The sequence below is a fragment of the Folsomia candida genome, unplaced genomic scaffold (assembly GCF_002217175.1).
Source record: "Folsomia candida strain VU population unplaced genomic scaffold, ASM221717v1 Fcan01_Sc027, whole genome shotgun sequence".
Classification (NCBI taxonomy): Eukaryota; Metazoa; Arthropoda; class Collembola; order Entomobryomorpha; family Isotomidae; genus Folsomia; species Folsomia candida.
The window spans coordinates 773,746-845,834 of NW_019091219.1; the positions used below are offsets into that span (position 1 = coordinate 773,746).

The 72,089-nt window shown below is 36.8% G+C and overlaps 4 protein-coding genes across 7 annotated transcripts; 1 reads left to right on the forward strand and 3 right to left on the reverse strand.

Moving 5' to 3' along the window:
• Nucleotides 1–18,706: 18,706 nt before the first annotated feature.
• LOC110859688 (chromobox protein homolog 1) lies at nucleotides 18,707–20,746 on the reverse strand. The gene is made up of 3 exons (XM_022108659.2): nucleotides 20,592–20,746; nucleotides 20,121–20,290; nucleotides 18,707–19,090 (listed from the first exon to the last, which is right to left on the reverse strand). Exons 2-3 carry the CDS (start codon nucleotides 20,268–20,270, stop codon nucleotides 18,830–18,832), a joined length of 411 nt encoding a protein of 136 aa, XP_021964351.1. The 5' UTR covers nucleotides 20,271–20,290; nucleotides 20,592–20,746; the 3' UTR covers nucleotides 18,707–18,829.
• Nucleotides 20,747–23,364: 2,618 nt separating this feature from the next.
• On the reverse strand, nucleotides 23,365–27,469 carry LOC110859596. Its single transcript, XM_022108558.2, has 8 exons — nucleotides 27,322–27,469; nucleotides 27,213–27,255; nucleotides 26,927–27,038; nucleotides 26,723–26,844; nucleotides 26,585–26,615; nucleotides 25,200–26,495; nucleotides 24,665–24,765; nucleotides 23,365–24,284 (listed from the first exon to the last, which is right to left on the reverse strand). The coding sequence occupies exons 3-8, from the start codon at nucleotides 26,979–26,981 to the stop codon at nucleotides 24,204–24,206; spliced, it is 1,686 nt and encodes a 561-aa protein (XP_021964250.1). The 5' UTR covers nucleotides 26,982–27,038; nucleotides 27,213–27,255; nucleotides 27,322–27,469; the 3' UTR covers nucleotides 23,365–24,203.
• Nucleotides 27,470–28,986: 1,517 nt separating this feature from the next.
• Nucleotides 28,987–31,837, forward strand: LOC118438872. 2 transcript variants are annotated; one of them, XM_035859681.1, is made up of 5 exons: nucleotides 28,987–29,135; nucleotides 29,231–29,495; nucleotides 29,887–30,057; nucleotides 30,351–30,518; nucleotides 31,556–31,837. In XM_035859681.1, exons 2-5 carry the CDS (start codon nucleotides 29,325–29,327, stop codon nucleotides 31,649–31,651), a joined length of 606 nt encoding a protein of 201 aa, XP_035715574.1. In that variant the 5' UTR covers nucleotides 28,987–29,135; nucleotides 29,231–29,324; the 3' UTR covers nucleotides 31,652–31,837. The 2 variants fall into 2 exon arrangements, with proteins under 2 accessions (XP_035715574.1, XP_035715575.1); XM_035859682.1 differs by having other exon boundaries at nucleotides 29,265–29,495.
• A 15,002-nt stretch (nucleotides 31,838–46,839) lies between these two features.
• LOC110859597 (gastrula zinc finger protein XlCGF48.2) lies at nucleotides 46,840–61,085 on the reverse strand. Of its 3 annotated transcripts, XR_004837099.1 has the most exons (10): nucleotides 60,409–61,083; nucleotides 59,846–60,187; nucleotides 59,747–59,785; nucleotides 58,088–58,313; nucleotides 57,573–57,728; nucleotides 55,838–56,533; nucleotides 50,602–50,871; nucleotides 49,204–49,282; nucleotides 47,915–48,493; nucleotides 46,840–47,076 (listed from the first exon to the last, which is right to left on the reverse strand). XR_004837099.1 is itself a non-coding variant. In XM_035859673.1 (9 exons), the coding sequence occupies exons 2-9, from the start codon at nucleotides 60,174–60,176 to the stop codon at nucleotides 48,236–48,238; spliced, it is 2,055 nt and encodes a 684-aa protein (XP_035715566.1). In that variant the 5' UTR covers nucleotides 60,177–60,187; nucleotides 60,409–61,083; the 3' UTR covers nucleotides 47,809–48,235. The 3 variants fall into 3 exon arrangements, 2 of the variants coding, with proteins under 2 accessions (XP_035715566.1, XP_035715567.1); XM_035859673.1 differs by lacking the exon at nucleotides 46,840–47,076 and having other exon boundaries at nucleotides 47,809–48,493; XM_035859674.1 differs by lacking the exon at nucleotides 46,840–47,076 and having other exon boundaries at nucleotides 48,226–48,493; nucleotides 49,209–49,282; nucleotides 60,409–61,085.
• Nucleotides 61,086–72,089: the final 11,004 nt, after the last annotated feature.

Sequence of the window (72,089 nt, forward strand, 5' to 3'; positions counted from 1 at the left end):
GCAAATCTTGCACTAGCCACAACTCTATTCCGAGGATCTCGGCGAATACCACTTGATTTTCAATACTGAAGGCTCTTCTTGCCGTATTTCCATCATTGGATGAACCTGCACCTCCAGGTTTTGGAAAGTCAACCCTTAGAGAAAGTTTCTCCCACAACGCTTCCTGAATCTTCCGCTTTCTTTCGTTCAATTGAGGGTTTTTATCTCCACCTTTCACACGCCATGTTTTAATTCCGTCTACATTTCTGTAGCTAAGGTGTAGGCAAAATTCGAGGAAGCGAATCCAGGCGTGAAGTGGGCTTATTCCATACTGGAGATTGCAATCAGGAATCGGTTTCAATGGGCGGTTTAAAACGTTAAACTCCGATGGAGTTGCACCACAAATTGGGCACACTTGATGCGAAGAAGCTCCAGACAAAATGCTTAAAACCTTTCCATCAATGACTGTCAAATGAAGGGAATATTTAATTGAGGCCGAAATGCCGCTCTCCGTTATGGAGTGGGCTACCAGATTTCGTATTTGAGAGTCAACCCAATTTCGTTCAGCATGAATAGAATCTTCAGTTTCCTTTAGGAATTGGATTCTTAGTGGTCTACAAAATCTTACAGATTGGGGAGCCTGATTCCTCCAAACTATTTTACCTTCCTCAGTTTGCAACTGTAGAGGAATCATGGTAGTAACAAATATGCCTGAATCAGTCGCATTCTCATTAGCATTTAATCTTTGCTTATATTGGGATTGACCTGTGCTGCCGTCAAATCCCCACGAAGCTATTAACTGCAGTTTGAGGGTAGAATTCTTCAATTTTTCTGCAAATTGTAAAAGTGGTTCTTGTTGAAGTTTGAAAATTCGATCCACCGTATGATCAAGCAAGGCTTGCAAAGAAACTGAAGCTAATGTGTCTGACAATTCCAACTGTTCTGCTGGTCTACAGAAGTCCTTCCTGTATTTGCGCAACAAGTAGTACGGAGGATACAGGGAAAAGTCATGCGCGTCGGCCGATCTCTTAAGCATTTCATACGTACTGACAGGCATCCGGGAATCTATCATTAATGATACGGCTTCTTCAATCGACATTGGCGATGGTGTAGCAGCTTTCAGCTTTTCTCGAATTTTTGATGGACGGGTAGGGCTCTTCAAAAGTTCTTTTATTATCGCCCGTAAGTCTTTGTCCTTTGGATCATCTCCTTCAAGAGCACGCGTCACAGACTTGAGTATTTTATCTCTGGGCTCGTCAATGAGAAGCTCAGACAGTTCCTTCTCTTTTGTTCTTTTACGTCGGACGCCCAAAGCAGAATATTCTACTGCAGGTCTTCCCACAACGCCCATTCCAGAGGTAGCTCGAAGTTCGGTAGGAAGATCAAAGGTCGACTGAAGGTACGTCCCATGTCTTTGTGTAAAGCGATCAGTCATTCTATTAGCTTTTTGCCAAAGAGCTTTAAATGTCGACTTTTCATTGCAGACTAGATCTCTAAACTTTTGCTCTTCTTCATCTGAGAGGTTCGGTTTCATTGATGCACCAACGATTTTCTTGATCGCTTTGCAGCAAAAGTCAAGGTCACCTGACTTAAATATGTCAACAAGTGCTGATTTTTGAATGCTACCCATTGCTGTTGAACTGCAATCATTAGTAGAAGAATGGCCGCCTATGGAACTATTCATGGGTTCGTTAGAGCTCATCTCCATCCCTACAAACGGTTGTGTTACCCCGCCGATCTCTTCACTCTCTTCCACACCTCGTTCGTCTTCCATTTTTGCGAAAAATCCACAACACCTAACGAGACAAGGGCTTACAATTTGTAACAAGCTCTCACAGTGTCCTTGAAGGGGAACCACCCCTGTGGATTATAAAGTGTTAGAGTTAACTTGTTTCTATTACTCACAAAATCTACACGTTTTCCGGCCCGTAATGTTTATGTGCCCGGGACCATAGCTCAGACCTGCCTGCTCCTCCTTGGGGTACAAACGGAACCGGGGTTTATTTAACAGGTCTGGGGCCTCTTCCCGGTCCTCCCGCAAGGAATCCTAACAGGATTGGGCTCTTCGCCCTTTGACGCCAGTTGACACGGTGTCTTGATGGTTCACATGGTGTCATGAATCATTTTTTTAATATAAAAAATGTTTCACCACAAGTGCACAACTTCCCTGAGGCGGCTCCAGTTGAACTGGAAATGAAACCCGGGCCGTGAGCCACCTACTCTGAGAATTACCTCAGATGGACCCAGAGCTCTTCATGTCACTTCCAGCTCAGCTGGGCGGTATTGCGATCTCGAACTGAAAAGCCTAGCTGATGGCTGATCTAGTCCGATAAGATGCACCGCGGCGTAAACTTGTATAAGTTGTGCCTTGGGGGCCGCCCTTATAGCGAGGCGGACTCGCTGAGGGTCGACACGGTGTCTTGATGATTGACACGGTGTCCCAGCCCATGACGTCTAAAGCGCTTGGCATCACGGCGGTCCTCGCAAGTGGTACTCGTTTGCAGATGTCCATCCGTGAGAGTGGTCTCCGAAGAGATATTGATCCTAACTGAAGAATATAGTAATATTTATAATGTCCAGATCAGTTCCTGATAAATTCGCCCATGGCAGCGTAAGAAAGAGATTGGGGAAATTCTTGTCCCCTTGCGTTCATATTCGTACCAGATTACTACAAATGCACAAAATAAATTAATAAATTAATAATTTTACAGTGGTTGGGTCATTTACCTGTTGAAGCGGTATACGCCAGTTTTTACTCTTGCAGCGGCGATGTCGTGTTGATGAGTAGCTTAACTGGTTAAACCCGAAAAACTTAAACGTATACAATATACTTATTAGTATATTGTACTACGGAGAAATGCTTTTGTTTATTCCAATGGAAGAAACCATTTTTAAACTTTCGACATGATTTGTCGCAAGAATAAGTCGTCAACATGAGTCAAAATTAATTTACATGTTGGTATCTTAAGTTGTGGAGCACGAGTTTTGAGTTTGAAACCAATATCTACATTTTCAAAGTTGGACATTAAAAGGTCGATTTCTATCGAAATGGCGTGTCGACATGATCAAAAGTGTTTGCATATGTACTTTGGAGGGCAGGGGAGTATTAGTTTTAAATTTCACCTCTCTAGCTCCATGTCGAAATTTCGACACGTCGACATGCTTCCCTGACGACATGGGTCAATTTCACCTGCGACGCACTTTTTAGACCTGGCTGAAGCTAGATATCGATTTTTACTGCGATACGACATGTCAAATTTCACCCTTTTTGGACAATTTCGCCATGAATGTTCCCAATGTTCCCGGGCTTATAGCTTGGAAAGGGGCAGAATCAAGATCTCCGTTTTTCTTTGAATTCGTTAAGATCAGTGGGGACTACAATTTACAATAATTTTCAGAGTATTGTACTTGCCCCTTTCGGAGAACCACGCCCCTAAAGTCGTCGCATTTTGACTGTCGCCGAGTTTCGCCATTGGATATCTTTGTTGTTTGTGAACGGATTTAGATGAAATTTTTACTGCAGATGTACCATCGCATGAGCTACAACTTTTGATATGCCATTTGGTTCTAACCCTACCAGGAAAAAACCACACCCAAAGTGGGCGTGGCTCGTCAATTTTTTTATATGTTTGGCCTTCACCCTCAACAACTCGGAGTACGCAAAAATTTCATTAAAAAAGTGCTCGTGGAATTGTTTCCGATAATTTTGGATTATTTCGCTCTGTGGATAAGTATGTTGTAGTCATCGCGCGGGAGGAGAAATTCAGGAGTTTTTAATAAAACTCGAAAAACTGAAAAATCAAAAATTTAACATTGAGTTGTATAGGGAAATATGCAAATTTTTGGGAAGAAAATCTTCAAATTTAGCATTGTGTTGGCATAGGAGAAATGCCTCAAAATTGCAACAAATTTCAGGCCGCGGAGAGAAAATGGTGAAAATCAATGACCTCCTAGAAACGACAATTGTCGTCCTTCCGCGCCATGACCACGATTTTTTAGGACGACTTTTGTCGTACTCCTGAATTAAACCATTTCTTATAAAACGACAGTTATCTTCGTTACAGTTTAAAGGGTTAAAATGTCCCAGAAATGGACAAAGTCAACTATTCCTCTCCAGGAATGCACGGTGAACGGCGTCATATCACTTGAAGCGTTCCAGCTTTCCCGAAAAACCTAGTTTTTCTTGATAACTTTGCTAAAACGTGATTTGGTAGCTCAATAACGAAAATAAAATACAGTTTTCATGCTCAACCAACTTTACAAATTTTATTAAATATCTAATCATGCACGACCAACAACGATTTAACAATTGCAATTTTGCAAATATGAAAAATGTGTATAACTAACCTACATACACACATTTTATTTTCAATCAACTTTGCTTAGTTTATGAACAAACCAGGTTATCGCAATTCAGGAAAATTCTGAAATCAAAAATACTTAGATGAAATCAATTCCTCTCCAAAATCGGGGAAATTCTAAAACTAAAATTTTACCAAAAATTGAATAGGGTCAATTATTTCCCTCCGAAATCCAGGAATGCACGATGGACGGCGGCATCTCGCTGGAAACACGGTGTTCCCGAAAAATCTCCTGTTTTGTGACATATTCATAGTTTCGATCATGTTAAGAATTTTGGCAAAACTCTTAGATTTATTTAACTGATTTTATTATTTAAATATCTAAAAACTACCGAAAAAAACGCTGTAACAATTTCATGAAAATTTTGTAAATAAAATGTATATATTTACCCAACCTACACGAATTTTATGCTCAACCATTATTTAATGAAGAAACAAAATTTTGACAATTTCGGAAAATTTTGAGAGTTTTTAAAAATTCTTAAACCAAATATCTGTATGTTCGTGAATAAAATCAATTCCTCTCCAAAATCCAGGAATGCACGATGGACGGCGTCATCTCGGAGGAAACACATTGTTCCCGAAGAATGGGCAAATATTAATGGTAACCCTAAGTGACTGAATGGGTTACCCTAAGAACTAAACCCTACGGTGGACTGAATGGCCTTCTCTAACTTGCCAATAACCATCCTTATTTATCTTAAACTTTACCCTAATTTCCCAAAATATTTTATTCAACTAAATTATACACACTAAATAAAAATAAATACAATTTACTCAAATTTGAGTAAAAAAGAGGATGACAGTACCAAAAGTTAAACCAACTTTGTGCAAAATTTACCCACCCGCTGGACATTTTACATACATAACTTTGGACAAATTTTGCACAACGATTGGATAAATTTTACCTTTTGGTTGTGTCATCCACTTTTTTTTACTCAAACTTGATTAAATTTTACTTATTTTTATTTGGAGTGTATGTAATCCGTACGCACAGACAAAAGGACAAGAATCAAATTAGTTGATTTCTCTATGCAATTGTCAAATAAATAAGTATTAAAAAAACAGCATGTTTGTGAGCATTTAACCAGACTAGCATACATCTACAGAGATTTTAATTTTAATATCTCTGATACTTGCAAAAATGTACCTCTTGGGTTAAAACGTGGACCAGGGAGCCCAAAGAAATGCAAGAGAGCCCTTGTTGTTGAATTTTTTCATTAATTTAAGGATCAATTCTGAGAAATGATCTTAATAAATGATAATCGAGATTTAATTACCTAAAAAATGATGTAAATCAACGATTTTTAACTATCAGAACTTTAGGGTCGAGATTCAGTTATTAGCTATTTTTTTCGACCTGTTAGGGTATCCCATTCAGTCACTTAGGGTCGCCATTAAATGCGACCCACGAAGAATCTCCTGTTTTGTACATATTCATAGTTTCGATCATGTTAAGAATTTTGGCAAAACTCTTAGATTTATTTAACTGATTTTATTAAATATCTAAAAACTATCGAAAGAAACGCTGTAACAATTTCATGAACATTTTGTAAATAAAATGTATATATTTACCCAACCTACACGAATTTTATGCTAAACCAACTCCAGTTACTGAAAATGAACAAACAAAATTTTGACAATTTCGGAAAATTTTGAGAATTTTTAAAAATTCTTAAACCAAAATCAATTCCTCTCTAAACTCCAGGAATGCACGATGGACGGCGTCATCTCGGTTGAAATACAGCCTTGCTGAAGGAACTCTTGTTTTTCTTGGTAACTTTGGTAAAACGTGATTTGGTAGCCCCACGTCTTAATGCAGGCGAGAAACGGGGCGGCATGTTTTAAAGGGGGCGTCGCGAGGAGCCTCATCCTCTCAGATTCGTCTCCTTTTGCCACCTGGACGACCCAATTTCCCGACCAGGCACCGAATTCGGAACGAACGCTGTTTTCCACTGGTTTGGCGAGAATTTTTAAGTCGGCCAATTCCAACCCATTCAATCCACCTATTTGGAGATGGAAGGAATCCAGAGTTGATAGGGGCTCTTGAAGAGAAAGGGGTGAGCCGGAATCTCCTAAGGTGAAAGTGGCTAATCTACGAAGTCAAGTAAACAATTGGTCAATTTTGCACATACATTAGAAACCGCAAACCGTGCAAAAATTAATTTTGTTAGAGCTGATTTTTTGCACGTGCAACGGTGCGACCTAACTGAACCCAAGGGGGAAGGGGCCGACCGGAAAAGGGGGACGCGAATTTAGCGATGGCGAAAAACAATTGCAAAATGTTACACTCTAAATATTCAGTCCAATATTCATATATGAGTAAAATTCACTTAAGGTTGTTTAAAAAGAGGATGACACAATCAAAAATAAAATTTACCCAAGGTTGAGCAAATTTTCTAACTTTGCACAAATTTTGCACAACGTTTGGTAAATTTGATCTTTTGGTTATGTCCTCCCCTTCTTTAACAAACCTTGAGTGAATTTTACTCATTTTTACTTAGAGTGTACAATAACCAAAAGATTCTTAATTTTTTCCCCTATAATCTTAACAAACTCAATTTAAATATTTGGCGTCTCTGAAACTTTCGTTTTTACGTATTGGATATTCGCACAAATTTAATTGCAATGATTTATATGGATTAGACCCAAATTAGCTGACCATTAATTATGATATGTGTATAAATATTAAGAAACTAGCGTATAGCCCGGCCAAGGCCGGGTTCTAGAGTTCCAGTGGGGGGTGTGCCCAAAGCGAAAAATCCGTCATACTATATTTTAAATAATTCCCAGTGGAGACTTTGTCATACTACATACATACATCAGACTGAGGGTTTGCCCAAGTCATACTGCATTTTAATTAACCTGGTCACAGTAAAATTTGATTCCCCCCTGTGGGAGTAGTTGAATAGCTAATTTCTTAAATTCCCGTCGCGTGGGAGTAACTGCATAGCTAACTATTTAAATTCCCACGCTTCACGCTCCCGTTAAGTTCCATAAACCCCGTTAACTTCTACAATTAACGCCAAGCTATTGACGGATTCGGATTCAGCGTCAAAAATACATTCGAATTGATATGCGACATCACGAATAAGCCAGATTTGGACACCACAGTCACGGCGAGGTCACGGGGGCCTCGCAGGTCAAAACCATTGACGGCGTGTGATTCAGTGTCAAAAATACATTCGAATTGACATGCCACTCGCTGTGGGTAGAGTTTCTCAAACTAAAATAATTAATTAATAGTGTTCACTTATCATGATAACCACTATTGATGAGTGATGTATGTATGTGGGGTGTACATGTTCATGTATTCATTTATTCATGCAGTGCAGTGCATGCATGCAGTGGTTGCTCCGCTTCCTTCTTTGTCTACTGTATGGGGCAATTTGCATTGCGAAGACGGACCCAGGGATCATACTAACACTTTATTAGAGTAGATGTCCACTTACAAGGCAACCGTGATGACGGACATCGTAAATAATTTTGTAAAGTATTTATTCCTTTCCACGAAATCTATGTACGAAAAGTATGTGGCACAAATATTCCACACTATCGTCCAATTTCCTGAGCAAGAATGAGGAGACAAAGGTCCAAAAATTGGGTTTTATTCGTTTCCAGTGGAACGCCCATCGTCAAAAGAGTTGCTGGATGTTTTACTTACTTATGTAGGTTGCTCATCATACTCGTGTTAAATATGCTTAACCTGAGCAGGATGAAATAATTTAGTAAAATTTTCCTTAAAAAACAAAAATATCGTGCAATACCGAGAATATTTTCTATTTATAGCCGGGGCTAAAATCCAAAGCTCGGTGGGGTCATAAATCCGGCTAAACTTATAGAGACCCGTCTAAATTTTATTCCACTCTAATTGCATACTTAAATTCATGTCGACTCAATTTGGGTTCAACAAAATGTGCTAAAGATAAATACATCATTCACTTTGAAATCAAAATTAAACCCAGAACTTTCAATTTGTATGGAAAATAACACCAATTACTTTAAATGAAGCCCTGGCTACATACCGTAAAAACTCAAATAGTAGCCGTTGCTCAAATATTAGCCGTGTTCAAATAGTAGCCCTGCATTTTTTCATAATTTTATAAATAGTGACCTTGCCCAAATAGTAGCCTTGCCCAATTAGTAGCCCTGCTCAAATAATAGCCTTGCTCAAATAGTAGCCCCGTCCAAATAGTAGCCTTATTCGAGTTATAGCCGTTGATCAAGTTCCAACGTTCAACCAGATATCTCCTAGCCAGCTCATTTACATAAGTAATTCAAGTATAATTAAACTTAATCGCACAGTTACACAAAATCGAAGAGAATCCGAAATTCGGCTCAACGAAGAAATTTATTACTAACAGGCCTAAACAATAATATTGGCATCGATTACGATTCTAAGAGAGAAATTAGTGCTGTTATTAAAATTTACTTTGAACTTGATTTTGGAAACAAAAGTAATATCCGTGATCAAATAGTAGCCGCGCATCTCTTCCTAATTTTTTTAATAGTGACCTTGCCCAAATAGTAGCCGGCAGAGGCGTTCCTTGGATTGGGACGGCCTAGAGCACATATTGAGTCCGGCCTTTTCAAAACTTGTGTAAAATATCTAGTCATTATGACATTGTGTGCACCTTGCTTCAAAATGTGTGGTAAAATTAAGTAACATCTACATAGGCCTCTATATCCATCTTTCAAAACGCATGTATGCAAAAATTAAGTGCAGCCGTCGCATCCCTAATCTCAATTTGTATCTGGCAGAGCGACCGGTCAATGATCACACGTTGGTGATTGCTATTGCCTTTTCCAGCCAGTCATATACCCCACTTATGATAATAATCTCTCCTACATGGGTTCCTTAGAATCAGTTCTGAAACCTCAAAAAACGGAGTTTTTTTTTAAGGAATTGTTTTAACGTTGCCAAGGAATTTTTTTAACGTTGCTTAGGAATTTTTTTAACGTTGCTAAGGAGATTTTTTAACGTTGCTAAGGAATATTTTTACCGCTGCTAAGGAAATTTTTTTAACGTTGCTAAGTAATTTTTTTAACGTTGCTAAGGAATTTTTTTAACGTTGCTAAGCATTTTTTTTAACATTGCTAAGGAATTTTTTTAACGTTGCCAAGGAATTTTTTTAACGTTGTTAAGTAATTTTTTTAACGTTGCTAATGAATTTTTTTAACGTTGATAAGCAGTTTTTTTAACATTGCTAGGGAATTTTTTTTATCGTTGCTAAGGAAATTTTTTAAAATGTTCGTAAGGAATTGTTTTAACATTGCAAAGGGATTTTTTAAAAATGTTTCTGAAAATAAATCAAATCAAATCTGAGGAATTTTTTAACGTTGCCACGCTAATTTTTTAAAATGTTCCTAAGGAATTGTTTTAACGTTGCCAAGGAATTTTTTTAACGTTGCTAAGCATTTTTTAACGTTTTACCAGATGTTGTACAAATTGTTGTACCTATTGTTGTACCAAATGTTGTACCAATTGTTGTACCAATTGTTGTACCAATTGTTGTACCAAATGTTGTACCAATTGTTGTACCAATTGTTGTACCAAATGTTGTACCAATTGTTGTACCAATTGGTGTACCAATTATTGTACCAATTGTTATACCAAATGTTGTACCAATTGTTGTACCAAATGTTGTACCAATTGTTGTACCAATTGTTGTACCAATTGTTGTACCAATTGTTGTACCAATTGTTGTACCAATTGTTGTACCAATTGTTGTACCAATTGTTGTACCAATTGTTGTACCAAATGTTATACCAAATGTTGTACCAATTGTTGTGCCAAATGTTATACCAAATGTTGTACCAATTGTTGTGCCAAATGTTGTAACTATTGTTGTACCAATTGTTGTACCAAATGTTGTACCAATTGTTGTACCAATTGTTGATCCAAATGTTGTACCAATTGTTGTACCAAATGTTGTACCAATTGTTGTACCAGATGTTGTAACTCAAATTTTAACCATAATTATAGCCGTGCTGTGATTGGTGGAGCCAGCAAGCCGGCAGCCAATCAGAATGCAGGAATGTCACGGAAAATTTCACGGGACGGACTTCTCGAAATTATAATATAAATATATCAGGGTAAATTAATTTTCTCGTCGAGATAACTTTATAAATATGACCTGCAAACATTATTATACTCAATTTGATCCAAACTATTGATTTCATTTGGTCGCAAAAAAATTCCAACCGCAATAAGTGATAAAATAATTTCCAACTTGAAATCGAGGTCAAAATGGGTGTTTCTGCGAACGACAATTAAACGAAAAATACAAATTTGCAAATACAACACGTCAAATCACCCTAGGAACCTAAAAAAACTGCCTGCGTTCAGAACAAACTAGGAAGGGCTTGTAAAGAATCGTATCACAAAAATATGTCGCATATTGGAGAGGAAGATGGAATTAAAATCATGATTTTCAGCCTCAATACTAGCGGCTGAAGTTGATACTATGTTTCCCAAATACTCCTAGTACCATCAAAAACACCAGAAACGAAAAAAATCTTTCGGCGACGTCCAGCAGTTTCGAAGCTCATAATCTCCGAACATAACGCCACAAAATGAGTCAAGTTTGCTGTGGTACATTTTCCTAACGAGAATATTATTCGGGACGATGTTTTATATACTAGTTAGTCGAAGTTTAATGTATTTCGATCCAATGGACTATATCGAATTCGAAGATATCAAAATGAAGCGATAAAATAGTAAAATCTTATCCCAACCTGAAAGTACTTAGGTTATAAATTTGGTTTGTGTCCAATTATGAAATTACTGGCTTCGAAACTGCAGGACTTGGCCGAAAGATTTTTTTCGTTTCTGGTGTTTTTGAGGGTACTAGGAGTAACGTATTTGGGAAACATAGTATCGACTTCAGCCGCTAGTATTGAGGCTGAAAATCATGATTTTAATTCCATCTTCCTCTCCAAATACTTTTGTGATACGATTCTTTACAAGCCCTTCCTAGTTTGTTCTGAACGCAGGGAGTTCTTTTTTAGGTTCCTAGGATTATTTGACGTGTTGTATTTGCAAATTTGTATTTTTCTTTTAATTGTCGTTCGCGGAAACACACATTTTGACCTCGATTTCAAGTTGGAAATTATATGATCACTTATTGCAGTTGGGATTTTTTTGCGACCAAATGAAATCAATAGTTTGGATCAAATTTAGTATAATAATTTTTGTAGGTCATATTTGTAAAGTTATTTCGACGAGAAAATGAATTTACCATGATATATCTGAAAATAAATGCAACTGGACGCACAATTTTGACGCGTTAATTTTCACTTTTAGTTTTCAAGATATTTTTCTCACATCTCCCCCAATGGAAATATAATATCTGATTACTGATTTCGAAAGAGTATTAGTCAGTGCCGCGACAAAGGTGGATTTGACTGGATAATGGGTTCCAGGCCGTACGGCCCGGAGGGCCGTACGGGGCCTTACCATACACTAGATAAAATGGGGTTTTATGATAAAACTATTGAAATCATGAAGTTTTGATGTTAAAGAACTTAATTTATGCTAGTTTCAATTGCATAGTGAGTTGATCTGAATCGATTCTAACTCTTTAGATATTACAAATTCAAACTTTATCTTAGACATTTAGCCATTTTACGTAGGTTTTTTTTCATTCAAAACTCTTTTTCCCAGAATAGGAGGGAAACAGTCATGAAGGTCGGAAAAAAGGCCTAGTGATGTGCAACCTCACAAGGCCTTTCGAAGAATAAAGTGAGGTCTACGACCTCGCAATCCCAGAAAGCTCAAGGTCTTGACCTCACAATTTAAGCCTGGGCCTCGGAAGCTCGGAGGCCTCAGCGAGATCGGCCTCTCCATTTAAGTGAGGCCAACGATCTCACGGCCTCACATCCGGAATCTGACTCCTTAGCGAGGCCGGTCTCGGGCCGAGACTCTCGGCCTCTCTAGTTTCAAAATATAGGCCTCGACCTCAAAATCTTTAAAAAGAGCCGAGGCTTCGGGCCACACAAACTGCGAGGCTTCCCATGACTGTTTAGGCCCATGTATGTATGTACTTGTTCCTTGAGGAATCAATGTTTTCGTACTTCAAATTTATATCTTGGTATATATTTATATCTACAATTTGAACCAAACGGGAGTATTTCTTCAAAGAAACTGTAAAGCGATAAGTTTATCGTCCTAGTTTTTGCTATGCTATGCTTATTAGCAAAAAACTTTAAAAGTTTTTCATGCCAAAAATCCGTCCTGGGCACAAAATAGGTTTAAGTTCTAACTAAATTCCGTCCAATTAACAAGAGAAAATGTGCTAGCCTAACAAATAGTGCGTCCAAAATCGGAAGTTTTTAAAAAATCGGTTTTCCGATTGTTCGGATTTTTCAAATTGTGGTGAAACCGGTTTTCGAGTAATCGAAGTTTGCAAATGGTGTTCGATTCTTTGCACAAACCAGTTTAAACCGATTTTTAAAATCGGTTTTATTGCAAGTTGTAGAAAGTTGGCAAATATATTAATCAAAGAATGCAAAATCAGAATTAAATGTAAACTTGGGAATAAGGGACTACAGCACAACTACTGAGAGTCAGGCACGTTGGTGAAAACGTTTTTGAGGTTGAATAACCCCGGAACGGTTTGTCGCAGCCGGTCCAAGTTTTGAACAGAGGAGCATGTTATACTCAAATAGTTGTGTGCAAAAAACCAACTCTCTACTTTCAAAAATGCCTCCCCCACAGTCCCCAGAAGGTGAATAAAAACTAAATAGTCATAAAAACTCTTTGCAAACTTAAGTCGTCGTACAGCCAAATAACAAAACATGTTAAAAGTGAATGGAAAACGGTATCGAAATCTAGAATCAATAAGGTATTGAAAAATATAGGTGAAAAGCGATAAATTTTGAGTAGAGGGCAACCACCACCTCCTGAAAGAAGGCAAAAAAAGTGTTAATTCCGACGGTGCATAGGAAAAGTGACCTCTTGACCTCAAAAGACAATCCACCGACCCAAAAGGAAATTTCCCGTAAGGTTGGGGTGTCTAAGCGTTCAGTGAAAAGAGAAATTAACATTTTGAAGAAACGACTTCGTAGGAATAGTCGTGTGCATCAGCTGACCGGAAAGCAGGGAAAAAATCGCGCCCGTGTTTACAAAAAAATTTTTTCGAATTTTCTGTGAAGAAATCAGAGTGAGTTATTGGTGACATTTCACGAAGCACTAATTTCTCTACAAGTTACTCATTAGGTTCGAAGAGCTTACTACACGACAAATGCCGAAAACAATTCACGCAAATTGGTGCTTCTTTGTAAGGAGAACTTCTTTAAACAGTTTATGATGGTGAGTGCAATGTCGGGTCGTAGTGTCCTCCCACTTACCAAAGTCCCCCAAAAAGTGAAAGTATCTGCAAAGTATTGTATGGACCGTGTATTGAAACCAGTTATAGAATAGTATTTTGCTAAATTGCACGGTAAAAAATAATTAATGTGATTTTTCATCATGACGGAGCGTCTTAGAAGATGGCAAAGTTGACCGAAGATTATGCAAATGACCTTGAACCTATATTGGAGATAAAAATCACTTCGAATAGTGAAATATCTGTACAATCCCTCGATGTAAGTCAAATGGACTTCTTTGGGTTCAGATACTTGAAAACAAAAAAAAATTCTGTGGAGAACGATTTTTTTGACGGAGTTTTGAAAGAGTTGAAATTAGTTACTCAACTTCTGGGGGCTGTGGGGGAGGCAGTTTTGAAAGTAGAGAGTTGAATTTTTGCACACACCTACCTGAGGATAACATGCTCCTCTGTTCAAAATTTTGACCCGCTACGACAAACCGTTCCGGGGTTATTCAACCTCAAAAACGTTTTCACCAACGTGCCTGACTCTCAGTACGTAATTCTTATCTCGACAATTCGAACCAGAAAACATTAGCTCTTCAAAAAGTTTATTTTATTAAAAAACGAAAACCGGTTTCGAAGTTTGTAAAAATCGGTTTCTCGGAAGATTGTGACACCGGGTTTTCACAAAACCGGTTGTTGGAAAATTGTAAAACTAGGTTTCCGTTAAATTAAACACCGATTTTAACATCTACGAAATCGGGGAAACCAATTTTGGATGCCCTACTTACAAACCCCTCGAGTCTCAATTGCTAATCACGGAGTCCTCTATCTCATTTCTTGAAATCAAACGTTACACGAGATTATGAATTCGTGGACGTAGGTCTGAAATTGTAATGCTATATTTTGTATGACACATATCAACGTTGTCATTAGCTGAAAGTCAATCCCCACAAGAGCAAACTCGGGTTCAAAATTGTTAAATTGTTGACTAGGGACATCCGGCCTCGCAATTGAAGCACGTCTGCCATACATTTTCCCACGCTTAATATGCATTTATCTTGCGCCGTGTGATAGGACAATTATATCCAGTGTATAGGGCATGCCGGTACGGCCCTTCGGGCCGTACGGCCTGGAGCCAGCGCTCCACCTAGAAGCATCGTCGGTACGGGCCTGGTAGCCGGGTCCCATCCATCGATTTTTTAAATAGTAGCCCCCGGCTACTATTTGAGTTTTTACGGTATCCATATTACTCACTTTATTTTTCACCCAAAACTAAAAAATCTTTCCTTGAACTTCATCCGGTCTTATGGTTCTTCAACAAATTCTTTCCTCTCGTGATCCAAATGTGGGCATATGCACTCAAAATAAGGTAGTAATGAATCATTACCATGCGGAATGACTATGTGGCTCTACCACGTCGGTTACGATTTGTCGTAGAAATGGTGATAATAATTTCGGGGAAATTCAAATTCATTACCAAATATTAAGGAAGTGAGAATACTATTATGTATTAAGTTTGAATTTCCCTGAACTTATTATTACCATTCTACGACAAATCGTAACCGACGTGGTAGAGCCACATAGTCATTCCGCATGGTAATGATTCATTACTACCTTATTTTGAGTGTGCATATGCACTAAATGAAACATTTAGAAGATGCATCGTATATTTATTTATCAGCATACCATGAAAAGCAACTGAATATCACGATCAATGAAGGAAATATGTAATGTTTTGGGGAACAGCATGCATAATTGCCGTGCATGAAGTTTGAGATCCATCATAAATATATGAATTTTCAATTCACCAATTTCAGCCTTAATGTCTCGTAAATTGGAGGACTGTATGTTTTTATGTTTGTGTGACTTTTTGTGTAACTCGATGGCGTGGTGTGACCGTAAAACTGTAAATAAGGGCGACGTGGTCACAATTAGTTACTGGGTTGGTAGTGTCGTTTTATTCGTCACACAAAGAGCATTAATTACAAATTTGATGAGTGTTAAGAGAGACGAGGGGAATAATACGTGTTGTTATGTGTAGAGTTGAAGAGACACTGTTCTTTTCACAAAATTTTTAAGAGAATATCACACAAAAGCACGCTACTTTTACAAAAGGGGCCACCCTCTTCTCCTCCTCTCCACCAATCACAAATTAACACCTTGAATTTAATTTAATTAAAAGAGGAGGAGAGGAGAGGTCAAACTTTAGATAAAAATACAAAGAGAGGAGATAAAATTGGACAAAACTCCAATTATCTCGCGACATACTGGAGCCCCGTTCAAATTTCTCTACTGGACTCCTGTCTCAAATCAATACATAAAATCATATTATCATGTCATGCAAATTTTCATTATCACGAAAAGGTCATATATCTGTTTAAAATAATTATTTTGTGTTCTCGACGACACTTAAGACTGTACAATTCTTAAAATTGGTAGGAGAGGATTTGGCCTCCCCACCCCGGATAATACCTGTGTCCAGGCTTATGCAAAGTAATGCAAACCTGGGTCAACACATGCCACTACCATGTATTTATGTCTGCACAAAACTATATGCATAATTATGGATAAATCTTTTATGCCACATTACATAAAGTTTTTCAGCAGAATAGTCCGCCAATTCTCTGCGCGAAATAAGTAATAAATAGCAACATGTTGCAAGGCCGAGTGTACTGTACAAATCCTTTTCGCGTCGATTTCACCGAATTTGATAAGAAAAATTGACAATTGAATTCCGGGTGCAAGGATACATATAACATGACAATTTTTGAAATACGTTCATCTAACCCCCCTTCAAAAATGGGGGAATAAAATTTGGAAAAATGAGAAAGTCAATGTACACCCCGTACAGTAAAAATTAGACATCAACTTGTATTTGACATTCTAATTCCCCCTTGAATAGGAACATTTTCATGCACCGAGAGTTTCAAAATTTGAAAATTGGCGGTTTTTTTACCTACATACAAATCCTCAAAAAAGTCATGGTTCCCACACTTTGTAGTCTGACAACCTGATGCCAGATTTTTCTCCTTCCAAAGATGAACATTCTAAGCTTTTGTTGTCAGACTGCAAAGTGTGGGAACCATGAGGTTTTTGGGGTCAAAGTTTCTGGGGGAGGGGCTTATTTTTACAAGAGCCGTAACAAACTATTGTCACTAATGAGAAAATAAGACATATTTAAATTTTGGATATCTGAATTACAAATTCGCCCCAAATTTAAAACTTAACCTTTTTGGAATTTATAATCCCGGTGAACAATTTGCAGAGAATGAGAAGTGGGACGACCACCACACGGCACTGTCGCAACGACAGTCAGCGGTGGTGGTGGATACCCACCAGAATCCGAGTCTCACTCTGCTTCTAGATAAATATGGAAAAGAGTTTTAAATTGCTTTTAATTGCTTCAAATCGGGTAACCGGGTTTTACAAAGTTATAAAAACCTTCAAGTATTTGAGAATCTCTTAAATTGCGCAATCTGATCCGGAATATTCCCCGTCTTGGCGACAATATTTCCGACCTTTCAAATCATGGCGGGATTCGTGTTTATCCGATTTCACGAGAAAATCTCGTCCTTTGAGGGGATCCTGCTGGGATTACTTTTTACTAACGTGTTTCTCGTGAATATCGTGACGTTCACGGGATCCGGACAAATTTTTGGGAGGAGCTGTAAATATCTGGAGGACAAGAAGGGAGATATTCGGGGCAAGTTGGAGAGACGATTGGTCGCATCGTGTAGTCCGATCAGGGTCAAATTTGGGAATAATTTTGTCGATAGGTTGACCACGTTGGTAGTGCAGAATTTTTGTTTGATTCAAACCATAAATTTGTTACTCGTGTCATAATTTTATGAGTTAAGTTATTATACATATTTTATAAGCTGAGTGTAATTAGTGTTTATCAACTAATTAATCAATATTACCTAAATATGCATACTTAACCTATTTGACATTACTGATTTTTTAATAAAAGTTCCCTTCGGTACGATGTTAATTTCATAATTGCACCAATTAAAATTTTCAGGCAGTCTCCAAGTTTTGAGTTTTTGACCAAAAACCCGAAAAATCCACTTTTTAACATTGGTCGGTAGAGGGAAAATTCCAAAATGTTTGAAAAAAATACCAAAAAATATACACTCTTATTTACTTTCGAATTTTCCACAAAATACTAAAGAAATATTTTTATTTTTGAGAAATTTCGGTGTCAGGGAAATTTATGCAGTACATACATTTGTGTATAACGTTTTCAAGGGAAAATAAAATATTACACAAATGTGTGTACTTCGTCGTTAAGAGGTTAACAGGATTGGGTAAGGATAGAGGTATAATTGATGGGCATCTATGTACAGACATCGGATATGAATGACCGATAAAACCTCAAAATATGAATGAAAATTGACCTTAAAAGTTCCCAAAATATGACCATAAAAATGACTTAATATTTAACCTTTTTTGTTTAATTTTTTTATATTTTTTTTCTTGTGATACTCAATTTTTAGCCATTTGAGTGCCTAAAACAAGTTCTGGGGTGATTTAATTCATTCCCAGCGAATTAAATCACCTTAGGCGAAATTGAATGTAAATTTTTGCAAGTTTCTCACAACGAACCATTGCGAGAAAACTGAATATTTTGTCATTTTTTGTCGATTTAGTTGCCAGATCTTAGAATTTGACCAAAAATGATAAAATGAACTAAAAAAGTCTGAAATATGATCTGGAATATGAATATGTCCTAAAACCGGAAAATATGACAAATATGTGAAAACATGCTTTGACCTACGTGATCTACTAGTGACCGTAAACATTCTGAGAAAGTTTGGCCACTGTAGGTCAATAAATGGTAAAAGTCATTTTTCATTCATATCCGACGTATGTATGTCTATGTATAAGTTTAATGGAACAAAGCACCAAATTGTACGGTATGAGGCTTTAATAAGCGTTGAGTTCCGGTGGGTTGAGTTTTAATAATAATGGTATTTCTGGGACATAATTTATGGATCTCCCCTTGAGTAAAAGCAATTATTTCAAAATTAATAAGTTACGCCAATTAGAATAGCAATACTTGACAACAATTTACTTTTTGCATTTACTTTTCAAAAGGGAAACATTACATTTTAAAGAGTTTTAAGAGTATTTTAAAGAGATTTTGGTGTATTTTTAAGAGATTCGAGTCCATTTTTAAACGTGCAGACTGAATTTTTTTACTCTGGAATTTCTTTCTTCTTCTCGTTCTGCGCCATGTGCCAAGCGAGTTGTCCTAAAGGTGATCACGACCTGAGGACACTTGGTGTTGGCGATTCGTGCCGGAACCAGATCCGCTTCATCCGATCCCTCCCATTTCATGAGAAATTTCAACTCTCCGCTCGAGTCCGTCGCTCCAATGATCTTATCGGGAGCGAGACCACGATCAAATCCCGTCAACTTGGCAGGAGTTTCCTTCTAGAAAAATGATCCACAATTACTTAAGGTCCCATTGTATGCGGGTTTCGAAAATTGAAATTTGTGTGTCTTTGAAAAAACCTCTTCATTTCTGCGCGTTTCTTTTAAATGAGGATTTCATTTCAGCTAAAAATCGATATTTTTTTAAATTATCACACTTAGGAGGTTAGAATTTTGGATTTTTATGTCAAAATAGAAATAAAATAGATGAAAAATACTGTAGTGCGCAAGACGGAGGTACATATTTCCACCAAAATTCTAACCTGCTAATTTTGCAAAAGGTAAAAATTATCGATTTTTAGATACAATAAAATCTTCTTTTTTGTCACGAAGGAGAGGGGACCACGTTCGTAACCTTCGTAATGCAAAAAGGGTCAGGAACCAACGATATCTTGGCCAGGGTTCGCTACCCCGGGTTTTTGTGGTTTTTGTGGGTTTTTGGGGTATCAAATCTCCGGAAAAACCCTAATGCTTAATGGGGTTTTTGCTGGTTTTTGTGGGTTTTTCCGGGGTTTTTGTAGGATTTTGAGGCAGATTGGAACGAAATCCCTTAAACTACAACGTAGATCAATGCTAATTAACTTTTCTGCTTCATTTTTAAATTTCGAGAATTTTCATTTGAGACTTGAATTCCAAGTATCATTGCATATTTCCAGGTTTACATGTCAAACATGAATTTTCGATGTAACAGTCCAAATCAATGATAACGGTTAAAATTCCATGTTAAAATTGTATATTAAATTCGTTTTTCTTTAATATATAATTTTAGGAATTCTGGTTCAACCTGCCCCAAAATCCACAAACACCCACAAAAACCCCAAAAACCCCGGAAAAACCCACGGGGTTGGGTTTTTCTACAAAAACCCCGGGGTTTTCCGAACCCTGATCTTGGCCCTGTTAAGCAGGTGAATGTAAAAAAATTGTTTTATGAAGTTTATAAATGTTCCAAGGTTTCAAAAAACACGCAATTTAAATTGAAAATAATGATCTTATCTACTCTTTCTTAACTTATTTAAGTATTTATTCTTACCCGTCCAAGTTTTCCCTTTTCTGCTGCCTTATCTCCGCCACCCTGTTTATTTTCGTCATTCTCATCGTTCTGGGAACGTTTCTTCCTGTCCGATCGTCTCCTGGAGGACGTTGTCGCCATCCCCTGCTCGTCAGACTTGCCACGATCCATTTTTTTACCTCTTTCCACACCTGTTTAATAATAAAACAAATAATTAATTACAACTAAATAAATGTACAATTAATTACAAATCATCAATTATTAATCCAATTATCAAATCAAAATTATCTCGCTTGCCATTATACTTTTGACTTCAAAATCAACCCGTATTAATTAGTTACTCCAGTAATTAAATATACCTTTAATCCAACTTTAAACTTACCGAGTAATAAATAATTAACAACAAATAGTAAACAATCAAAATCACCCCATTTCTACTTACATTTTGAATTACAACAATTAAAAATACTTTTAATCAGACTTTAAACTTACCGAGTAATTAACAACGAATAGTAAACTGCTGAAACTTCAATTGGCGACTCGGACAGAAAGATTAACTGTAAATTAAATTTAACCGAGAAGGACAATTCCGTTTTCTCCACTGTGGACTGGCGGGTGAGGAGAAGACGAATGGCAGACCACCACCACCACCGACTCGGAAATTGAGACGAACACTGAACACGTTGCCACGCTCACACGTGTCTATGGCCAGATTTGAACAAAGAAAAGTACATTTATGCTCTCAGTTTTTGAAATTTCCTTCATAAGGTTCCACAGTGGTAAGGGTTGCCGTGGAAAGCGGGTCGGGCACCCGTTACCCGCATATCCGCACGATTCTTGCTGGTGCGGGCACTAGCGGAACTATAAATTTGGGGCCGGTAGGCACAGGTTCGCTGGGGGCCCCTGTCCCTGACCGATTTGACGAGACTTATGAAAATAGGAAAATTTTGTAGTTTTTTGGCAAACATAAATTTGATTCAGTGCAAGGTAATTGTGTGCTGTTTGGTTAAACGACAAGGGTTTAATTAAAATATCGTTTCAAAAATATCACGATTTCAACAATTGAATGTAGAACTGGCAGATTACACGCACAATGGGAAGATTCAAGCGGTCTCGCTCCAATTTTGACGAAACCTTGCTAATTAGGAAAGCCTGGGTAAATAATTAAACACGTGTTTCAGGATTTTTCATAATGCTCAATTTACGGAATCCATGAGCGAGAATTTCCGTTTTTATCCCGAATTTTTTCCTGCGAGGGACAAAAATACAGATTCTCGCTTACAGAGTCCATCATAAATAAGTGGAAATCAATCGTTTTTTCCGGTTTTAAATTTGCTCGCACACTTAAACTAACGTTCTTTAGCTTTTTCATCAAGACGCTGTTTTATGAATTTTTCATACATTTTCAGTCAAAATTAGGATTTCTCATAACGTTATAAATTTTGCAGTTTTGATGCTATTTTAAACCCGAAAGAAAATAAAAATGATTCCATAAAACTTCCATGATGCCTCCAAGAACTCAAAATTACTTCCATTAAAGTAGGGATGGTAATCCGTATCCTAAATTAACCGATCCGTAGGATAGGATCGGATTTGCTCGCTTTAGGATCGGATCGGCTCCCGGTTCTACTCGAAATCCGATGCGATCCGATCGTAGGATATCCGCGGATGATATGTGTGAGACACCTTGTGTCTAACTATGGAAATACTTTACCAGCTGCTTTTCTTTATTTATTGGAACGGTTTTTGGTGAGTTCATCACATGGCGTACATTACCCGAATGAGCCGAATTATCCTATTATTTTACACCAGTTATTTTTATTTTGGCGTTCAAATTATTCAATTTAGTATGATTTCAACGCCAAAATAAAAATAACTGGTGTAGAATAATAACATAATTCGGCTCGTTCGGGTAATGTACGCCATGTGATGAACTCACCAAATGTGAAACGAGTTTACATCGGATGATCCGAGGATCCTGTGTGATCCTAGGATCTCATCGGTTAGGATCGGATCGGATTGTCTGATCCTCGGATCCTCTATCCGATCCGTGTGAAAATCCGATCCTATCCGAGTTTTAACGATCCTAGGATAGGATCAGTTACGGATTACCATCACTACATAAAAGTGTAGAAATACTTTTCTAAAAACTTTTAGAGTAACAAACAATAAATTTTGAAAAATTGAAATTTCTTGTAAGTTCAAATTTAGCATGAATTAATGTAATTCTGTGCAAAAATGTTCTTCCATTTTTGAAATCGGATAAAAATTAGGAAATTTACAACATTTTGAAAATTCATTATTTTTGATGAAAATTTTTTTCAAAAATTCCGCCATGTGAAAACATGGTGAAAATGCGTGCCTTGAGGAAAATGGTAAAATACGGCATATTTCCTTGTGTGATCAATTTGAAATTTGTCTGGTCAAAATCGAAAAAGGCACATCATGTTAGGTGACACGGAAAAACACCATGCATTCAATTCAATTCAACCTTTATTCGAGTGTTAATGGATATCAGTTTACAAAAAAAAACTGGTTTGAAAACAATGACACATTTTAAGTTTAAGCGAAATTATGATGGATTACATAAACGACAATGTGTATTTTTCTCGCGAGAGAGAAAGATATCACGGCAAACATGGAAATTCTCACGCATAGATTCTGTCATAATTTCGTTTAAACTGAAAACTATGAAAAATCATTAAACACGTCTTTAATTATTTATCCAAGGTTATTCAATTATTATTGTTTCTTCAAAATCGGAGCGAGGCCCCTGGCGTCATTGCATTGAGTTTCAGTTTTTGCAATTGCTGTACGACTAATTGAGTTAAAAGATTTGTGTCATTTCCTCGTCTTATCGGGTTCATTTAGCTATATTTAAAATATTTAAAACTATTGATAAAGTTCGGAGATGCGCGCAAAGCCTATAGAAAAATAATTAGCCAATGTCATAGTGGTGACTAGTGTGACTACCATCCCAGCATTTTTAAACTGAAAATTATAAAATAAAGTTTGGCAGAATTAGAACTAGTTCAGATTTTTTAATGATCTTCTGCAACGCTTGCGCCTAGCTTCTCCACTGCTCGACATGTAAACAATTTTAAAAAATTCGGGGCAGCTACGGGGCCCCCACGGGTTGGGGGCCCCTAGGCAATGCCTACCCTGCACCGTGCGGGTAGCGAGAACTACCCGCACGGGTAACGGGTAGTTCAGTTTTTATTTAATTTTCGTCATAACTCAGTTCACAAGGAAAGTTAGCAGCAAGTTAGTCCATTTACCCACAAAAGCGTCAATTTATTATTTTTCCATTTCAAAATGTTCCGTATCTTTTCCTCCACTGGACAAAAACCATGGTTCTCTCCCCTAATAGTTTCCTTTAAACGGGTCATTCAACGGAAAAATAAGTGTCATGTACATAATTAATATTTTTTGGCTTAATTTTTTTATATACATAAATCAGTATAGCTTAAAAAACTATCCAATGTAAGCCAAAAATGTTGGTTTCAAAAATAACGAGTTTGACATCAACGAGAAAATTCTGGCATGCGTTACTTGCATAGATAGCACTATCTCAAAGTACATATCAACCCAAATGAACAAATAATTGATCAAATCATATTTATTCTGAAGTTTGGTTAGTTTTTAACCTAATTCTCATAACGGGTAGCGGGTAACGGGTAGCTGTGCTGCGGGTAGCCGGTCGGGTAACGGGTAGCATTTTCGCTACCCCTTCATAAAAATTACCATATAGTAGAACATTATTTGCATTTATGTATACCACCACTTTTAATAATTTATTATCAATTTACTTCTTCCTCAGCATGGAAGAATATCTGTGAAATTTCGTTGAATCGCAGAAATACATACATAGATATTTGTAAATCCTAGTTTTTCTAAATTATCTTTACATTAGGGTAACTACTATTCAAAGCTCAGTTAGCATAGTTTGATTGATAATAATAAGCGTAATTTATTAAAGATGGCCGGACTTTTTCAGACTATTCAGTTTTTTTTTCAGTTCATTTTTATAGTAACTCTAAATCACACTTTAAAGTAATTAATAGTTGATTATCTGTCGTTCTGCATACACCAGGAAAGAATAAATTATTCCAGACTGTCACAACCTGGCCGAGAGATGTAGATGTTGTGATTGCTTCTTAATCGTTGAATCGATTCCCGACAAATCTGTGATCAATGAAGAACAATAAATATTTAGTCAAAAACAGGTACGCTCTTAGAAACTTTATTGTATTGAAAAAAGTATTGAAAAGTATTGAAAAAGTATTGAAAAGTATTGAAAAAAGCCTAACGGTATTGATACGTGACTCTACCGCCTTGGTATAAAACGGTTATACCATATTGGTATACAACCGGTATTGAAATTATACCTCATGGTAAAAATTTTAATACTAACTGGTATTAAAGTTTTTACCACGTAGTATTAATTCAATACCGGATCAATACCACGCGGTAGAGTCACGTATCAATACCAACGGTTATTGAATTTTTTAAGAGTGTAGTTAATAATACAAAATTATATGAATAATTTAACAAAATATACATACCTTCGAATCATCCACCACGAGTTCGTAAAGAGGGTCCAAATCACACAAATAATCAGCCATTGCTTCATCAATCGGAATGAAGAGATGTAGTTTCCTTAAACCTTAACAGAAAAATAAATACATTTCCGCATATTAGTTCCCAATTTACTAACAATTAATGGAACCTTTTTCAAGCTACACAGGGATCAACTATCGAGTTATCTCAAAAAATCAAGGCAAAAATCATGAGTCACGTGACACTCATCTTTTCGTTGAATGTCCCCTTTGAAGAAAAAATATTGCGGGTCAGAGTTCGTACTCCTCCCTGTTTGGAGGAAAATCCAAGAGAAAAATTTGCTCAAAAATTGAACTTAACCGTCAATATTTTTCTTCAAAGGGGCCATTCAGCAGAAAGATAAGTGTCACGTGACTCCTATTTTTTGGCCTGATTTTTTTGACATAACTCGCTTGTCGATTCAGGTGTAGCTTGAAAAAAAGGTTCCATTGTAAGAAAGTACTTAATAAATTTTGCACAATAAATAAATAAATTTCTTACGATGCAGCTTCAACAGGCCGGATTGCCGATTAGAAAATCCTCTTTCCCTCTTTCGTTCAGTCACACCTCTCAATTGATACAAAACCTTTTCCTCCGAATAAGTCGGGTCGTCCTTGGGCGATGAAATGATCAACGTCTCGATGCTCCCTCCCCATCCCGACATGAAACTAAGCTGCCCTGGAGGAGGATTAACCAGCTCTAATCTCTTCAGCTGACTCGACACCAAATTATCCAAGTACACCTCCGGAATTTCCACCGCCATAATGGACGTCTCATGAAACTGCAGCTTCAGCCTTTCCACCGGATGGAGAACGCTGCCCCAGTAAAATTCTTCATTTCCAAAGCGCATGTGCAGCGAGAGCGAGATCAGCTCCGGGAATTGTCCTTTTTCTATTTTTCTTATCGGAATCCGGTATGAATCCACCTCCAGAAATTTCAACTTACTCATCCCCGGTAACCGCAATATTCCCGAACTTCCAGAACAGAACTTTTCCCCCATTTTAACCCGTCTAAAAATCTGCACTCCAATCAACATTCCTTCCCCGGAACGAAGCAATTTCGCAATTTCTTGATACTCCGTAACCCACTTGCCTAAAAGGAATGTCACACTTCTAATATTTGTGTTCCCTTGCGACTCCATTGCTTGCGAAATTGTCCCCAAAAGAACATTATTGTTCGTGTCGATCTTCAAAATCAGAGAAATTTTCGGAATTCCTGCAGCCGCTTCGAGAACTCTGCGCAGTTCGACCGTTTCCACAAGCTTATCTTTCGGTTCGGGTAATTTAACCCGAAGTTTTTCCAGATCCTCCGCATGCTCCAAGATACTTAACGTTAAGTCCGAACTGAACGGGCAGAAACCATTCGAGGCGAACGAAATTGACAAGATTTTGAGGGAAGCGAGGTCAAAATCGTTTTCGAATTGTAAATTCGTATAATCAAAAGAGCTGAAGGAGGGGAACATAATTTCTAGCTCTTCAATATCCATGAGTTCCTGAATCACACCGGTAAGTTTCCAGACGAGGCGTTGACATCCTTCGGAAGGGGTTTCGATGCTCAAGTATTTTATGTATTCTTCATACCGCGACGTGAAGGAGATCAGCATATGGCGTGGGATCGGTTGAAGGATTAGTTTGAATCGGGTAAATGGGAAATCAGAGCTGCGGTCGAGGTCTTCTTTAAAGGCGAAAATCTTCATTTCCGAGCTGATAATGATGGGGGTGTGGATGTTTCGAAATATTTGGGTGGCAGGGCGTGATATTAATTTTGAGACGGAGCGAAGAGATTTTAAGTCGGGTTCTATGTATCAAATGAACGAATTATATAAATTGGGGTTGATTTAGTAGTAAAATTTTAGGAATTTAAACTTAGATAATAGATTTGTGTACCTTTCAAGAATTCAAAAATCTTTGCAAGGACCTACGAAAAAGTTAAAAGTGAAATGAAATATAATGTAGATTAGTTTTCCATTCCATTTTCAAAATTTAGATAATTTTATTTTAGATAATATGAAAACAAATTCCTACCGGCTCTGGAATATCGTCGATTTTGACTTTCCTCTTCTTTTTTTGACCTGTTGCATGGCTTCTATCATCAAAATTGTTGTTGTCAACGCCAAAAAGATCGTCCACCAAACCCGCCTCGGTTCCTGGGAATAAAAACGTACGTTAATTCTAATTAAAATACTGTATAATTACACTTTATTTAAGTTTAATTCCTTAAATATTTACCATTGTCGCGAAGAGAAATATTGCGCAAGCGTTGCTTCAACTTTTTCGTGGTCATGGTGGAATGAAAATTGAGCTTGTTGAATCGCAAATAAATAATGTTTGTTAAGAGTGCCTGCAACATTGAAAAACAAATTTGTTATTAATTAAACACTAAAATATTTCACATTACTTATTTAGTAATGAAACACGCAAAAGTTTTAACAAGTCAAGTTTTTTGAATACTGAAAAACTGATTACGACATTTAAAAAGGAATGAAAATCTCGATAATTAAATAATAATTCTTACACTTAATTATGAAGTCCCCAAACAAGCTCCACCAACTTGTACACTAAATTAAGGTTTCAGAACTATTTAAGAATTATTAAAATGAGAAATTAGTAAATATATTTCTTACCTTTAGTTAATTAACGAAAGCGAAACAAAATAAATATTCCAGCTGGAAAGAGAAGAGAGTGATTGAACGTGCGAATGAGCAAGACTGAAAAACTGCCGGCGTACAAATGTGCAGATCTTGCGTCTCAATTTTACATGAGGTGCAAGTCAGCTGTAGTCGCAATACAAATCGGGCGCAGTCGCACCCCCAAAATTTCAAATCACTCCAAAAGCTTAAATTTCACAAAAATTTCAAATTTCCCGAAATCTCAAATTTCCCCAAATCTCATATTTCCCCAAAATCTCAAATTTCCCACAATCTCGTATATCCCCAAATCTCAAATTTGCTTAAAATCTCCAAAAACCTCCAAAATCTCAAATATTCTCATAATCTCAAATTTCCCACAATCTCGTATTTCCCCAAATCTAAAATTTCCCCCAAAATCTCAAATCACCCCAAAATTCTCAAATTATTATTATTCTATAACCCATATCACCCACAACAACCATAATTTAATTTTTAAAAAAGCTTGCTTAGGTGAGGCGCTGCTAAAAGTGAAAAACAAGCCCTATGAGCATATCTTTTAATCTCTCGTCCCCTCATTATTGGAACACGAGTTGATGGCTTTGCTTTGCATCACCACGAGGCCAATCATTCTCAGAGTTGGGAACTAATCCGGATTAGTTAATGTGTTTAAATGGTCAATCCCAATCCCTAATCCCTCTATCTTTTAACATTGGATAATCCGGATTAGTTCCCAACTCTGTCACTCTGACCGTATAGCATACAACGCCGTTTATTACAAAAAAGAAACGAGAACAAAAGTGTCATTTTCTGCTAAAAATATTGGCTCAATTATTTGTAATTAAAATTATATCAATATACATTAGTGATTACATAAGCGATCATTGTTTTGATAAGATTAAATGGAGTATGCAAAAACAATTGTGGAGAACGAGTATATGATTATGTACTAGTCCAACAATTCAATATGTTTATTTCTAATAATTTAATTCACCTTTTAATCAGCACTTCAGGAAGCTAGTAAAATTTCAAGAGGGTAAACAATTTTCCGTAGGTTTTAGCGGAAGGTAGACAACTGTCGCTTGAGTCGATTTTCACCATTTTTTTCCGATGAGAAAAATCGGTTGGGTTTTTAAGAGTGATCCATAATTTTATTATTTTAAATTATGGATCGTTCAGTCAGTGTTTTTGAATTTTATCAAACTCTTCGCCAATTCTTCGTTTTAGAAATGTGTTCATCTTGGGAAGAATTTGGAATAAATCATTATGTAATTTTGCTTGATTTTTTTTTACCCAAAACCATAAAATGATTCTTTATCTGCATTCCGCTCGAAAACCTAGCCCTTTCTCGAACTTGCGGCGCCCGAAAATTTTGCACATCTGCCCAGGTCCACACTAACTAAATAAATTTAAGGTGATCCGTCAAACAACAAATAATCTGGGCTGAACATGGGTTGCGTTCCCATTCTTCATAAATAAATGCATGATAACGATTGATCAAACATAAATATAATTAATTCTTATCACATTGACAAGGTAAATTCAAACCCTGACCTAATCACACACGATTGATTCGGCCAAATTCCCATTTATTAATATCACTTTCCTCATCAGCTTCGCATTCATCACAACTAATTCAACCTTGCCACTGTTCACAGAGATCAAATTCAGCTTTTAAAAAATGCCAGATTTCGATGGGAGTGACCAACCTCCGGGCTAAGCTTTCACGTACAGTGACTCCTTCAAAATTGGTCCGTCGGGTGGAAGCGGCATGCTTGGACGCGCCCATCAGTTTAAAGTCACTTACCCAGGTAATAGTTCTTGGAATATTGTTAAATTAATTTACTAAATGCATTGTGTACATAAATTATAGTGAGTTTTAAATGCGTTGGTCTTACATACACAGTAGCAACCTAACAGTGGCAACATTAAATTTGCAGCATTTAGCTGTTGTGAGGATGTCGTGAAGATCACGCCAATCCCCACCCCGGGGAGTACAGATGCACATCCGGTTCCATTTCCTGACACCCGTCCGATCCGGGGGAGGGTTTGCGTGTTGCTGTTTGCCTTTCTTACCCCAAAGGACAAGGATCACGATTGGAAATAAGGAACAATCCGGATTCGTGGAACAACTAAGTTTCCATTATCACAAGTCTGGCTGCTGTAAAGATGTACAAACATACACATTACTTTACTAAGTAGCTTAGCAACTTTATGCGAAAATTCTGTCTGTCCGTCTGTCTAACGTTGCCTAACCTCCGACATAAGTATGCCTTGGAAGCAAAATCCATATCTGAAATTGGCCTCCTCGTGTTTCTTATAAGCATTTATTCCTAATCAGCCTTAAAACATGAGGCTTTTGATCGTTATATTTTTCCTCAAAAAGGACCAAAAGCTCTTATTTTTTGGGGTTGTTTAAGACAAAAGGTTGAAGAAAAACACGAGGGGGTCAATTTCAGATATGGCTTCTGCTTGTATACTGAGGGGCTGTTGGGAGAAACCCTTAATCCATATCTTCACCTTAAATGCTGGAAATCTTCAAAAATATGACAATTTCTTTAGAAAAAGGGAAAACGGATCGAATTCACCAGCCCGAGCTCGGCTGCTCATGTCGGGTGGCTTATTGCTTCTTACGATGTCGCTAATGCGGCCAAAATTGGCCTCACTTCGGATTCCGAACAATCCCCGAGGTTTACCGCGGAGGGGATAACCTCGCAAGATAAGTCGATTACGGTAATTCGTTTAAACCTTGATTACAAAACCCTGGTTAGGGGACGTCCTTTAATTTTTTAATGAAAAAATTCGTAAATGTTTTTTGAGCAACCCCACCCTCCCTTTTCCTTTGGCTTTGTGCTAATTTTATAAATTTGAAAAAAATAAGTGGGACGAATTAAATCAACACACTTTACATATTTAGATTAAAAATCTTCTTCATCCCTCCCTTAACTCTTATGACTTTATACTGATTTTCGCAAATTTTTAAAAACAATCGGGACGAATTAAATCAACACCTTGTGCATTCACAGATTCGAAATCGTGCCAAGGAAGTTGTCGCCACAGGAAAGGTAACTGTCTACACGGTTTCCCGAGGGTCTCTGAACTTTGAAGAAATCGAGATCACGTTACCCCGCTGGGGAGACCCGTCCGTGTCAGAGGTCGAAAGGGAGATAATCTTCGCCGTACTCGTCCTCTGGGTAAAATTATTTTTCCATAGTTTACAAAATATCGCAAATAAAACAAAGCAATTCGCGACAATTAAATCATTCCAGAACTGTCGAAATTAAAATGTCGAAGTCGTCGAAATTGTCAAAATTTTCGAAATGTTGAAATTGTTTAACGTTACTTAAGGTTGAATAAAATTGAGGATCCCACAGCAACCTATTTTACTCAACCTTAAGTAAATTTTACCCATGGCCCAACTTAATTTTGTGGGCCCGTGGGCAAATTACCAAGAATTGCTTAAAAAGCTTCCCATGCTGATCTCTTTTTATCAGACTTTAGCAATCGAAATATTTTATTTACATACGTTACAAAATTCGAAACGAAATAGATTTTTTTTCTTTATCGAGGAAAATATCAAGCTTTTTTTAATACTTTTTTTCAAATAACTTTATGACCCTTAGGTATTTTATACCCGAATATTTTTAAACTTTTAAAAGAGACTTATTAAACTTGAAAAACAGTAGAAAAGCTTAAAATCAATTAAACACGTTCATTAGGAATTTATTGAACTAATAAAATAACGACGTTATGTATTTACTGCGTTTGCAACACTTGGGGCCCTCGAATTCGCGGAGCCCCTAGCTCTTGCCTGACTTATTTACGCCACTGAATTTTACATAATATTGTTTACAGTGTATATTTCACTACAGTTTGGTCAATTGAATTTAAGACTTTTTTGAATTTTGAAATTTTGCCCAGTATAGCAACTAATTAAGATTAAAAATACCAAAAACCCGTTCGTATATTTTTGCAATAATTAATTCCAAAGTTTACAAATTGCACACAATGAATTATTTGATAACAAATAATAATCTTTTTTTTATTGCCATACAATTTTTGATCGACCCTTTTTTGGTTTTCAACATAAATATTTTTTCAAATTTACCACAACACGTTGTGGTAAATTTGAAAATTTTCAAACTGTTGCAAGTCTCTAATTTAAATGACCAAACTATAATTTAATATATAAATACTTTCAAATTTATTGAGTGTTATTAATTTTATTTAGGCAATCAACGCACAAGATATAGTTCGAAAGGGGAGTTTGATCAAGACCTTGCTTGTAGGCACGCCAAGGGCACCAATACAATATCGTTCCAGCTAGCCGTCACCATTCTAATACTGCTATTTCTTCTTCTTACATAACCCATGGTGACAATCCGGTTCATCTGAACTAAAATTAATTAATTCATAATTATTCATTCATAATTCATTTACAATTATTCATTCATAATTATTCATTCATAATTCATTACATTTGCCTGATCGAGATGGCAATGAGTCATTGAAAGCTTGCAATTTTCAAATAAAATTACCTGTTATTCCTGAAAACCGTAGAAATGTCTCGTCTAAATTCATTCATTCTTTACATTAACCTGTTCAAAAATTTAGTTTTCATTCAGAAGTCAGTCATCCCGATTTATATACGTATGGCTGAAAATTTTCGTTCACACTCAGTCATTTCCTTTCAAATTCATTTCATTTCACTTCATCTGGTTTCATTTCTGGCTTCGTCCCATGTACAGGGGTGGGACAGAAGAAGGAGCCACTTGAATTTTAGGGGTGGCGTGTGATGCACAGTCGCGGCATTTTCAAAATTTGCATATGTCATACCCAGATAGTTAACGAAAATTTAGCACTATTCAGATTTTCCCTACGGTTAAAAATGCCCCTGCAGCACCCCCCAGAGTGCGAGGCACGCATTAAAGTGTTTTCCAAAGACATACTGAGCCAGAGAGCCGTTGTTAGAAAATTTGCTGCAAATGGATTTATCGTCGATCGAAAGTACGTTTCTAATGTACTTAAAAACGTTGGAATCAAGCGGAGGGAAAAAGCGGTTAGAGCTCCACCCCCACGGAAAGGATACCCAAGATCCGCTTGAACCAAAAAGTTTATCCGGAAAATCAATTTTTCGCCAAAACGGTAAATCCACCAACTAAAAGTTGCATGGCGAAAATGTTAAACGTTAGTAGGAGAACATTTCTAGAGTCATTCACAATGACCTACAGCAAGTGACTCGTAGGAAATCCCGAGATCATGCTCTCATCCCAACTTATTTCTCACAAAATATCAGCCTACACGAAGGATTTTAAAAAAAGTTTGGGTATAACAATTATTCCTACTATAGAAACTCTCGTTAGTTCCTCTGATATCAATCCGATGTTTTTTTTGGATTCGAGTACTTAAAACAGAGCCTTCTTGAAAGGAAAACGCGTGCGTTTTGATGCACTTTGGAAAAGTGTTCAGGACGAGTGGTGCAGAATCACTCTGAAAATTGTGTCAAAGGTCATGACTGGTTGGAAAAAGCGACTGAGGCTCGTTAGATAAACTAAAGGGCTTCACACTGAACCAATTACCAAACTTCACAAACGAATAATAAGGCCGGAATAAATTTAGGCAAAGTGGCTCCTTCTTCTGTCCCACCCCTCTGTACTTATTAAACATATGGTGACAAATGAAAGGAGTGAGAAATCTTTTCATTCACAGTTATTCATCTGAAATGGCTGAGTCTTTCACTCATTTTCATTCAAATGGAAGGAAATGCATTTTTATTCACTACCATTCGCTATCGTAATCAGTCAGATGAATGAGAGTTAAGAGGTTGGCTTACAATTGAATATTAAAAACTTGCAAGTTCAAAAATTTAAAAACATCAATACTAGAAAATTCATCACATTTGAATATAAATCGGCGGCTTAATTTTGGCGCTGGCGCGCCTTTTCGCGTCGGCCGTGGCGCGTCAAACCCCATCGGCGTCGCGGCAGCCGACTTCTGCCGATTCTAGTAAACGATTTTGGCCAGTCCAAAACTCGATTTTGTTTTTTTTATTTTAAGTAAATTTTGGAAACAAATTAGTACTCTTATTACCATATTTTGTAACCAACCTGTATGGGTTAAATACTTTTGAAAGGCTTGCAAAAGTTTTATGTATGTAGCGTGTCATAAAGTTGTTTTTGACAATCGACACAATACACATGGTTAACACTTAAAAACATAATAACAGGTTTATGTATGGAGTTTGCAACTGAACTTTCCCAGAATCCAAGGTAATGACTGAATTTGTATAAAGTTTGAAGCACGTGTATCCGCTTCAAATTATGCCGTGTACACTCTTAGCAATGGGGTTACGATTATCACCAAAACGTAAATGTATGTGACTCTACCACCGTGGTTAAAAGTTTGTCATCGATAGGTTACAATTGTCACCGACTAATTATAAAGTTTCACCATCTTGGAATTAAATTGTCACCAGAGCTAATAAATTTATAACCAGTTGGTGATATAAACAGCGGTAGAGTCACATAAGTCTACTTTTTGGTTATAACCGTAACCTTATTTCTAACAGTGCAGGTGGTTTAGAAAATACATATGTAGGACTGAATTACCACTGAATACATAGTACGACAAATATTTATTATATGCGTACAAGTAATAACGTGATCTTCAACCGTCCAAGATGACGGAACTTATGGCATTACTATCCGAAATTAGCGTCGTTACAGCCGGAAACCATATTCATATTGTTACCGATCAGCAAAATCTAGAAATAAATTTTCCCCCAGAGTTTCAAATCCAATCGCCAAACACGTTCTATAAGATAGCAAACTCAACAGTTTTTAACGATCTCCCCAGCCTCGCAGCGAATCGTTTGAGAGCATCCGCCATTCTAAGCATGATTGTAATACTAGTTTTGTCCCCTCGGTTAGAAGGATCTAAAAATCTAGAATTTCCCCAATCAGAAAAACTTTTGCATGCCGTCAATTCGGCAAGAGACTTGATTCGGATGAAGCTGGATGACGACCCAACATATTTTAAAGGACCCTTCATCATATTTTGGTTAACCAGCCATATTCCTGAATCTGGAAAGAAATTTCCAACCCATATTTTTTACACGAGGAAGATTAAGATTGATACAATCAATATACACATGCCTAACAAAGGTCGTCAGAGGCACACTACAATTAAAACAATTCAAACAACACTGTTTATAGTTGAACTTAAGAAAATACAAGATTGCAATGCATATTCCAGTATTACCTTTGTTTGTCCACATTGCAGCGTTGTCACAGTCCTATACTTCGTCACATTTATTCCTGTTGGCATTATAAAGTTTGGAGTACTGGGTATTTTTTGGCTTGAGGGAAGTATTAGGAGACTCTCGATCGTTAAAAAGTTAATCAAGACGATGAGCATCTTAGCTCCGGTGAAAGCAATTATGATCAGACATTCTTTCAATACGATGCCCTATGTTACGTCGGGTTGTGGAGGTGATGTGTTAAAGAAATTCCCAATAAACACTGACGTGGGCGAGACAGGATTATTCTGTGGGTCTAATATAACCATTATTCACTACCCGTTGTTCTGGAGTCAGGACGAAACCATACTTCCAATGATATATGGTGATACTCACAGTAGTTTCAGGTATGGAAATGTATTCTACACAAAACCTAAAGACGACTTAGTTTCTTGAGAAGAATTCAGTCAATTAATTTTTTGGATTGATAAATATAAACACTTCTGCATGGCTTATAGTAATCTATGTTCTAAATCTGTGAAAAGATAGTACATTACCAAACATATGAACATGTTTTTCGTCAATTCGTACAGTCAAAATTCTATGAATTGACTTTATTTTGCAGACTAAAAAAGGTAGGGTTTAACGTACGCGGTATTAGCTCACGGCTCTTGCATACATGCAGGATCATGGCCTCCGCGTGCGGGTGGTGGGTGGTGAGCGGCACCAGGGCCGGGCCCCGAAGGGCCCGGGCCAGGGTCTGAACAAATTATGAATTTACTGAAACTTTTCCTACACATACATACATAGCTTACGTATTTAAATGATGCGAAAAACTGAATGAAAAAAAAATCGCCAAGTAACTAGTGTTACGTGAAAACTGAAACTCTCGCATCTGTAAATTACTAAACACTTATTATCTGTCTAATACAATGCATGGAAAAAATTACACCCTTTTAACGAATAATTTAGTTTTGTTTCTGAAGTTTTGTGTCAAAATTTTCACGCAGTTTTTCCAAGTTGTAGTGTTGCTTCCTTAAGGAAGCGTTTAAATGTTCAAATGATGCTAAGCCCATCAGTGTGACAATATTACATTCTGAACGTCAACTTTTGCTTCTTGTATACCAATTCTTGTCAATATGCACTGAAGTTTAGGTGCCCAAATGTTAGTCTTTACCTGGTCTATGTTCGGAAAGCTTCTTGTAAAATTTGAACAGCAGTCACTTTGATTTGAACCATGGTTGAAGCCAGTTTTTGAAGAGTTTGAAGAGTCAATGCCAGCATATTTATTATTTTCTGCCAAATCAACAATAGTTTAAAATAATTTCTGACCGTTTCAATTGACTAGAATTTCTTGAGGGATATGTTTTGTTATTCAGGTTTTGTACATATTTATAAAATGAAGAATTAAACAATGAGAGTTTTGTGTGGGGTTCAAAGCAGCAGATGGAACAGGTATTTTGTGATAAGATAAATACGCAATCAGCTCGATTCTACGTAAATACTTATTGTGAGTGTGAAGACACGCTAACTCGTATTTTTGGCGGTTACATAGAGTTTCAGTTGGTTGGAATGAAAGATCATTTTCGATACTAAAGACCATTTAAACCTTCTAAACTAACGACCGTAAGCTAAGTATGGGGTGAGAACTAACTAATCTTATTTAGTATGCATCAATTGAATGACATTAAACTCAAAAAATCATTTTTCCGAAATGATTTATACTTTTGCGAAAATATGTAAGATTCAGTATGTAGAATAGGCATTCAGGTCTACAATAAAAAATTTGTCAAAAACAGTTTATAATAAACTTTGCTTATTGTTAGCCTTTTTAAAGTTCCTCAATACAAATTATGAGAAGCTGGAAGGGGGTTGGGATTTTTTAATTTCACCAGGGCCGGAATTTTGACGCCTACGCACTGGGCAGGATAGGAGGGACAAGTATCAAGAGGACAACAAGAGGACAAGAGGACACCTTCTCAAAACACTCTGTGGATTGGTCTTCTCTTCACTGCTACCGTGCTAGCATTCCTGTTAGCAATATACGTTCGAGAAATATATGCTGAGCAAATGATCTCAGCCTGGACGCTGGTAGTGTCCAGCCTAGTTGGGCAATCCTACAATATCCCTCGTGGAGTAGAGGCAAGACTTGTTCTACGGATTGGATTAGGATCCTGGTTTTTGCTTTCCATCATTTTCACGCAAGGTTTACAAACAATTAATAACTACATTTGAATGGCAGTAAGTTTGCTACCGAATCGTAATAAATTTTTTACTTACTATCACAATTTTAGTTAATGTATTTACCCAAAGAAAATCATACTCTTGGTAACAAACTTATTACCATGGCTGTATTAAGTACGCGAGATTATGCGTTGTTACCGCAGATTAATAAAAAAATAATGCTACCCCTTTAGGTTATCTAGGAGTTCTGCTTAATTACGTTTGTGCCCCACTAAACAAAATTAGTGTCAGCTATTTCGAAGATTTGGTGAAACCAAATTGTAACTATCAAAATCACAATCAGGTTACTGGATTGGACCCATGTCCAAGAAATGTATGGGTTAACGCCACATTTTATGAGGAACATGCCTTACGAAAGTTCGACCTGGACATGGAGTTTCCCCTGCTATCTCCACCAGATCATATATTTTCGTATATTGAACTGTTATACTACATAGATGAACATAGCGTTAAAAAGTTAACCCCGCAGATACTGAAGAATGCTGGCCATTTCGTTACCAAATTTTGGAAAGCGTTATACAAGTATTCAACGGAGAGACATATTGATCTGCTTTTTAGACGGGACGCCATCTAGTCTCCGGGTTTCGTCAAGAGCCCAGTAAAATATTTATCGGTTTACTTGAATAATATCTATACATGAGTTATATCATCATGAAATTTATTGCTTTTTTGCAGGAACTCCCAGATTCCTACGTGGACATGCTAACATTTAACCTCATGCATCCACATGACCGTGAATTTGTTCCGGATGGGTTGGAAGATAAAGAAAGTATCAACTGGCGAGTTCCAGCCTCCGTAGTGTCTATCGCCGCTTCTGGGGATAAACGAGTGATTCGAACGAGTGATGCTGAACGAGTGATTGAAAAGTTTTCGTATTTGTCAAGGTTGGTAAAACATGTGTCAATTTATCATTGAGATTGAGGGGATCTTTAAAAAATGTGCGTATAATATGAATATTTGTATTTTATGTTTTACAGAAACTACTACTGGATAAAATTCTTTATGGGAAAACGTCCAATTCTCCAAAGACAGAAAGGTTTCCATCTAAGAAACCAGGGTTTTTCGAATCTGGGACGAAGGATCGCTGCCGTGGATGCTACAAATTCAAACAGGAACTGGTCAAACAGGTCTTGTTTTCAAAAAGCTCCTCCACACAAAATAAAAATCACACTAAAGCCATTCTGAGTAAAATGCATCGTCCTGGCCGTCTTGAGACACTAAATCTCTCACGGGCAATTTCAGTCGTGTTTGTTATTCTCCTTGGTATGCTTCTCCTAACAATTGGGGTACATGTAGCCTCCGTAAGTTATTTCTATCGTGTCAATGTTTTTAGAAGAGTAGTCAAACCGATGCTAAAATCTGTTCAACAGTTAGCACGACGAGTCAAAGGTGCACATGCAAAGCTTAAAGGGCTGATTTATAGCACTTCAGTGAGTAAGTTAAGAGTTGACTATATTTTATGTTAAACCAATCCTCATAAATCACATAGTGGCGAAACTGACGAACTCGGTGGGGTATAAAGTTCACAAGTTTCGGTGGGAATTTTGAATTTTTTGCAAAAAACTGCAAATATCATCTGGCGTTGTTTATGTTTTTAGTGGTTTCCAGTGGAAAAAGTATGTGTGGTGGTGGCTTCCCACCACGCATACTCTATGACAAGTTGAGACGAATCAGGAAAAAATGCAATGTCTTGACCTTGTCATTCTTATACCGAGATTAAATGTGCACTCAAAAATGTGAAATTTGTTGAATTATAACTATTGATAGTCGGGCAACAAGGGAGCAGGCCCTTTAAGGAATTGATTTGCTACTTTTATTTATATTAAATGACGAACTCGAGAGGAAACAAAATTTTGATGGAAATTGATATTCGGCATTTAATATAAATAAAAGTAGCATATCAATTCTTTAAAGGGCCTGCTCCCTTGTTGCCCGACTATCAATAGTTATAATCCAACATATTTCACATTTTTAGTGCACATTTAATCTCGGTTTTCGAATTACAAGATCAAAAACCTGTGCAAAAAATAATGCATGGGGTAACATACGGGAGAAATATTGAGCGAGAGACTGTATTGGCTGATAGAGCGGCCAGAGCCAACTATAATGCCCCGTTAACATCTTGATTTACGTAACCAAAATCAATAAACAAAATGAAGCTGAAGTATATTGTCTAAGATCAACACAAGTATTTAATTTAAAGTATCCACTATTGCGAATATCTACGAATTTCATTATTTTAATTTAAAATTTTTAGTCGAGAAAATCTTTTCAGGCGTATTTTAATTTCCCATTAAAACATTAAATGTCAAATTTTATTCGATTTTTCTTACTCTTTGAATTTTATTAGACCCTTCCGACTAACTAATTTATGAGTTTAAAACATTTAAAAACTTATTTATTGGGCAGCCGACAGTTACGTGAACGCGTTCGCGTAACTGTCGGCTCGCATGTCCAATATTATTAATAACTAGACACGCATACGCCCAACCATTTTATAATTTGATAAAAATTCCAATTGGTTACAAATTGGTCAATTTAATTTAATTTGATTTGTTAGTTAATGTTCTAAATTTACTGACATTACTGCTTCTCCCCACTGAATTTTGACTGCGCAGTTGAGAATTGTTTTGAAGGTTCATTATGTTAAAATTATTGATTTGACGTCAATCAAAGACGGTAGTAGTAATGGATTAGGTAGGATGTAAACTGTTGAAATATGGCATATTGCTTATTTGTAGTCAAATGTTAAGCTAGAGCCACCTTCTTTAGTCTAAATCATTTTTACCTGTATCTCATGGTCATTTAAATCAGTATAATAAAATATTATTATTATCATGATCATTATCAAGATATTTTTGTAAAATATTTATAGATATTTTTATGTATGACATTGCCTTGCCGCCACGTTGTAAAATTGGAATTTAGGTTGCAAGCCACCCTTTCCAAACACCCATCTGTTGCTGCCCTAACTAAAAGTTTAAATATTTAAATAAGCAAGGCAGAACCAATATGAGTAATGCATTCCTCTCAAATAACTACATATGTAGTTATGATATCATAAAACGCCTGGCATGATTCTGGACGATGTCAAATCGATCGCACCAAAAAAATACAGAGGTAGTATCGCCTAACAATGAACGATCTAAATCTTGCATAAATCCTTAATGATTTTAGTTTATTTTTCCAATTTTGAGCATAGTGACAAAAAACCCATAGGTTGGAGTGGTTCAACTTTCTGGTTAAAACGATAACCCTTGCTTGACCTAACCCAGTCACATTTTATTAGTAAATGTCTTCTGTACCTGAAAAATTAATAAACATGGAAAATATAAAACTATTGTTACGTATAAATTCATTTTTACACAAAAATTCTCACTTTTTTTGTGTAAAGCAGTATGAGAAAATTATGGAAAAAGTTAACAAATTTTGGGTGGTTTTTCTTAGGTGAGGCATAGTAACCATGATCACATGAAAAAGTGCATGGTTACGGCGAAGCCTTAGTATGCAAACAGACCCCCCCTCCAAATTTTCTGCCAAAGATTGTGGCAAAACGGCTAATCGTATCAAAATGGTGTAAAAGGCAATCGTGCAGACCTTGCTGGGTAGATGATGCCCGTCAGGTCTAGAGACATGACAATCTTCTTTTAACCCATTTAAAATCGATTCTAAACTTTCAAATGGCTGGCAAATTCACTTTTACCATGCAATGCTAGTGCGAGACCCTGATTTTCATGTGCAAAAATCTATAACGCGTCATTTAAAACAAATCCGAGCGAAATCGGGTAAGAAATGAAAAACTTTTCTTGGTAGCATCTGCAACCAGTTACAGTACATACGTTAATTATAATGGTTCTTCATTACTTATGATAAATCCATGTTTCTATTAGCAACAAGCACAATAGAAAGATGCAAGATCTGTATGTAAACCTGTATGTATGCACTTTCAGAAATCCAGTATAAAAATTGACTACCAAAGTGGTATTGATTAGATTTAATTTGGTATCTATTATTATTATTGGTGACAACGTAAAGAGACTTAAAAACAAAAAATAAACTAATTCTTTAAAAAAAACTTAGGTGAGGCTTGCTTAAAAGGAGAAAACAAGATGTTATCATCGTGTAGTAACATAATATGCTAAATCAATGTTCATCTCATGATTTATAATTTTCGGTAAACAGAACAGCAAAATATTTGCGTTTGGGACCATTTGCCTCGCCGTGGGCCCTTTTGTGAATTAAAATAATTTTAAAATTTATTAGTGTTCAGAGAATTTGTTACAAACATGCGGCAAATATATCGAACTAGCCTATAAGCCCGTCTTAAAGACGGTCCACATCAAGTTTTAAATCAACACACCAAAATCATTAGATGAAAGCACCACATAACTTGGGCGATGTACTAATTATAACCAAATTATAATTTGAGGTTAAAAAACATCTACATGTATTAAAACATCGAAGAGGCTGTTTCGTGAGACTTTCCACGACATTCCTTCATTCAGGTTGTCACTTTCCTTAGGAATTCTTTCAAAGTAGTTAAGGAATTTTTTTAACATTACTAAGGAATTTTGTTACCGTTGCGAATAATTTTTTTTAACGTTGCTAGGGAATTTTTTTAACGTTGCTAACGAATTTTTTAACCTTGCCAAGAATTTCTTAACATTGCCAAGGATTTTTTTTAACGCTGCTAAGCAATTTTTTTATGTCGCCAAGGGAATTTTTACTCGAAGGAATTTTTATTTCATAGTATAAGTTGTATCGCGGAGTATGTGTGTGAAAAAATTTGTAGAGAATTTTTGAACGTTGCTAAGGAATTTTTTTAACGTTTCTAAGGAATTTTTTTAACGTTGCTAAGGAATTTTTTAACGTTGCTAGGGAATTTTTTTGACGCTGCTAAGGATTTTTTTTACTTTGTTAACGAATTTCCTTAAGGTTGCTGAAAAATTTTTTTGACGCCCCTTGGCAAATTTTGTAGGTTGCCCAGAATTTTTTTAACGTAACGTTTTTTTAACGTAATAAGCGATTTTTTTAATTTGCTAAGAATTTTTTCCTGGTTGCCCATAACCAAACTCATAACCGAAATCATAACCGAAATCATAACCGAAATCATAACCGAAATCATAACCGAAATTATAACCCAAATGATAACAGAAATCATAACCGAAATCATAACCGGAATCATAACCGAAATCATAACCGAAATAATAACCGAAATGATAACCGAAATTATAACCGAAATGATAACCCAAATCATAACAGAAATCATAACCGAAATCATAACCGAAATCATAACCGAAATTATAACCCAAATGATAACAGAAATCATAACCGAAATCATAACCGGAATCATAACCGAAATCATAACCGAAATCATAACCGAAATGATAACCGAAATTATAACCGAAATGATAACCCAAATCATAACAGAAATCATAACCGAAATCATAACCGAAATTACAACCGAAATTATAACCCAAATGATAACAGAAATCATAACCGAAATCATAACCGGAATCATAACCGAAATCATAACCGAAATCATAACCGAAATGATAACCGAAATTATAACCGAAATGATAACCCAAATAATAACCCAAATCATAACCCAAATCATAACCTAAATCATAACCGAAATCATAACCCAAATCATAACCCAAATCATAACCTAAATCATAGCCCAAATCATAACAGAAATCATAACCGAAATTATAACCGAAATTATAACCGAAATGATAACCCAAATGATAACAGAAATCATAACCGAAATCATAACCGGAATCATAACCGAAATCATAACCGAAATCATAACCGAAATGATAACCGAAATTATAACCGAAATGATAACCCAAATCATAACCCAAATCATAACCCAAATCATAACCCAAATTTTAACCGAAATCATAACCCAAATCATAACCTAAATCATAGCCCAAATCATAACAGAAATCATAACCGAAATCATAACCGAAATCATAACCGAAATCATAACCGAAATCATAACCGAAATCATAACCGAAATTATAACCGAAATGATAACCCAAATCATAACCCAAATCATAACCCAAATCATAACCCAAATCATAACCCAAATCATAACCCAAATTCTAGCCTAAATCATAGCCCAAATCATAACAGAAATCATAACGGAAATCATAACCGAAATTATAACCGAAATGATAACCCAAATGATAACAGAAATCATAACAGAAATCATAACCGAAATCATAACCGGAATCATAACCGAAATCATAACCGAAATCATAACCGAAATGATAACCGAAATTATAACCGAAATGATAACCCAAATCATAACCCAAATCATAACCCAAATCGTAACCTAAATCATAACCGAAATCATAACCGAAATCATAACCCAATTCATAACCCAAATCATAACCGGAATCATAACCGAAATCATAACCGAAATCATAACCGAAATGATAACCGAAATTATAACCCAAATGATAACCCAAATCATAACCCAAATCATAACCCAAATCATAACTGAAATCATAACCCAAATCATAACCTAAATCATAGCCCAAATCATAACAGAAATCATAACCCAAATCATAACCTAAATCATAGCCCAAATCATAACAGACATCATTACCGAAATCATAACCGAAATTATAACCGAAATGATAACCCAAATCATAACCTAAATCATAGCCCAAATCATAACAGAAATCATAACCCAAATCATAACCTAAATCATAGCCCAAATCATAACAGAAATCATAACCGAAATCATAACCGAAATTATAACCGAAATGATAACCCAAATCATAACCCAAATCATAACCTAAATCATAACCTAAATCATAACCCAAATCATAACCCAAATCATAACCCAAATCATAACCGAAATCATAACCGAAATCATAACCTAAATCATAACGCCGAAATCATATCCGTTGGTGGAACCAGGAAGCCGGCAACCAATCAGAATGCAGGAATGTCACGGAAAATTTGACGGGACGGACTTTTCGAAATTATAATATAGATGGAACAATACATGACTTTTTGGTTAATTTTGTTATCCATAATCGATTTCTGATCATATTTACCAAGCGTATAGGTTAATTTATAATATACAATATTACATGCAATAGCACAACATGAATTTTTAAAATGTAGACCTATTCTAAACTCTGTTTCAAGTTACTTGAGTTCCCCGCCTTGAGTACATTACATTACATTAGCCGAATGAGCCGAATTATTTTATTATTTGACACCACATATTTTTATTTTGGCGTAAAAATCATACGAAATTGAATAATTTAAACGCCAAAATGAAAATTACAGGTCTCAAATAATAAAATAATTCGGATCGTTCGGGTAATGTACTCCATGTGACCAAATCAAGTAACGTGAAACGGAGTTTAGAAATATATTCAAAGATTTCTAAATCACAAATTAACAAAGTTTAATTATAGCAAAATTTTAATATTTATGTAAGATGGCATATTTGTATTCAATTAATCACGGCCCACGGCGAGGCAAATGGTCCCGAGCGCATATATTTTGCTGTTCTGTTTACCGAAAATTATAAATCATGAGATGAACATTGATTTAGCATATTATGTTACTACACGATGATAACATCTTGTTTTCTCCTTTTAAGCAAGCCTCACCTAAGTTTTTTTTAAAGAATTAGTTTATTTATTGTGTGCTTGATCAAAGCCAAAAATTTTTCCATCAAATTTAATGAGCAGTTAATAAAATGAAAAAAATTTTCATTCTTTACCTTTTTCAGGAAATGAATCACGCAACAGATTTTATACACATATACTGGGCTATTGCGTCTACAAATCGCCAAATTCTAAATTACAGCGCCTAATACATACATAATATGTAAATATCTATACACAGGTTCAAAAAATTGTTCGTGTTGAAGCAATACATCCTGTATCTATTTTTCCGAGACTTAGGTCGATATCTTTTAAATATTTTATGTTTACGTGACGTTGGTTAGAATTGAGAAATTTTAAAGGTCTTAGTTTCAGGTCTGACTGGTTATTTATAACTATTTTAAAACCCAAGTCGTCAATATCACTTGAGTTTTTGCGGACTATAAACAAACACGTACTTCAATGTTAACTTACGGATAAATTTATGTAGATATATGAATAAATACGGATATATACGGATACATTTGTTTAGATACGTAAGGAGCCTTAATTGGCTTACGTTGAACGCATTCTAAAGCCTTAAAAGACCTCAGACCTACATTTTGTAGGTCGGAAAACCCAAATTTGGGAAAAAACAATGAAAAGAAGTTTATCCTTCATCATTCTCTTAGTTTTAGTTCCCAGTATTCTTTCTCAGCTGGAGAAGCTTGTAAATAATTTAAAGCAACTTTCACCCTGTTTAGCTATAAGGATGGGGAAGCATTTCAAATTCACCACTGATAGTTTTAAATCCTCTCATCTTTCAAGTTCACTAATTTTGGACGAAGAAACTAACAAGTCAAAACTTTTTACAGACGCAATAGTCGCAGAAATAAAAAAATGTAAAGTGCACCGTAATCCTTTCCTCAAGTTCCCAATTTCCAGTGACGTCCGGTCCAAGTTTAGACCTTTTAATAAGAACAGCTTATTTCTATTATTTTCCTAAAAATGCTGGAGATAATAATAATGATGGTATTAGCTGGCTAAACGATTTTGCGCTTCATTGTCGCATGAATTATGTTGATATCAGATAAACAAATTCTCAGAAAATTGAATTTGAAAAAAAATTCACAACAACTTCGTGTAATTTCGATCGTACAAATTTTCACAAAGCAAAAATTATGTGGTTGGTCGCTTGGCATTTTGCAGCCCTAGTTGGGGAACATATGTAAGTCTCAATTTCTATGGTAAGACGAAACTATACAAGCCTTCGGTCCGGTAGTTATCAAGCTTTTGATAGTCTCTGTACAGAGTGGTGAGGAAGATTAGAAGGAAACTCATTTTCATCTTGAGAAGCCAATTGAACCAAGCATTTGAAAAAAAATCGTGAGGTGGCCTGAATTAAACCGACAACCCTTCGTTCTGATCACTAATCGGTAGGATAAGAAAAACTACACCAGCCATTCACAGGGCTTTGTGGAGAAGTGGAAACCGATTAGTGATCAGAATGAAAGGTTGTCGGTTTGACTCAGGCCACCTAGCGATTTTATCAAATACTTAAAGATTTCGTTCTACCTGAAAATATATATGTATATTTCAGAAAACACGGGACTGATAAACACTATGTTTTAGCACCAGTATTGTCTCTCTGCATGAAACTGAATGTCACGCTGACCCCCGTAATATTCGACTCTTATGGGAAAAAGGACCCCACGACAGGGAGATGGACGGGAATCTTCTCATCAAGATTGTCACATCACTCCATGGCTAACGTTGACTTTGGACAGAGCTGAGATCTCGACACCCACCGTCGCCCTAATACCGGAAGGACTTAGTTTTATCACTGGACTCCCACAAGAGGAAGGCTCCACTTATTTGCTTGCTGTAGCTAGAGACGGGATTGGACTGGAATTTGCTCTTTTAATGCTGGCCTCATATCTCGTGTATACCTTTTTATTGACGAAAAACTCGTGGAATGAATTACCAAATGCTTTGACTTATTTGGCGATGTGCATTTTGAAATTGAGCGTCCACGCAAGGTACTCCAGGTAATAGAACAGTGAATTTGAAAAAGGGAAGTATTTTTTAAATAGCTATATTATATTTTATATTAAATTTTATATCATAGTTCAGTTTTAAACAAACTTACAATGCGATGGGGTGAAGTGTAACCCTCCGATTTCATGGCGGAACAATTTTTTGCACATATTCAGACCTACTTTTAACGTCAGACCTTGAACTTTATTGTATTCAGGCACTTTTTGCATTATGCAAGCGTTAAAGCGTAGATACATAATTTTAATGCTGTATAGGGAATTTTGAGAATTTTTCCTGGGAATTTTGAGTGCTTTAGCTGCAGCTTCCGCCAGTCATTCGTGCAAAACGTTTTTCTGACTTTCTCCACTTTCTGATTTGAAATTTTTTTCAATTTTTTATAATTTTTTCATAAATTGGATAACAATCAACGTCATTATGTTCGTCATAATAGTTCAAAAGTTTGTAAATGGTCGCTCTGGGAATTGTTTGTTTTAAAATTATTGATGACTGTACTTTTTAATTGAAATAAATATTTATGTACTACCTCGTTTTTACTTTCTTTGGTAAAAGTATTGTTATTTTTTAAATAATTTTTAACAAATATCATCTTTAACTTTCCTGAGGCATACATGAGTAACAATAATGAAAACCGGAATCACTTCACACAAAGCAAAATTTGATTTGTATAAGATTCTCAGCGTTTGTAGAGCTAATTTGTATGAGTTCAACGGCACCAATTATTTGGAATTACTCCGCCCCCTCGCTGAGTGGGAGGACCCCAATGTTGGAAAAATTCGCTACGTCTGCGATTTTTAGCGCAAAGGCGGGTCAATATTTTTGAAAGCGGTCTTCACCAAAAGTTTCCTAATTTTGTTCCCTACAACCGTTTTTGACCGTTTTTTGAAATTCGCAAAACAAATGTCACGATTTCGTGCATCCAGAACTTACCACAGCGGTAGATTGGGAGCTAACACAGCAATACATAGGCTAGAACTTAAAAATATTCTTCTGTGTCTGGAACATCAGGGAGTGGTCATACACCAGACAAAGTATATATATTCCGAATCCTCCCGCCGAGATCTTTCCAGTGATACCCCATTTATGGGGTAATGTGAGATTTGACCTATTTTACCTTTAAGGTCCACATCATAAAAGTTCTTTTAAAGAATTTCAGAAAACGGTCAAAAACGGTTGTAGGGAACAAAATTAGGAAACTTTTGGTGAAAACCGTTTTCAAAAATATTGACCCGCCTTTGCGCTAAAAATCGCAGACGGAGCGAATTTTTCCAACTTTGGGCTCCTCCCACTCAGCGAGGGGGCGGAGTAATTCCAAATTATTGGTGCCGTTGAACTCATAAAAATCAGCTCTACAAACGCTGAGAATCTTATCCAAATCAAATTTTGCTTTGTGTGAAGTGATTCCGGTTTTCATTATTGTTACTCAGATAGGTCTTACGGTTTCGACGGGTAGTTGGATCGATCAAGAACAAAAAACACGATAAATCCACTTTCTAACATTGATCAGTATATGGAAAATGACCATTAATACATACATACGTCTATTGGTACGTGCGCTAATTCCATACCTAATTAATACTACCAAAGCTAATTCTAATTGCTAATTAATTATAAAATCACTAAAATCAATAAATCAATTGGTAAATATTTCAATTAATTAGCTAATTAGTTAGCAACTTCTGTTTAATTTCTAATTACCAATTAATTAGACAAAATATTTTCTTGCAAATTACCAATTACTAATAAATTAGAAATGTGACTAATTAAACAGCTCTGATTTAGGTGTCATTTCATTGTGGATAACTTCTACTTGTTTGTTCCCCAACTGTCTTCTGGGATTTCTGGGGGGAGGGGTGGTACAAACCCCTGGTGGGTGGCTAAGCTTGACATGCCAGTTCCTCTTCCCCCTCGATTTGAAAGTCTGATCGCAGTGGGGGCAGAGAAATGGGCCCACACCCGCGTGACTTCTTATGTGGGTCTTGAGACTCATCGTGTTGAGAAAACCAGCCCCACAAACCTAAGAACAAGTACAATTTTAGAAACGAAAATGAAATTTCCCACATAATTACAAAAATTATCAATTAAAAATTATCTTGTAAAAAATTATTTTAGAATGAAATAAAAAAGAGTAAAATTTATTCAGGGTTTGGTAAAAAAGAGGATGACACAATTAGAAGGTAAAATTAGTCCAACTTTGTACAAAATTTAAATTTGACACAACTTTCGACAAATTTTGCACAACTTTGGACCAATTTATGTAACCTTTTGGTTGTGTCATCCTCTTTTTTACACAACCTTGAGTAAATTTTACTCTTTCTTATTTATGGTACATACAATTTCGAAATAAAAGATTCTCAGTTTTCTTGCATATTTTTAATTTTTCTGGTACTACATACAATTTCAAAAAATTTGAAGAAGAGTTGTTCATAAATTTCATTAATGGTAACTTTAAGAGCCGATTTTGGCATACTTATAATATGTACGAATACACAAATGGTCCTTGACGATAATTTTAATTAGTCGCTAATTTTGACAAAAATTAAAATTACAAAAACTGACTATTATCCCAGCATTTGGGATGTGAACCTCATTTGCATATTTTGACGCGTTATTTTAGGGTGCACCGCCTAAATGCGAGGACAGTACACACCTATTTATATTTTTCCAAAATGTACAAACGTTAAAATTAAGTTTTTACATTCTAGATTATTTCATTCGAAATTTTACCTCACATTTGTGCCTTTTTTCAACCGTATGGACTTTCTTGTGGGTTTCAAGTTCCTCCGGATTTGTTAAAGTTGTTCCGCTTATTCAGAATTAAAACGTCCTAATTATGTATGCCTTTTACAAAATTTATTGAGCGTACTCACGTCAACTTTCGCATATCTCGCTAAATTAAGCACATCAACATAATTTACGAGATTTCGCAAAAATTTTGCTGGAAAACCTTGGGATTTTTTTCGCAAATTTACCCAGCAAATGGGCATGTTCTCATTTCGCAAACGCAACCACAACTTCTCCATCAAGAGAAATTACAGAAATCCATGGAAACAGGGTCAAAATAGGTAGGTGTTTTTAAGGTGGCATTTTATGCCCCAGTATGCCGATTTTTAATTTGAATTATTAGCTCACCCTGCGTAGCACGAGAGCTATTGAGTTCCTCTTGTCCGTCCGTCCGTCCCTCTGTCTGTTAACGACCTTTTTGTATCAATTGATGCTAATTAAAATGTACCAGGTGTATTTTTGATAAATTAATAGCAGTGTTAGTATCTAATAATCGGTGACACAAAATGATGCGAAATAATTGGGAGAAGGGATGCAAAACGCACCAATAGTGCAAAATATCCGGGAGAAATGATCATACAATTTTGACAAAGTTTTCAAAATTATGTATCCCGGATTGTCGCTAATGCTGCAGTAATGGTGCTGCGGCTAGCCGTTTTTGTTGCACCATGGGTGCAAGAATATATACGATTTATGATCTATTTTGCCGGCTTATTCCGCACCTTTGATGCAAAGTTCTGTCTAATCATCATGACAGGGTGAGCTACTTCTAACGTTACTACGGTTTATTGTGTCTCATCTTTCCCTTCTTCCATATATTCAAATGGCGATTTTGAAACTTATTCATCTCCGTGGTTTTTTTACAATATGAAGATTTTAATGCACCTAAAAATCGATAATTTTTAGATTTACAAAGTTACGACTATACAATTTTGATTTTCTTCTTGCATGAGGACATAGATGTGACATAGATGAAAAATAATCGGTAAAACTAAATATTTTCTCATTTAAGAAAAAAATCAAAATTCTAGACTCCTAACTTTGCAAACATAAAAATTAGCGATTTTTACGTGCATTAAAATCACCATATTGTACAAAACCAAGGAAGATAAATAGGTTTCAAAATCGCCATTTGAATACATGGAAGAAGGGAAGGTTGAGACACATCAATTCAAACTCTAACCCCGCATACAAATGCACGTTAATAGATTTGCCAAGTCATATTTTGCGAATCTCCCCGGGACACAAATACATATTTTGATCTTGGCAAGTTTGCTAAATGAGTCGCGATGCGAAATAAGTTGTCGTGAGTATGCCCATTATCTGAAAAAATGTAGTTACCATTCCTCACAAAGGATGGCGTCCTGGCCATGCATGTGCGTGTCACATTCCACATTTTTGAACTTCTCGTCGTTTTGACGATGACGGGCGAGGTGGTTCTTGAGGTCCACGTGGTGATGAAACCCTTTCCCACATATGTGACAAATCTGCCGGGCAGGTCCGGAAGGGTGGACGCGTGCCACGTGGACGGACAGGATGTACTTTTTCTCCGCTTTGTAGTCACAGTGAGGACATTGCTCAGTTCTTGGCTTCGTGTGGGACCTCAGGTGGCTGGAATAGGCGGGAAAATCAAGTTAGGTTAGACGCTTATCATCATACCTGTTCATTTTCATTCATGTTATGATAGTGAATGAAAATGAATTTCTTATGATTTGATGCGCAATTTTTTCGACTTGAAAATTATTATGAACTAAATTTCTTTAATCGAAAATTCACGTATTCCCTCAAGTTTATTGCAATCTGCTAGATGGCGACAGGATATTTCTCATAAATCACATATTTCTCATATCTCACTATTTCTCATAAATCTCACTATTTCTCACTGACAATGGAGGCGCAAACCATGTTCAGCGAAGATAATTTTTTGACCTTATTAGTTTGAAAGAGCAAGTCTTTACAAACAACATTTGGTTCGGAACTTGGGCAGATGCGCAAATTTCAGCACGTTATGGGCGCCGCAAGTGCGCAAAAACGCACGAAGTCTAGCTCCCGCTGGGCATTGCCCGAAAAATCCTGCGTTTTTGCAAACTTGCGGCGCCCATAACGTGCTGAAATTTGCGCATCTGCCCAATTGCCGATCCAAATGTTGTTTGTAAAGACCTGCTCTTTCAAACTAATAAGGTCAAAAAATTATCTTGGCTGAACATGGTTTGCGCCTCCATTGTGAGATGAGATTTGTGAACGGCAAGTGAGATTTCTGCACTCTTAGCAAAATGGTATTGAACTTAATTGAATCATCACCAAACGGAGTGCATATATGACTTAACCGGAGCAGTGATAACGGGCAACACCGCATAGCGAAAAATTTACACCGTTGTGGTGATGAAAACTAGAGGTGAGCTAGATTTCCATTTTTTGGATAATGCATGGCCCGATCCAATCCAACTGGATTTGGATGGATTGGATCTGAAATTTTTTGGGCCAAATGGATTTGGATGGATTTGATCTGAAATTTTTTCGGCCGAATGGATTTGGATGGATTGGATCTAAAAAATTTTGGGTGAATTGGATTTGGATGGATTGGATCTGGGTGGATTGGATTTGGTCGAAATTGATAAATTTCGTCGGGCTAAATTTAATGCACCACCGAATTAGTTGAAACTTGCCACAATTTTTAGCCGAATTTGCCACTGGATGAAATTTTTCTAACTTTGGCCTTTTTAGCCACCAACTTAGATGGTGTATACCACAAAATTAGATGAGCTGCCATTAAGATATTTGATGACGTTAAATATGGATATAGGTTACAAAAACAATGCACAATTTACAATACTATGAGTTACTTATTTATAATTATTTCCCTATATCGTTTTAAAATGCAACTGAAATAACAATGAGCGCTTTTTCACCCAATGGAACGTTTTTAGCTTCCGGTCGACCAACATCTAAAGCGTATTCTGGATTGCTAAGCCAATTATATGCCAAACGTGTTCTTACACGCGGGACGTGAACATGTAGAATTAGTCCATTGATTGGTGTGAACCATCCATAATCTTGTGACGCTGGCGACGCAGGAATCGAAAATTGTTGATGACTTGTCCGTATTCACCCGCAATGTAATCCGCAATTTGTAAATTTTCTTCTTACACCATCCTCTTTCAAAGAAGGTTGGCGTGAAACAGAGGCAAAATAATGCCTAACGTTGGGTTCATCTTTAGATGTATTATACCTGGTGCTTGGCTTTGAATTATTCCAATTGAAAGCATCGGTCTGAGGTAAATATTTGGAAATTGTACAAATATTTTGTGGTTTTTATATGCAGGGTCTCTCTGCTCCGATCAATCTTTGGTTTGACTTAACATATAGGAGATGACAAACGAGTCATCTCAGTAATTGTCAATAATCTTGAAGTTGACACTAGTATGCCAAAGCATTTGTGCTTATAATTAAACATTGAGTGGACTACAGATTTATCAATGATACTTGTGATCTGTGAATTGTTGCTTGCCAGTGCCTGGAGGCCTCCAAGGGAAACAATTGGTGGATGGTTTGTGAGCGATGATAGGCCAAAAAGCTTTTTAGTTGAGTTGTTGAGCTGTTGAGACAATTATGCGTAACTCGGTCAGAATCATTAGTTTTAGTAGTCCCCACTCTACTAATTTAACAATTTCGTCTTTTACACTTTGGCTGATTCCTAAGATAATATCAAAGGTAATATATACGTCAGTTAATATGTGTGTTGCATATGCTGTGCAAATATATGTACACATATCCGGATAATTAAATTATAATTATTTAGAGAGTTAAGTTGTGCATTGTATTTGTATCCTATATCCAAATTTAACGTCATCCAATATCTTAATGGCAGTTCATCTAATTTTGTGGTAACCACCATTTAAGTTAGTGGCTAAAAAGGCCAAAGTTGGAAAACTTTCATCCAGTGGCAAATTCGGCTAAAAATTGTGGCAAGTTTCAACTAATTCGGTGGTGCATTAAATTTAACCCAATTTCATCACCATAAATAATATCAGGAAGTGATCTTTTAATTTCGATCTAACAGTAACTGGGCCATACTTTTGTTGCATGGCACACACTGTGACACATATACAGTCTAATCAGATCTATTCCGAACCATGAGTTTATATATATAACTCTTTGGATAATCCATGCCCTGATCCGATCCAACTGGATTTGGATGAATTGGATCTGAAATTTTTTATGCCAAATGGATTTGGATGGATTGGATCTGAAATTTTTTGGGCCAAATGGATTTGGATGGATTGGATCTGAAAAATTTTGGGTGAATTGGATTTGGATGGGTTGGATCTCAAATTTTTTGGGCCAAATGGATTTGGATGGATTGGATGCGAAATTTTTTGGGTGAAATGGATTTGGACGGATTGGATCTCAAAAAATGACGATCCAGCTCACCTCTAATGAAAACTCACCACTTGGAATCAAACTATTATCAACCCGGGGAGACATTAACACCAAATCAATACCATCACGGAGTGTATATGTGTATGACTTCACCAGTTTGCCAAGAGTGTGCGAAAAAGTGTACATGATCCGATCCAATCGTAATCCTCGGATTCCTGATCAGTGCCCCTCCTACTTTAAATATATCTTTCCACCTCGCCAACGCTTGAAAACATTCAAATCAAGTGACACGCCGGAGTAATCCTAGAGTATGTGATCAGTAGCGGCGGAAGTTGGGGGCATTAGCATTGCGAGATAGGGATCGGATGAGCTTGGTGACACGAGAAAGATTGAATTTCTGACGGGATAATATAAATATAAACCTGTCCCCCACCCCGGCTTCCGCCGCCACTGATCTAACAATGCGATGAAATGAAGTGTAACCCTCCAATTTGGCTGAAATTTTAAAATGATGGTGGTCCAAATCAGTACAACCAACGTTTCAGGCAGTTTGTGCGATGGTTCGAATTAGTCAAAATATTTGAGGTCAAAGTTGAACAACGCGCGATTTCAAGGTAATGGGACTGGGGTCTCCTTCATCCGCTCCTCAAAACCGCCCATTTTTTGAACTTTGACCCCAAAAATTTTCTCAAATTCCAACCATCGCACAAACTGCCTCAAGAAACGTTGCTTAAACTGACTTGGGCCACATATGTAATTCCAAAATTTCAGCCATATTTCATATTTTTTTCACACATACTCTGCGAATACACCATATACGTAGGTGTTTTATTATTAATTTTCAAAAGGTATGTTCCGCACTGTTTCTGACCAAAATTGTGATGAAATAACAAACTTCAAATACATTTAGGAGGCTGTGATTTTTTTCAACTCTGTGGGTTAACATAAACACTAGCAATAAATCGGCAAACTTTACCTCGACGGAAAAAATGCTAGATTTGCAAATTAAATATCGTAGTGTGATTTAATTTTTAATGCTGGATGGGCAATACGTGTCGCAGATTTATGGTTGAATGCTTAAAATGTACAATGAAAACTGCCCAACACAAAACACAAATTCAATTGGGTCAATAATTTTTAATGATGGCGAAACGAGGTCTCGGGCAAAAAGTCGCAAGGACGCTCAAAATCCGCTTCTTCCACAGAAAGGCTCCGGAAACTAGAGGAACCAATAATGAGAGATCCGCGATTGAAACTGTCCTATATAGCAGATGAGATGGGTGTTCCAAAACCAGCAATTTGTTCCATGTTAACTGAAGACTTAGGTATGAAAATGGTTTCCGTCCGTTGGGTACCAAAATTGCTTTCGGCATCTCACGAACAGGATCGAGTCGACTTTTGCAATGCAAATTTTAACCTATTAAATGAAGACTTGAACCTGCTCAATATTTTATTAGCTAAATATGGTACCTGAGTTTACTATTATGACCCGGTGACCAAATAATAATTCCCTCATTGGAAGCACGAGGGGTTGCCACCGCCCGTGAATTGAAAAGTGCAAAAATCTGACAAAAAAATTGATGATGACCATTTTCAAGGATAGGTCCCCTCCTTATAAAATTTATTGCTGGAAATACTGCAATAAATGGGGCCGTGTATCCAGGAACCCTGAAGGAGCTGCGTCCTCCGGTTGAAAAGAAACGTGGGGTCAAAATAAAGAGTTGGCCTTTTTTTAGACGACAACGCGCCACCTAATACCTGGCTTTTTGCGAGGGTTAGTGCAGACGAAAATCGCTTTACCTGCACAAACCACGCCCCGTGCAGTCCAGACTTGTCCCTTAGTGATTATTATTCGTTTCGAAACTTAAAGAAAAACATCAGGGGAAAACGGTTTTCGGATGATAATGAAATCAAGTCGTAAATTTTGGCATATTTTCGAGGTAAATTTTAATGAGTTATTGCTAGTGTTAATGTTAACCTACAGAACTGAAAAAAATCACAGCATCCTAAAAGTATTTGAAGTTTGTTATTTCATCAAAAGTTTGGTCAGAAACAGTGCGGAACATACCTTTTGAAAATTAATAATAAAACACCCACGTACTAAGATTTAATAAAATAAGTCTTCTTAAATTTCAACCAATTCGGAGTGTTACACTTCACACCATCGCATCGTAAGAAAAACCAAATAAGTACTTACCTTTCCAGTTTCACCCTGGTCTTGAACCATTGCTTGCATTCCGTACAATTGAACGGGTTCGAGTGCATTGCCGACGCCAAATGTGTCTTAAGACGTGTCTCGCTTTCAAACCGGTTATCACACAAGTCGCAAACGAACGGTTTCGCCCCCTCGACCTCGTGCAGGTTCACATGTCGCGCCAAGTTTTCCTCGAGACAGAAGCGCTTATCACATTTACCGCAGGCCAATTTCTTCTCCCCGTTTTCGTGCCGCATCACCATGTGCGTCGCGAGGTCGTACAGCTGCCAGTGTTTGGTTTTGCAAATTCGACACTGGAAAGAGGCCAGGCCTTCGTGTGTCGTCTTCACGTGGGCGTCCCGCGCTTTCCTCGAACCAAATATGGCGCTGCAGGAGGGTGCGAGGCAGGGGATGGGGTAGCAGTAGGTCGCATGCGAGGTAAGGGCAGACTCATTCGTGAATAATTTGGGACACACGGGACATTTGTGGACAGTGGAGGAGGAGGGAGTCAAATTCGTAGGCGTAGATTTTCCAGAGTAAGACGTTGGATTGGACGTTTTTGGGGAAGCGATAAGACTTCCGACCCCTGAGGGGGGACCGGATTGTTTGTTTATGAGGGGTGATTGCGGATCGGACTGCGGTTTATCCCCTTCCGAAATTGTTCTTGTTGGAGAATCTTCTCTCTTGCGTTTCGTGGTGCTAGGCGTATGCAAATCAGGGTTATCAGTGATATATATCACTGACAATGGAGGTCTCCCAACGTATGCTCACCGATTTGGACCAAATTAGTGTCAATCGATCACAAATGTAATCAGTATGAAATTTGCAAATGGAACTATTTGCCAATGCGCAGGTTTGGCGGAGATATTTGGACAAAACGAACAGAAAACGCACCCACAATGCTGACAAGTTCATCATTTTCCAAATTTGCTGCGCGTTTTTCCTGCTTTGGATACAAATATCTCCGCCAAGCCTGTGCATTGGAAGATAGTTCCATTTGCAAATTTCATACTGATTACATTTGTGATCGATTGACACTAATTTGGTCCAAATCTGTGAGCGTACGTTGGGAGACCTCCATTGTCAGTGAGATTTAATGGTTTATATCAATCATCTCGGTTCGGGCAGAGTGAGAAATGTGAGAAATGATGAGATAAACTTGTAGTTCATAACCCCCTCCGCTAGCTGACGCTATGCTAGTGCATGGCTCATAAATCTCACTATATCTCATATTTCCCATGTCTCACTATTTCTCATTGTATCTCAGTGAGATGAGATTTTTGAAGGAGAGATAAGATTTCTGCAACCCTGTTAATCCATACTAACAATGGAGGTCTCCCGACGTATGCTCACAGATTTGGGTCAAATTAGTGTCAACCGATGACAAATTTAGTCTGAAACTTGCAAATGGTACTATCCCCCAAGGTTTGGCCGGGTTATGATATTTGCACTGAAGAGGAGAAAGTGCGCTATATACATATTTCACAACTTTTAAACTTTCCAAATTTGCACCTATTCGGATGCAAATATCTCTGCCAGACATTCCCATTGGGAGATATGGTCATTCGCAAATTTCAAACTTGTGATCGTTTGAACACACGTTGAGAGACCTACATTGTAAAGTATTTAATCGGTACGATTCATATGTGTTAAATCAATATGCAATATTGTAAATAAGGTAATTAAATAATTACAAATTATGAATCTATGTAAATACTTCAAGTTCATGGATTCATACCGTTTGGGAATTTGTTTGCCTTTGGTTAAGTTCATTGGTGGAGAGGGAATAACACAAGATCCGATTGGGGCTGGCACATCAGGGATTGGTCGACTTTTGGGCTGCAGTTTATCCCGTTCCGTACTTGTTTCTGATTCCCTTTTGCGTTTCGTGGTGCTATAAGTATACAGATTTATAGTTAGCTAATAGTCCATATCATAATGGGCCTCCTCAGACACACGAAAAAATCGTCGTTTCGATTTTCGCTTATCGATAGCATGGCAAAAATTATGAAAATTCTAAAATTTTGTTCCGCCTTTAGCTAAGCGACCCTAACCCTACTTCTGAGTTGAGTTTCTGGTCGCTTACCCCAGAGCTCGCTTATCAGGGAGTAAGCGAAAAACTAAGCGAAATTCGAACGATTTTTTCGTGTGTCTGAGGACCCCCAATATTTCTTACTTGCATGCGCAATATTGGTAATTCATAAGCTAATTAATTACAAATTATGAGCAAACATTTGTCATTGTCGCACATACCATTTAGGATTTTCTTTACGTTGTGTCAAGTTTGTTTGAGGGGTAGGAATGATACAAAAATCAGTTTCTGCGTTGTCTAAATCTTGCTCTGATTTTACAATTCTAGGCTCGCGGTCGGAATAGTCATGGTCGTAAAATAGTTGGTCCCCGAGGTCATCCCCGAGGTCCCCCCGGTCTTCTTCCTCTACCTTGACTTGAACCTCGTCGTCGTCTGGTACCAAATTTCCTGCATTTTGTCCTAATTTACTAGGAAGTTGGTGGCCAAATTATTTGGTCTAACTAGGGATACTTTCGAGGTGATAGTCGTGTCCAGGGTACTCACAATATTTTTTATAATCTACTAGGACCCTAGATGAAAGATCCATTCTTAGTTCCGTGTAAAACTCATATTTTTCGCCATAGCGTGGCGCCAAACTTAAAATTTTGCATTTTCGACCAATTTCAAACCACCATAGTTTTTGCAGTTTGTCGGATTTTCAAAATTTTATACTTAAAAGGATCACAAAAGTCGAAATTTTAGGATTTCGAGTAAAAAATAAGGAAATTATAATTTTGGAGAAATTTTTAGCATTCTTTCGACGACCCCCATTTATAAGAAAATTACAAAATTTTGCGAAAAGTTAAAAGTGATAATTTTGGAAACAATTTCATGGAATACAAAGGTTGAACTCCTTCTCATGATTTTCGCCAAATATTTTTAAAATCCGTCCAGGATTTCAAAAGTTTTGGCGGTTTCAAAATTAAAAACACTCAAATTTGCCGAATTTGGCGCCACGGCACGACGCCAAATATGAGTTTCACACGGAACTAAGAATGGACCATTCATCTAGGGTCCTAGCAGATTTTAAAAAACATAGTTGGTACCCTGGACCCGACTATCACCTCGAAAGTATCCCTAGTAAGTACAGTATATGGATCTCCGTTCTTCTTGCCATGGCTTGGATTTTCGGGTGTGTTAAACCCACAAAAAGGCGAGAATCTGCATGCAGAATGCAACCGTCATACGTAGGGTGACCATATTTGTCCTGACTAAAACCGGGACATTTTTTGGCCAAAAAATTTTGCCATAATATCTAGTGCTTGGCGAAAAATTTTGCCATAATATCTAGTGCTTGGCGAAAAATTTTGCCATAATATCTAGTGCTTGGTGATTCAGATATCACCGAATTTTGGGAATGGGCCAGGAAAGAAAATTAAATGAATATTACATGTATGTCACTAGTATTTATGTACTAAAATGTACTTTTTCATCAATATTTTGATGAAAAAGTGAAATAATTTAATTTTTCTCGACGATTTAAAAAACCGGGACATTTTCGGGACGCCGGGACAGGGTTTGAAAAGCGGGACATGTCCCGGCTAAACCGGGACGGATGGTCACCCTAGTCATACGAAATTAATCCGTATCCAAGTACAATTTCTTACAACGATTTTCTAAAAGTAGACTAACTGAACACCGATAAAAACTTAATTTTTTTCCTCACTAAACCTGAAATTTCATATGACTGTTGTAGATTTTCGCATTTTTGTGGGTGTAACACCTTCAAAAATCCAACCCACGGCGCAACAACCGAGATCAAAATACTGTCCTTGGACCAAGTAATTTGGCCTTCTCTGCATAGTAATTGTTAACCAACTAAATTTTCAAAAGTGCCCAACCTGCACCAACATTTGTCCCATAATGTTCCACATTTTGTCCTGTTTAATTGAAAAAAACCAATATGTAAAACGTCAAAAATTAAATTAAAAACGTGTAACCTGTCAATTCTAGCAACATGTCGCGAATTTGTAGAATTTTCTCCCTCCCTGTAATTCTTGGCTGGGAGGAGGAGGACGAAGTATCCAAAATTTTCGTCAAAATTTCCCCCTCCAGAAGTGCAATTTGCCTCTTAATTTCTTCCATTTTGATGAAAAATGGATAACAATCGTTGCAAAAGTCGCACATCTCGTCACCCTCAAATTCAGGGGTTGAAAATTTGGAATTGTGATGACACACCGTCAGCAATTTGAAGACTGTTTCGATTCTGATTTTTTTCCGGGGTTTCGTAGCCTTTTCGATAATTTGTAAACACAAGAGGCACATGGACATGTCGATTTAGTCTAGAAATTATTTTAAAAAAAAGGCAATTTACAATTAATTTTGAAGATAATTCAAGTTTAGCTAGATTAACTTATGCATAGCAAAGTTAATCGTGTAATTTTAGTAAAAATGTGTGATTTACAATTAATTTTATAGGCAAATCAAATAGACTCAGGATAAAATCACGATTAATCGTGTATCCAATTCCTTGCAAATTATGTACGAAAAATAAATACTTTACCCTTGAGAAGACGTTAATTGTTTCTAAATTAAATTTGTAGATGGGAAAATCCAGCCCCAAGTTTTATTTTTGGAAAGTTTTATTTTTACAAAATTGAGTGAATACATACAAAGTTGAGCAGCTGAAGTCAAACTCGTGCGTAAAAAGAGTCTCAAAATTACTCCACGAAACAAAGCAAAGTTTCATGAAAACTCGTCTAATGTGCATACAAAAAAATGTGCATATGTTCAAAACTTGAAGTAACTTAAATAAACTCGTGAATTAATTATTAACCAATTATAGTTTTCATACCCAAACTGAACATTTATATTGTCGGTCCAGTGATTTTGAGAAGTAATTGAATTCGTGTAGATATTTATAATAATTTTATTAATAATTTTACCACGCTTATCTCTTGGCAGTAGCACACATTTGTGCATGCTCTTAGAAAATGCACAAATAAATAATTAGAAAATGTTTCTGAAATTATTTACATATGTATGCCCAATCTTGCACTTGATAATCGAGTAATTGATAAACCATTGAGATAAGGTAGATGTGTAATATTTAAGTGGGAATCAGTGATAAGGTTATGAACCTTTATCGACTCTTTGTCTAATAAAGGGTGTTAATAAAGTCCGATCCCATGCATTTTTTGGAGCGTGGTTGTTACAAATTCAGCTGGAACTTTTGAACCAGTGAAGTTATTTATTTCAAATTTTTACCATGGGAGGAACAACTAAACGTGTAAGTCATGAGCATCTTAGCGTTGAGATACAAACATTGCATCAGCAGGGGCTTAAACCTACAGAAATTGTGCAAAAATTGGGCTGCAGCCGCAGAACTGTTTGGAAATGGAAGAATAAAAATTTTGTCCACGACAAAAAGCGACCAGGGCGACCCAGAAAGGTGTCACCTACCACAAAAAGAATGATTAAAAACAGACTTTGCAAGAAAACCGGTAGTTCATTACGTAATTGAGCAAGGGAGTTAAATGACTCAAAACGCTATAAAGAGAAGAAGAAGCAAATTAACTGTGTGACCGTGCAAAAATTTGTGAAAACTACGAAGTGGGGTCACACAGCTTACAAACTAACCAAAAAAACCTCTCATGTCACAAAAATATATCGATGACCGTCTGAAATTTGAAGAACTCCTTCAGAAAAGTGCCCATTTGAGTGAAAAAAGACTTGGTGAAGAATTGCGCAGTCACATCCTTTGGACTGACGAATCTATTATTGAACTATATCCAAAATTGAACCAACAAAATCTTCGTTACAGGACAGAAAACAACTCGGATGTACCATCAAGAGCGATCCCAAAATTCGGGCTTAAAGTTATGGTAGCGGGTGGATTTTGTGCACGTTGCGTGACCCCTCTACATATCATACCAAAAGGCAAATCAGTCAATGCAAAGCATTATATGGAAAAAATATTACCTATCTATTTCGATAGCATGGGGAACAAGGAAATATTTCCGAATGAAAGAAAAATAGTTTTCATGCAGGATGGTGCTATAGCCCATACAGCAAAAGCGAGTTTGAGTCTCATCAAGACGCAAGTTTCAACGGTCTGGAGCAAGGGGGTGTGGGCCGCTAACGGCCCAGATTTGAATCCCCTGAAGAACCAGTGGTCCATACTCAAGGAAAATGTATACAAAGAGCCACAACCCCGGACGAGGGAAGAGCTAGTAAAAAAAAGTTCAAGATGTATGGAATTCGATTTCCAGAGGCACATTGGAAAAGTTAGCACAGAGCCTTAAACAAAGAGTTGAGGGCATGGTTAAAGTAAATGGTAACAAGACCAAATACTAAGGTAAATATGTCGAACATTTTTTCTAAGTATCACGGGTAGTTTTTTTTATACTAGCCTTCACTTTTTTACAGGAAAAATGGGATCGGACTTTATTAACACCCTGTACATAAATATGTATACATACGTATTACATTTAATATATGTTATGTGTAAGAAACAAACGGATAATAAGTAATTAATGAAAGCATGATCAATTATATTGTCCCCAACTTAAATATCCAAATTAAGTAATTACACACAACAACTAGATACGAACTCTGCACGGTACATATCTACACTATTTAGACACTGAAAACAATAATTTGTCCAATCAACACCCTCAGTGTCAATATATGTATGACTTAACCGCCTTGGCAACAATTGCGATTCCGAATGGTGATAATTTGGATACCGATAGTTATCTATATTATAAGCTGGAAATGTTTGTCTGCAACGGAAGTGAAAGTAATTTTCCGTGACGGAAGTGAAAGTGGAGAAAGTTTCACTTCCTTTGCCAACCGACATTTCCAGCTTATACATAATCTATATTATAATTTCCAAAAGTCCCTCCCGTGAAATTTTCCGTGATATTCCAGCGTTCTGATTGGCTGTTGGGAGTCCAGCTACACCAATCAGGGAACGGAATTGCATTTTGATTATGATTTTCGGTATCATTTTCAGTATGATTGTGATTTTCAGTATCATTTTCAGTATGATTATGATTTAAGTATCATTTTCAGAATGATTATGATTTAAGTATCATTTTCAGAATGATTATGACTATGATTATGACTATGATTATGATTATAATTATGATTATAACGAACAATGCATAACCGCAATGAGACAAAAAATCCTTAGAAACGTTAAAAAAATTCCTTAGCACCGTTAAAAAGTTCCTTAGCAACGTTAAAAAAATTTGTTAGCAACGATATAAAGACTTTCCAATTGAGCAATCATAAAAGGTCTATAGCAAAGTTTAATTTGAAGTATGGCCCCGTCTTTAAGACGGGCTTATAGGCTAGTATAAGATAAGATGCAATTCAAAAATAATTCTGTGCAATTATGTACTTAATTTTCACGAAAATCTAAAGTAAGCCCGTCGCCCGGGGGGAGACGGGCTTATTCCCTAGTAATGTTTATTACATTGAGTGTACCTTTAAATACATGGATCAAAATAGATTTTAATTTTTACTAAAGATTCAGCAATGTATCCTCCCCAACCCTGTCAACCCCACTCATACTGCACGATCAACAATGACGAAGGCCAAAAGGTAAACCCCGAATCCAGATATTGATGACAAACCCGGCAGTACAAATAAGTACCCTAAATTCCACAAAATCCCGCGGGCACCCAAGTTTCCAAAAAAATCCATCAAACAATACCCAAGAATAAAGAAGCTAATGTAAGCAAGGATTACGACCAGGTTGAAAAGAAACTCGATTTTCTTGGCGTTTGAAACAGGTCTTGTAAAAAAGCCCGGGTTCGTTACAATAAACCATACGGCCCACAAACAGGCCACAAGTTCCCGCCCATACTGCAATTCCAACAGGACAGGGATACTTTTTGGGGCAGAATGCCATAACACTTAAAATCTGCACAGAAATGATCCCAATTGCCACAACGATCCCTGTTCCGAACGGAATTAATATTTCGCCGAGTAAGTATCGACAGCATGTTTGCGTCCCTTTTTTGGCAATTTTTTCTTCAACAAGGTCCGAGCATGGGTTCCGGCGGAATAAATTGAAAATATCTTGACGTCGTGGTCCACCGTGTTTTGGAACGATGCGGATGTCGTCTTGTGAACCAGGGTAGATTGTACGAGATCTGTTCCGCATGTTTCTAAGGTGATTGGGTTAAACGTCTCGGTATCTTGGCCTTCCAGGTGGTGGTACTTATGGAACGAATGTCCGCCTTGGTCGGAGCGGGCGGTCGGTTTTAGTCGACCCGAGGGGCGTGACAAGTCTACAATTTTGTCAAATTTCAAGTAATTCGTGTTGGTAATTTGGAGTGAAATGAATAAATCACAATTATCAATTATATTTTTCACTTAAATTCTTATACACGTGACAAAAATATTTATAAAACTTTTTTCTGTTAGCCGCCAAGCGTAACAAGATTTTTTTACATTAAGCTTGATGTGAATAAATCAAATCAAATGAATGGTTTGTTTATGTACCTTGCTTCTCATCTAGTATTTCGTACTTGATCGTCGTCCTTGCAAGTTTATAAAGATTTTGGTTTGGATTAAATATTTTAGTCGTAAGGTTAAGAGCAGCTTAATACTTGACGTTTGATGAATATGTAGAACGGTAAAACTGGGAGGTAAACCTGCTAAATAACAATTGTGTACAATAGGCGTTGCAATAAAGAGGTAGCTTACCCAGGTATGTACATACATCTGCCCATAATCCCATAATTGATAAGCGGCAGAGATAACGTTTACACATAAAGGTTTAATGACTGGGAGTTTGAAGTTCAAATCCTAGAGCAGGACGCACTCTAAACAAAAATAAGTAAAACTTACTCAAGGTTGAGTAAAAAAAGAGGATGACGCAACCAAAAGGTAAAATTTACTCAACAATTTGCAAAATTTGGCTAAATTTGTGTAAAATTTCTCCAACGGGTGGACAGATTTTGCAAATTGTTGAGTAAATTTTACCTTTTGGTTGTGTCATCCTCTTTTTTTTTTTTACTCAACCTTGAGTAAATTTTACTTATTTTTATTTAGATTGCATGCAATCTAAAAGTGTGGAAAAATTCGAAGCATAGTTCGGCTCTTTTTTTACACAGTTCGTATTATATTTTATAATTAGGTAGAAATATATAACTCTTTCAGGAAAACTTTTACTTTATCCTACCGTCTTTTTGGGTTTCGATATTTTCAAAAATGCTCAAAAATGTTTCAGCTGTGTTTCGGGTGCGAGTAACCACCTGCAAGAAATAACCGCAAGAAATTGATTTTTTGCAGCTATTTTTCCCCGCAAGAAAGTGCAAGAAACTCCATCCCGCCGCCATAGTTCTGATGGCGCGTCGTTAGATGGCGCTATGTTTCTTGCACTTCCTTGCATTTCTTGCACCTTGCATTTCTTGCATTTCTTGCTTTGCAGTGCAGAAAATGAGAAAAACCCGCAAGAACCGAAACACTGTGTATCAGTTACTTTGTCCTTTAAACATAAGAGAATTTCAGGTTACTTGTTTCATTTAAGGATAATTTTGGCAAACTAATTAGTTTGAAAACCATGGACTTGACATGTTCTTCTCAACTGCATGGTACATAAAGTCGGCATCAATAAACTGCTAAGCGAGTGTGAAACAATTATTCACCAAATTATTTAGAGTGTGCATATATACATGATTCATGTAACATGAATGATTCATAAACTGGTTGTGTGACGGATTGTTATCTTAACACAACAAAATGCGCAGAAATTGTGATCATTAGGTAAGTTGTGCATACCTATGTCAAGTTCATGCTCTGATCATCACCAATATTCGGTCTTATCTTTACATATATTTATACGTCAATTTTTAATCGATGGAAGAGTAGTGAAGCCTTCACCATGAATCCTATGAATATTTACACATACATACAGACATAGATATAATAGTGCATACTGTGTAAATGCACTCTAAACAATTTGGAGACAAATTGTCATCCGCGGAGGAACGTTTCGCAATTTTTGGCACAGATTAAACAGACGCTTTGTCGACAGTGGAAAATAATTAAAGAAATATTTACAGGGTGGTTTACATGTCAGGTTACAATGGCAAATTTGTCAATGGGAAAAATTCGCAAATCTCCATTAGTTACCGGTATTTTGCCTCTGAAACAGATTTGAGTCGGGTCTCCGTTTTTTCGGATAATCTGTAGCCAGATCCGATCCGATTGGATCGGATTTTTTTCAATCCAAAAAACGGATCGGATATTTTTGAGAATCCAAAAAAACGGATCGGATCGGATATTTTGAAAAATCTTAACAACGGATCGGATCGGATCTCTGAAATTGTAGATCCAACTCAACTTTGTCGGATTTATTGCATAATCCGTGCTTTTTAAATCCAAAAAACGGATTAAATCGGATATTTTTGATAATCCGAAAAACGGATTGGATCGGATCGGATATTTTTCTAATCCTAAAAACGGATCGGGTCGGATATTTTTTTTAATCCGAAAAACGGATCGTATCGGATTTCTGAAAACACGGATCCGACTCAACTCTGCTTTGAAATTCAATATTTTAAGAATTTTGTCATCAGTGTTGCATAAGTTTTGATAAGAATTAATAACAATCTCAATCCCAAATCCGTAACTAGTGGAAATTTACGTGTTTTTCCCATTTAAAAATTTTCCATTGTAACCTGACATTTAAGCCACCCTGTATATCAAGCAGACGCACATGTGAGGTCGTTACTTAACCTCTCTAGTATTTAATAGGATGTATGTATTAGGCAAGTTTTCCTTAGGTACGATGTGGATTTTGTACTTGGCTAAACGTGATTGCTACCAATTATAATTTCAATTTTATTTCAAGTTTTTAGTATTTCTAACATTTCTTTCTAACATTTCTAGCTATAGTGAAAATCGACCATTAATCCATCCAGGGTATCACACACTTATAAAATTATAAGTACTTTTTTTAAAATTGTTGTTCTAATTTCCAAAAACGCTCGATTCGTGTTGTAGAGAAAACAATAGGAATCTTTTAGTGAGAGTAGCATCTCGATATTTTTTCCATCATGTGGAAACCTGTGTCCCAGTTTTCAGTTTTTGCGACTTTCGGCTCTTCCCCCTGGAGCAAGGGGCCAAGTTGAACCAAAGTATTGGCACAGTTGCACTCACAAAAATTGTCTCTACAAACTGAAAATCTTAACAAAATTAACTTTTTTTCTGTCTTTCGAATTCCTGTTTACATTACTGTTACTCAATTATTTATCATAACATTTCCAGCACAATGGTGCAATGCCCGTCATATCTCTAACTTCCCAGGATAAAGATCAAATTACGGCGTTATGAATTCTTAACTGCCATCGAAGCCTCTTAATTAAGCTATCATTTAAGATTAGCGAATAAATATTTAAGTAAAAGTAGCAGCTAAAATGTCCAACATTTCCCTCATTATAAAGTAGCAATAATGAAAACCGGAATCTCGAGGGCCACAAAAAAATTTGATTTTGTTAATATTTGCATAGTTGGTAGAGGTGATTTTTGTGAGTACAGCGGTACCAATCGTTTGGTTCAACTCCGCCCCTTCCCCCGGGGGGAGGGGCCCAAAGTCGCAAAAATTGTAAACGGGGCAGCGGATTTCTCCATGATGGATAAAGATATCAAAATGCTACTTTCACCAAAAGTTTCCTATTTGTTTTCTCTACAACCCGAATCGAGCGTTTTTTGAAATTCGAAAAATAAAATTTTCAAAAAATAACAGAAAATTTTGGATGAAAATTTCATGTCTCATATCACCCCGTAAATGGGGTATCGCTGGAAAGGTCAAATGGATTCAGAAAATATATACTTTGTGGGGTCTGGGACCACCCCCTGCAAGTCTAGAGGGCAAAGAACGAAAATCTGCGGATGTCCAGAATTTAACACAGCAGTAGATTGGGAGCTAATACGGAAGCTCGAATGGGAAAAACTCAAAAATATTCGTCTGGCCCTATGTTTGCAGGGGGTGGTCCCAGACCCCACAAAGTATATATTTTCTGAATCCACTTGCCGAGACCTTTCCAACGATACCCCATTTATGGGGTGATATGAGACAAAATTTTCTGTTATTTTTTGAAAATTTTATTTTTCGAATTTCAAAAAACGCTCGATTCGGGTTGTAGAGAAAACAAATAGGAAACTTTTGGTGAAAGTAGCATTTCGATATCTTTATCCATCATGGAGAAATCCGCTGCCCCGTTTACAATTTTTCCGACTTTGAGCCCCTCCCCCCGGGGGAAGGGGCGAAATTGAACCAAAGTATTGGTACCGCTGTACTCACAAAAATCAGCTCTACCAACTATGCAAATATTAACAAAATCAAATTTTTTTGTGGCCCTCGAGATTCCGGTTTTCATTATTGCTCCTCTATAAATATCCATGTGAAATGTACCCTTCTTATCCCACACAAATCACCATTATCTTATCACCTCCGTCGAAAAACGAACCAAGTTGCACTCAGACAGTTGCTCGAACTTGGTCCCATTATAATTTTCCCCTTCCAACAAAATGTTCCACTCATACCGGCTGAAAAATCAGCTCGAAATTTGTCAAATTTTAAGCGCTGTCCCGTACCAGTATGACCCAAACACTGGACGCCTTCGGAAACTTAACCGTCGTCTTCGCATCTTTCGAATTCCCAGTTCTGTACATACATAACCTCACTTTTTCTGAAAATGTGAGGGAAGTTTTTCTGAACGTGAGAATGGGAAGTTTCAAGGCGTCATTATCTGTATGCTGTACTTTGTGGCGTCGGGTATCAAATGGAATTATTCCTTGGACATGGCGCCGATCCGAGTGATTCATGCCCTCCTGGATTTCGAGACGTACATTTTGAAAGGTGAGGCATTCAAGCTAAATAGTTTAATAATCTAGAGATTATCATATTTCTTGTAATTGATTGATTGATTTATTTATTTATTGAAACTAATCTCCCCTCCGGCCATAAGCCCACGGAAGATATAAACATTACGATGTTTATTATATTGCATAGCAGAAATTGAGTAAGGGGTGGCAGACCCCATAACCTACATCTTATAACCTAATCAACTAAATAATTTTTATTCTATTAATATTAATATTGATAATAATTACCCATCACCCATATTCCTCAACTTAATACAAGATGTTACATATACATATAATTGTGTACATTATTTTCTTTAACCTCATGAGTTACAAATAGTAATGTTCTCATTCTTGCTGAAAAGTCTAATTGGTTGATGTTACTGGTTTTCGCACAATTGCATAAAGGGTTGTGATTTAATTTCTCTCCACTTGCTCCAGCTAAAAAACGAGAGCGTGTTTCTCAAAACTGTTACACGCAACGAACCAAATTTTTTCTCCAAATATACCCTTTCGATCACCCACGATAACCTTGTCCTAAACCCTTTGCTTAAAGTTCTATGCTAATTTATTTAAAGTGGTTTTTTGTATGGAATTTAACTTTTCATGAACTTTAACGGTAGCTCCTTTGTTGTGCGTGGTTTTGGATATTTACGCATATCGGACTTACGCATAGGCCATTAGTTCTCCAAAACACCCACATCCGGATTTTTGTCGGACCACACCCCATTTCCTCATACTGTTTTGCATTGCCCTATATTTAGCTTCGTGGTCGTTCTTTTCATGCGAGATGCAGCATTATCCTGCATGAAAACTACTAACTAACATTTGACAAAAAATCCTTGTTTCCTATGCTATCGAGGTATTTAGGTCGAATTTTGTCCTTCAAACTCCTTAAAATTTGCTACATCTGCATAATATGGAGAGTTTTCACGCCATCCGCAAAAAGCACCCGCTGCCATAACTTTCGATCCACATTTTGGTCACGATCTATCTTTCGAATTGCACTACTCATGGTAAAACTTTCAAAATTTAATATGAACAGGTTCATGAATTACAGCTTAATTTAGCTCCGCTCGAATAGTAAAAACTAACTGAGGAGAAGTTAAATCACAACCCTTTAATACCTCCGCCGGTGACAATATCGTCAAAAAATTATTGGGAGTGTATGATAGCCCAGCCAATGCACTACTAGAGTTTTAGTTCAAAAAGGCTGGCAATGACAGGTTCTTCGTTTTGTATTAAATACATTACTCTTGCTCTGTAATTACTGTAATTTGATTAAAAATTTTACAAAATGAAGGTGTTTCTACAGACCAATATCAAAATGTTACTTCTGTACATAGGTTTCTTATTCTTGCTTTCCCTAAACTTTTTCACTTGAAAAATCGGTCGTAGCTACTAGGCTCTACAGATACCGGTGAGCTTTGGAACTATTAAAAAATGTTCGTTTATTCGAAGGCACTCTAATTTAAATACAGCCCACAGATTTCCGGTAGTTATTGTTATTCAAAAGTGCTTATGACTTCATACATATGTACGTATGCTGCTGGGCAGATGGCGTGTCGCTGGCTAAATTCCGAAATTCCATGTCTGGCTACATCGCTAGGTTACCCTTCTCAAAATTAATATCTTAGATAACTATCAGGAGAATTATTCCTTTTTTTAATTATCGTCTATCAGCTTAACCAATTTTACGGTAGAAATCCTAAGTCACGAACCTAGGTTGATCTTCCATAAAAAGATTACCCTTACTTCTTTAGCAGATCTACAAATTTCGCGCCCCAATTTTTGTCACTACCAAATAAACCACCAAACGTGAAAATGATTTAGTGGTGATAAATGCCACCCCGGTTACAATGAATATTCCAACTTGAAGCAGAACTAAATATAGAAAAACATTTTTCATGTTAGTATCAAGTCTGACTCCATCATATTTATCAGCCTGCCCATGGGGGAGGGACGCCATCCTACCGCGTCGACTTAGCCACTCGCTTTGATTCTGATACCACAAAATTTTATCCAGAAAGCCGAACTGTTTCATATCCTGGACCCTGCGACGCACCGTGTCGTGCACGACATGAGATATTTTCCAGCCTTGCAGTTGTGTAAATAGAATTTGCCGCCCTAACGTGAACGTGTGACAGAATTCTTGTTTTTCCCTGCCTTTAGTCTGTATAAATTATTGAGCTTCTCCTGCAACAGATAAAGGTCGGTCCAACCTAATATTGCAATTTTGGGGCATCCCTTACCCTGATTATTTTGCATAATTTCTTCCAATGTGTCATACGACCTTATGTTATCAAGACTATAGTCTATACTGCTTCTAATTTCGTCATACTGGTCTGGAGATATTTCTGACACGTATGTCTGCGTCGGCCAGAGTAGACCGTCCTTAATGAAGTAAAATTCTGGACCATACTGCACTCCACGGTAATTATACTCGGTAAGTATTGAGTAAAACACAAATCCGTTGGTGTACACATCTCGGAAATTTGTGAATGGTTTATCTGCCGGGGGTGCAATTAAATTAATAACATTATCTCCTTTGAAAGCATTTGTGAGAACGATGGTCGCCAAGAAGTGCGGAAACGTTAGGAGAATCGTCTTCCAATATTTCCTTAAGGTTGGGTTACTCAGTGAATCCGTACCCTGTTCTAATTGAAGCTCGAATCCGGCAAATGTTAAGGGTAAGTACTCAAAACATTCACCTTGCCGCCTTACGCGATTTGTTTGAGGGGGATGGGAAACTGGTTTGTCGTAATGTCCCCAACCAATGATCAATCGCAGAAAAAATCCCAGTGATAAGTTGGCAACTAAAATTAAAATCCAGGTGATAATGTCGAACGCAAGGAAGAAATTTAAGAAATTCTTCCTGCTAGTGTGCTTCCCACATGAGGTGAAAGTGTACCTTGAAATCAATTTAATTTCTTTCATGAAAATGGAATATTTTATTTTACACATGGAGAAACTCTGTTGTTCTATTTTTGATTGTAGTATACCCCAGAATTAGTGTTTAACCGTTCCTGGGAGAGTGAATTTCTTAAAAATGATGTTTAGGGCTCATTTTTGGAGAGAATGGAAAACGGATCGGTAATTTTGTGGGGACTGGGTTTCTCCACAGAATTACCGATCCGTTTTCCATTCTGTCCAAAAATGAGGCCTAAACATCATTTTTAAGAAATTATTTTTGTGCCTGGCTCCCAGGCAGCCTTAAGAAGTAGCCCACTAGTTAAAGTATAATTCAGATTTTCTCCAGGTATCTAGTGTTAAATTTCGAATTGTGTACCTTTTAGTTTCCGTAACTAAACTGTAGCCGTATGGAGAATGTGTAATAATATTTGGAGATAAAGTTCT

Coding starts and splice junctions, on each gene's coding strand:
- LOC110859688 (XM_022108659.2), bottom strand. CDS start 20,270: ATGGATCGTGGCAAGTCTGACGAGCAGGGGATGGCGACAACGTCCTCC. Junction 19,091..20,120: donor AAAAGGGAAAACTTGGACGG/GTAAGAATAAAT, acceptor TCATTTTTCTAG/AAGGAAACTCCTGCCAAGTT.
- LOC110859596 (XM_022108558.2), bottom strand. CDS start 26,981: ATGACCACGAAAAAGTTGAAGCAACGCTTGCGCAATATTTCTCTTCGC. Junction 26,616..26,722: donor TCGACGATATTCCAGAGCCG/GTAGGAATTTGT, acceptor ACTTTTTCGTAG/GTCCTTGCAAAGATTTTTGA. Junction 24,766..25,199: donor CGGCCTGTTGAAGCTGCATC/GTAAGAAATTTA, acceptor TTTTCTGTTAAG/GTTTAAGGAAACTACATCTC.
- LOC118438872 (XM_035859681.1), top strand. CDS start 29,325: ATGCACATCCGGTTCCATTTCCTGACACCCGTCCGATCCGGGGGAGGG. Junction 29,496..29,886: donor AGTCTGGCTGCTGTAAAGAT/GTACAAACATAC, acceptor CAATTTCTTTAG/AAAAAGGGAAAACGGATCGA. Junction 30,058..30,350: donor CGCAAGATAAGTCGATTACG/GTAATTCGTTTA, acceptor GTGCATTCACAG/ATTCGAAATCGTGCCAAGGA.
- LOC110859597 (XM_035859673.1), bottom strand. CDS start 60,176: ATGTCCATGTGCCTCTTGTGTTTACAAATTATCGAAAAGGCTACGAAA. Junction 57,729..58,087: donor CGTAAAGAAAATCCTAAATG/GTATGTGCGACA, acceptor GTATACTTATAG/CACCACGAAACGCAAAAGGG. Junction 48,494..49,203: donor AAAAAAGGCACAAATGTGAG/GTAAAATTTCGA, acceptor ACTTGTTCTTAG/GTTTGTGGGGCTGGTTTTCT.